We start from the raw sequence: 67,722 nt of genomic DNA on the forward strand, positions 1-67,722 counted from the left end.
CATAGGATGCCACCTGTGCAACAAATCCAGTCGTGAAATTTCCTCGCTCCTAAATATTCCACAGTCAACTGTCAGCTCTATTATAACAAAATGGAAGCGTTTGGGAACAACAGCAACTCAGCCACGAAGTGGTAGGCCACGTAAAGTGACGGAGAGGGGTCAGCGGATGCTGAAGCGCATAGTGCAAAGAGGTCGCCGACTTTCTGCACAGTCAATTGCTACAGAGCTACAAACATCATGTGACCTTCAGATTAGCCCAAGTACAGTACGCAGAGAGCTTCATGGAATGGGTTTCCATGGCCGAGCAGCTGCAGCCAAGCCACACATCACCAAGTGCAATGCAAAGCGTCGGATGCAATGGTGTAAAGCACGCCGCCACTGGCCTCTAGAGCAGTGGAGACGCGTTCTCTGGAGTGATGAATCACGCTTTTCCATCTGGCAATCTGATGGACGAGTCTGGGTTTGGAGGTTGCCAGGAGAACGGTACATTTCAGACTGCATTGTGCCGACTGTGAAATTTGGTGGAGGAGGAATTATGGTGTGGGGTTGTTTTTCAGGAGCTGGGCTTGGCCCCTTAGTTCCAGTGAAAGGAACTTTGAATGCTTCAGGATACCAAAACATTTTGGACAATTCCATGCTCCCAACCTTGTGGGAACAGTTTGGAGCGGGCCCCTTCCTCTTCCAACATGACTGTGCACCAGTGCACAAAGCAAGGTCCATAAAGACATGGATGACAGAGTCTGGTGTGGATGAACTTGACTGGCCTGCACGGAGTCCTGACCTGAACCCGATAGAATACCTTTGGGATGAATTAGAGCGGAGACTGAGAGCCAGGCCTTCTCGACCAACATCAGTGTGTGACCTCACCAATGCGCTTTTGGAAGAATGGTCAAAAATTCCTATAAACACTCTCCTCAACCTTGTGGACAGTCTTCCCAGAAGAGTTGAAGCTGTAATAGCTGCAAAAGGTGGACCGACATCATATTGAACTCTATGGGTTAGGAATGGGATGGCACTTCAGTTCATAGTATGAGTAAAGGCAGGTGAGCGAATACTTTTGGTAATATAGTGTACATGCACACTTTATTAGTTTTCAGTATGCTTCAGTGTGATTCTTCCTCCAACATAGAGCATTTCAGCAGGGACGCTCTGTCACTCTCTTTCACAAAGGACCTTTAAGCCCTGCGGAACGAGGTGAGGAAAATTAGTCTTTTAATTACATGGATCCCCTGCATTCTTCTTTTTTGTTTTCGTCCTCAGAGAAACACCCTGCTGACGAAATCTGGTGTCATACACCTTTACCCTGAAGTGTGTGAGACGGCTCCTTTTGAGTGTGACTCACATATCAGTGACGCTCATTAGTGGTCTAATCCTGTGGCCACTTACATGCATCTGATCTATCACTGTCACTTCTTAGCCGTCTTCCCTCATCAAAAGGTTTTATATTATTATATTTTCATACTTTCTGAACACCCTGAAAAGTCATAAAGGAGAGCCTCCGGTTCTTTGAGGGATGATGGAGGTGGGAAATCAGTTTCACACTTTGTGCTGCACAACCTCCCATGAAAGTGTGATGTTTGGATCTGTTGACTGGGGAGCGAGGTCATTATCATCAAGGAAAACTAACGAAATAACAAAAACGACTGAAGGTGTGGAAAAACATCTCTGTTAACTGAAAGAAATATGAAAACGAGGCCTTCAAAAAAAGATAAGTAATTGAAACTGCATTGTGTGGTTACAGAACAAACTGGTAACACTTTACAATAAGAGTACCACAATTAACGTTAGTTAATGCCGTAATAAACATTAAGTAACAGGTAATGAAGATTAAGTAACAGTTAACTAACCGCTAACTAATGTGTCTGAGAATCATGTACTAATGCTGTTCATGCTAAGGTATTAATTTATATATTAACTAGGGGTTATTGCAGATATTATTAACATTAGTAAATGCCATAATAATCATTACGGCATTAACTAATGTTAACTAACATTAATTGTTGTACTCTTATTGTAAAGTGTTACCAACAAACTAAAATAAAATATGGAGACGTTTTCGTCGGTCAGTTTATTTAGTTTAGTTTTTCTGACCTTTTTGAATCTCGCCGCGTGTTACAAAAAAGACTCAAACTAACACTGAAACTAATAAAAACGAAACTAAAACTTAGTCTTTTCAAAAAATAAATAAATAAATAAATAAAAGCTAAGCTAAACTAGCAAACATGCTTTACAAACAAAGTAAAAATTAAGCGGAAATTGAAAATAAAAATGTAAACGAGCGAAACACCTGAAACTATAATATGAACCTTGTTGGGGAGGCGATGGAAGACGGCGTGCTCCTGAAAACCTGTTTTGAATGTGCTTCCGCAGTGTGTGTGTGTGTGTGTGTACGAGGGCATTATCATCTTGGTAATATGAGAACATCATAAGGAAAACTGAGTTTAAACCACAGGGCGTCCCATCAAATGCCCTCATATTCCTTGGCACACAACCATCCAGAGTGATCGTTGTACCTAATGACTCCCGCCAGATCGCTGCCCGTAGGCGACCTCCGCAGATCCAGCAGCATGTCGAACAGTTGGCAGCCGCCGCCGAGTCGAAGCCTTCCTCTGGCGCTCTCCAAACACAGACCCGTCCAGATGGAGGGGAGAAAAGCTCTCCGTCATCATCACACCGTACAACTTCTTTCCATTACACAGGGCTCCAGGTTTTGCGCCCCTCACACCGCGTCGGGTCTATTTCTGTGCCGGCCGTGGCCACGCGCGCTCGGTGAGTGGCAGCCCTGCCATAAATACCGGCTTTGTGAGGCTCACAATCTGGTGCTTGGCAACGATCCTATTAAATGTCTGGTTATCCGTGTCGCTGAGCTGCGGCTACCCAACTTGTGTGTGTTTGGCATATGTTGTCACGTTTTTTGCTTCTTTTTTTTTCTTTTTTCTCTCTATCTCTCTCTCTCTCTTGCCACATTGAAGCGTTTTGCAGCTTTTTTGACCCCTGCATCTGCAATTCAGGCACGGATTCTTCGGCCTCTTTCGAGCTCTGCTAATTGCCTCGCGGTGCTTTGAAAAAAATCACATGAAAGTGATAATTGTCAGACCACTTTTAAATCTGACAGGCAGCTAATTTTAGTTCATTTTCTTAATACTTCGGTGCCTAAACTTTTTCAAATTACATTTTGCTTCTCGCCCTCACCTAAATGTCAAATTTTTTTCTCTTTCACATAGTACTGCAAAGCTAAAAATAATAAGAAGAATAATAATAAATAAACCACAAAAAACTGAATATTTTAAGATAATTTCACAGTACTGAAATGTGCTAATCAAGGGCATAATGTAAAATTACAAGTTTGTGTAGGTGTGATAAAAAAAAAAAATCCTTAGGGGTTTATAAATAAACCAAATAAACAGATAAAAAAATAAAAATAAATAAATAACAAGACAAATCAAGACTTCACTGCATTTAAATGACAGCAGAAGGCAGCAGCATGTCTGTCTTTATGAAAACAACATATTTCACACAACAGCATAAGGGTGATTAAATAAATTCTGATGTTAGCTTGTTGGCTTAATTAGTTTGTTAGTTAATTAGTTCATTATTTAGCTACCTCAGCGGGGGTTGTGTTTTCACCCCATTTGTCTGGTTGTTAGCAGAATGCGTCTAAAAGCCTTGAACGGATTCACTTGCAACTTTGTGGAAAGGTCACTCTTCACCCTGACTGGCCAACGGCAGCTGCAGCCGGGATGAAGTTTTGGTGAATATCCCACATGCGGAACGAGCATATCTTGCAAATTGTACGGGGCTGGCCGAGTTATGCTCTGAGTGCTTTCTAGTTTGTTTTTAAATTTAATTTGCATTTTTTGTTTTTCTTGAAGTCTTCCCTCGGTAGGAGGAGGGGAAGGTGCACCACTCTGCTGACATTAAAAACCAGCCTTTGTTGTTTAAAAGTCACACCTCAACAAGACGGGGAGGGCGTAAACCGTAGGATATAACATCTAATATAATATCAAAAAATATCAACCCAAAAAAAAAAAAAAAAAAAGCACTGAAGCACAATAGAGAAGCAGAAAAAACAATACAAAGCAAAAGGTGCAATCTGTGATACAATACACTGATTCAAAAGCACGGAGCACTTAAACGTAAGGATGATTTTGTGTGTGTGTACCTGGTATTGCTAATGTTGTGGGGACATTAATCTGTTTACACAGTCATGTTGTCCCCATAAGTGAAAATCATTCATTTTTAGGGTGAAGACTTGATTTAAAGCTAAGATAACTTTAGGGTTAGGTTAAGGTTAGGGTTAGGGTTAGGCAGGTAGTGGTTAGGGTTAAGGTTAGGATAAATCTCCAGCAAATGAATGTAAGTCAATGTAATGTCCACTGAAGTGATGGAAACCAACTTGTGTGTGTGTGTGTGTGTGTGTGTGTGTGTGTGTGTGTGTGTGTGTGTATAATGTCCAAAGGGTCCACAGCCTGTAGACCACGAGTCTGAAAGAAGAGGGCAAACAGAAGAATTACCTTCAGATAACCACTCTAGTTCATTGTATCCAGGGGTCTTAAGTCTGATCCTTGTTTTTTACTGATGCCAAAATAGAAAAATCCCAATAAATGATGTCCTTGTTGGATGAAACGGCCACAGGGACAGGACAGCGCACTGCACCGCCACATCGGTTGCACCCACTGAACTTGAATGGTGCTGTTGCAGCTGTGGTCATAATGCTTGCGTTTTTTATGTTTATTTTTATATATATTTTGAATGCCAGGTACAGGTGTGTCTGCCACTCTCAGGGAAACAGGTGTGTGCCGGGACGAGGAGGTGATTGGGCCGGCTCCGACACCTCGACTGTGATTGGACGAAATTCGTTAGGGAGGGTAGTTGTTGTCATTTGGTTTCTTTGGTTTTGTTGGACTGGTTCCTTCTCAGAAAGAGGCGATCTGTGTGTTATGTTGGCCTTGGTTCCACCCTGAAGCTGCAGCACTCAGCTACATCTTCATCATTATTTTCACTCTGCAAATAAACTCACTTTCTCGATATGTCTCTGTACTTTTGGCCGCGGTCGTTTGGCGGGCACAGAACAAAATGGTGATTACAGCTCTTTGCTCTGGTGACTCCGCGGGGCTCTAACGTGCGTCACAGCTGTGCAGATATGGTGTTGCTGTGGCTGGAGCCTGAAAGCAGCGATTAATAAAAATAACTGTGCACATTTGAATGTGTGTTTCCTGGTGTGTGACGCCTCGGCCACACTGAACACGTGATAAGTCACAGGCAAGCCAACACGGGGAGCGCTCGTTTTGGGAGTGTGTGGGACAGGGCCAAAACCACCACCTCAGCATTGGGGGGAGACAGACATTTTAGGAATGCCTGAACATTGAATTGCTAATACAGGGTGACCCAAAAAAACGGGAATTTTTGAAGTGGGTATTGGCAGACATGAGCAAGTGGCAGCACTGCGAGACAGTGACCTTGAGCAAGTAAACACTCCGCCGTTTTAGTAACCATGGATCAGTGGAACGGGCAACAGCGTGCGTTAGCCATAAAAATGTTTTATAAAAAGGGTGATAGTTTGACAGCTGCGCAGAGGGAGTTCCGACGTTTTTACAACTTAGGACGCCATGGTGCTGTTCCATCAAAACACGCGATAAAATGTTGGATTAATAACTTATTAATGAGTTAAAACAGAGCATTCAGGATGAAATTCACACAGTATCCCAGCTGAGATGTTGCAGCGGTCAGTGAGGAATCTCAACAGCAGATTTCAAGAATGCATTCGCACAGGAGGATGCCATCTCCAGGACGTAATTTTTAAAAAATGAACATTCCATCATTGTTTCTTAAATGGCATGTTTTAAGGTTTCAATTACTATGAATAAAATATTTTTCTTCCATCACTCTTGGTTTTATTGGATTGTTAAAAAGTTCCCGTTTTTTTGGGTCAACCTGTATATTCCAGCAATATTTTGGGGCGGACATTTTTGGAGTGCCTGAACATTGGGGGGGATTTATACCTCTCAATCTACACTACTCACAAAAAGTTAGGGATATTTGGCTTTTGGGTGAAATTTATGGAAAATGTAAAAAGTTCACGCTACAGTGATATTATATCATGAAAGTAGGGCATTTAAGTAGAAGCATACACTGGTGATTTCCTCATCTCAAACAATTTCTTGAAACAAAAGCCAACAACAGTGGTGGATATACCACAACAAAAAATGTCAGTGTCAATAACTTGTCATGTGCCCTTGAGCATCAATTACAGCTTGACAACGACGTCTCATGCTGTTCACAAGTCGACTTATTGTCTGCTGAGGCATGGCATCCCACTCTTCTTGAAGGGCGGCCCTCAGGACATTGAGGTTCTGGGGTACAGAGCTCCGAGCCTCTACACTCCGACTCAGCTGATCCCATAGGTTTTCTATGGGATGCAGGTCTGGAGAAAGTGCAGGCCACTCCATTTGAGGTACCCCAGTCTCCAGCAGCCGTTCCCTAATGATACGACCTCGATGAGCTGGAGCATCAAACACCTGATGTGAATTTTGCCGTTAAACTCCTTGTTAGAGAACAGCAACTTGTGCAAAAAGTACTGAAACACTGAACAGTTGGACATGTGCATTCAAAAGTTTACAGAAGGTCACATTAAGTTCACTTGTAAAGGTTATAATGCATTTTAGCTTCATCCTGAAATTTCACCCGAAAGCCGAATATCCCTAACTTTTTGTGAGTAGTGTATATGGGCGTTTGGGCCTTGGTGTGGGACGGTGTCTCCGGTCTTTGGACCCGGTACAGCACCGGGTCACACTGAGTCTGTGCGATATGGGTTCAAGTTAAAATCTGCAGACTCCAGTTGGCGGTGTGGGGGATAAAGTTAGGAAGCAACCGCCAGCTGGTGACGGCAAAGTAAACGCCGACAGGGAGATCAAAACAAATGCTGACAGGTGATCAAAGCCGGAGTCATTTCCTGTGTACTGGTAGTGTAATTTTAAAATATATATATATAAAAAAACACACACACAATAGAGACTTTATGACCCATTTCTGTGTAAAAGGGCCGCACACACCTCGCGTAAGAAAATATAAATAGAAGACTGGTCTATTTTTATGTTTGTAGGGCGGATCTCGGCGGTGTGTACACGCCGCGTACACACGGCTCTCACACCTGGTGGAGCCAGTCACACTGATGACAGTGGATGTGAAGTGCAGCGCTGCGGCAGCCGGTCCACATGCGTCATGCGTTCAGTGCAGCCACGGTCACCTGACGTGAGCAGGGAGGTGAGCTGTGTGAGACGGGAATAAGGGATGACGGTGCATGTAGGAGACGCGCTGCTGCTGAAGGAGCTCCGGTCCACATGTTAGAGGACTAACATCAAGAATCTGCGGTACAACCAAGCAGGCGATGTCACACACACACTCATATAAGTAATCACACACACACACTCACACTACAATCACATCTGCTGGGAGATTTGCATAGCTCCAGCAGAGTATCTTCAAAGAATAAAAATATATTTCTGTCATAACGTATGATCACAAAGAAGGTAATTATGAATAACTGGGTCTCTTTACATTCACCTGCTCAGAGAGAATGGATCATGAAGCTGTGGAAATGATTTAGTGGGAAAAGGTGCCGTTTAGTTTACAGGATAATAAATCAGGAACGTGGGCGCCTGTTGAAACATATTTAATGTCACCGGCAAGACGAATATGGATATTTTTCATTTCTTTTTTAGACTATGATTGCCTCCTTTTTGTCAGTGCTGTATCGTGATATTCTGCTTGAAAGTGAAGAGGAAGATGAAAGAAGGGGGGATGTTTAAAGCAGCGATAATGATGAGAACTGGTATTGTTAGAGGGAAGCTTTTCAGTGGGGTTGGATTAGATTTATAACTTGGTTTAGGAGAAACAGTGGAACTCAGTTTATTTTCCTTTCCTTTGTTTGTTTACTTGAATGCGGTTGTCTGAATATTGCTATTGTATTTCTGTTTATATTCTGTAGAAAATTAACCCTTTCACGCATAGCGGTCACTACAGTGGACAGCTGTTTAAAAGTCATTTTCTCCTAAATGCAATGGTTTCTATGGTGGAATTGCATATCAGCTGTTAGAGTGCTCTCTGCTGCTCCCCTCAATTGAGGTTTATCCAGACTATCAATTGTTGTTGCTGAAAACATATTAATACTAGTATCATTTTTTTTTAAATAAAAAAATATATATTTTTTTCTTTATATTTTTATATTTATTGTTTATGTATATATTTTAGATTTATTATACATATACTACTTATATACATAGGCTGTTTATACTGTTTATATTTATTATATATCTACAATTTATATTTACATACACTGTTTATATTTATTTATATATACTGTTTATAGTTATACATACTGTTTATATTCACACATATTGTTTGTATATACTGTTTATACTTATATTCTATATTCTATATATACTTATATTCTATATTTACACTTTACTTACACTTTTTTTTTACCTTGCTTATTTATTTATTTAGGCTTATACCGGGACCTGAGTGCTAATTTCGTACCACTAGCATGCAAATGTGAGCTGGTATGACAATAAAGTTCCTTGAATCCTTGAATCATGACATGGTAAGACCAGTCCTGCGTCCTTAAAGAAGTATGGAGACTCACAAAAGTGTCCATGCCCTAAGAAGAGTAAAAACACATAAGAAAAAAATCTGGACTCAGGCTTTCATAATTCGTGCACCAAAGGATTAAAATAACAACAGCAACATTAAAAATGCTGTGCTCCCATTAGCTCCCCCAGTCAACAGCTGCACACCAGCACACCAAGCTGGTCGACATTATCAAACACACTTCACTCATCCAAACCCCTTCAAAGCGACACAGTTTAGCTGAACTTCAGTCGAGAGGCGCTGCTGAAAAGCAAAATATCTTTCCACTGCTTTGGTTCTCGCCACAAAAACCTCTCGCCTCAGCAAGTCGACTTGTCAAAAGTCAGAGAATGTGGACCCTCACCCGTTACCATGGTAACGGCAGACATAGGGATGGCCGGCGCTCTGACCGTCCAGGTATGTTGGTCTGAATGGGAGAGACTGTTCCACCGTTAGAAATGGAAAGGGAGCAGAACAGACATCCCCATTCAGATAAACATAGCAGGGTGGTCAGAGCCATTTTTATTTGAATCACTGCCACGGCAAAGAACTGTGACTACTGCAGCGGGCTAACTTCTGTATAAACTCCATTTAAACTCCATTTAAACTCCATATAAACCGATTGCAGCAAGTCTGAGGTGAGGTTTTACGTTAACAACCAAACAAGCAGCGGAGTTACAATAGGAAGCACGGAGAGGCAAAGTTTGAGCGGCTCTTACTTAAAAAAAACGCCTTTTCATTTTGTTAATTACGGGTGAAAAAAATCAGACAAAAACTCCTGCTTATGCTGTATTCACCGGAAAGCGGAAATCCGAGCATCATTCACCAAATTTCGACAACACGGTATTTATGTTGTCAGCTCACAAAAATGGACACTCTCCTCCTTGGTATGGTTTGTAGACGAGAGTATTAATTTTCCCTCATTTTACTCTGTGAACCACATGCTATCACAGGTTGAAAATTCATAAGACAGATTTATAAGAGCCCCGTGAGACTCACTTAGTGGTAGTAACTAGATGCAGCCTGTCATAGTAAATCCTACAGGAAACGTGTCGAAAAAGCACAACAGTTTTTAGATGGACAGTCTCCAAATATAATCGATTGTGCTGTGAGTTTCCTGTTTGAAAAAGGACATTTATCATGGACTGATGGGTTGTTGAAGACGGAGAGCATCAATCGTCATTGTGTTTTGAACTTTTGAAATGTTCAGTTCAGTGTCCGTCCTGTTCCTATTCAGCTTCTGTGGCTCCACTTTATTCAGGTTCTGCCTTCGATGTTCGTGGAGTTCCCTGATCCCGGTTGGGGAACATCTTCAGCGGCCTGGTGCACCTGCGCTGGATGCTGATACCGCACTTGTAATTGCCATCACGTAGCCTACACACTGTGGAAAAAAATATGTTTTAGTGGGGTTTTACGAGCCTGCACTAAGGAGCTCTTTGAGGTTTTTGCCCCTTCTATAGGCTGTAATGGGTCCCTAGCTGAACAACGTACCGAGGGCTGGCTTGAAAGAACGGAGCTGTAGCAGTGTTTTTTTAAGTAAAGACAGGAGCTCCAGGCTATGGTGTACAACTAGTTAGAAACTGGAGACATGGCCGAGCAGTAGTCTTTCCTTTTTCTTTCAGTGGGTGTTTTCTTTGTACTGGTTTTAGTTTGGTAAAGTCTGTGGCTAGCCGGTCGTCTCCGTAGCATTTCTCACAAAAATGGTCAAAAACCGCTTCCTTCCTCTTAAGCCTTTATAGGGCATGCATTGAAATACTTTGAAATTAAAAAAAAAAAAAAACAACAACCCTAGACTGTTATTAGAGAACATGACAGGACTTTATTACTTCTGTAAAATTTTTCTAAAATTTTTAATTTGGAATAGAAAATCAAAGCCATTGAGATTGGTCAAATGCCACAATCATGTGACCTGGGATGTAGAGCGATCTTTGCTGATTGGCTGGGTGAAGACCAAATGATTATTGAACTAACTGAGACAGGGGATGGGCCTGATATGTAAAATTTCTGAAATTACCAAAAATAGTCACTTGCCCTATAAAGGGTTAAAGTAAGTCTCGTCATCACAGCAAATCGTTTTTTATCCCGTGAAGCTGACTGACAGGGAGGCCGTTTTAAAAAGCTGGTGGATGACAACCATGTGCATTTAGATCGTTATTTTTGTCTTTCGGTTTCCTGTCAGTAGGAAGGACATTCCTTTCCTCAGTCAGTTTAATGTGCAGAGGTGCCTGGTGAACCTCTGCGTGTCCTGGCATTGAGTTATGAAGTGCAGCTGTGTTTATGCCTGGACTGTTTGGTCTGTGTATAAACTGCAGTTGGCCGATTTTACCAGGTGCACTTACAAAGGACAATGCATTCAAAGTAATAATTATTGAGCTTTAGATTTGTAAAATAAAACTTTTTTTGTCTGGATTTTAGCCACACAGAGTTGAATTGAGGGCAGCTGGACTTGAATTTAGATTCTTGAAAATCTACATTTGTTTTAGAATTCCACAATCATTTTTGTTTGTAGATTTTGAGAGTTGCCCTTGATTCAAGTCTATGTGGCTAACCATGATCCATGAAAATGACTGAGAACCTCCACATACACAACATGGACAAAAGTCCTGGGCCACAGCTCTTAATCAGTGAATTCAGGTGTTTCATTCAGTCCCGTTGCCACAGGTGTATTTAATCCAGCAGCGAGCCATGCAGTCTGCCTTTACAAACATTTGTGAAAGAACGTCTGGTTCTAAAGAGCTCACTGAGTTCCAGCGTGCTGCTGTAATAGTAATGTAATAGGAAGCCACCGCTGCAACAAGTCAGCTGGTGAAATGCTGCAGCATGACTGAGCCCCAGTGCACAGAGCAGCTCCATAAAGGCGTGGCCGGCTGAGTTTGGTGTGGAAGAACTGGACCGGCCCGCACAGAGCCCCGACCTCAACCCCATCCAACACCTTTGGGATCAACTAGAACAGAGACTGTGAGCCGGGCCCTCTGGTCCAACATCAGAGTCTGAGCTCACAAATGCTCTTCTGGATGAACGGGCAGAAACTCCCACAGACACTCCAACATCTGGCAGAAAGCCTCCCAGAAGAGTGGAAGCTGTTCTGCTGCAAAGAGGAACCAACTCCATATTAATGCCTCTGGATTTTGTCCATGCAGTGTAGGTCTAGATTCTAGCATTGTGGCTTTGTTTATTCTAAAACAAAATGGACCACAGTCTCGTTCCTATTTAGCTGGCAGGCAGATGATCTAAATGACTGAGGAAGGCAAACATAAACAGGTCAGAGAAAGGGAAAAATGTAACTTGGCAGTCTTTTACTTTGAAAAAGAGTCCTCTTCCTGTCTCAGTGGTAAGAAGAACCAAGTTGGACAAAGAGAATTGGCGTGTGGTGTTTAAAGCCCAACTCGGATAAGGCAACATAGGCAAGGGCATAAAAATCACAGCTTGGACAAAGGGAGCTGACTCCTGGTGATGAGCACCACGTGCACAACACCGATTCACACAGTAACATATCAATCAATCAATCAATCAATCATACTTTATTTGTCCCACAAGGGGAAATATCATGAGGCGTTTTGCTTTGTACTTGATGAAGCAAGAAAATCAACTGCACTTTATGTACAGACCCCGTTCACATTCATCTTTGTGTGAGACTCGTATACAAAGCAGTGCTATAACCTCATACGGGCACATTTACAACAAGAATGCACGCTGAACAACCAAACAGTGCATTGTCTAAATGAATGAAATAGCAGTGCAGTTGTTTCCTGTGGTGACAGCTGGTCAGCTGCTGAGGCCGAGTGCAAGAAGGCAGAAAAGGGCTCGGAGTGAAGCATCTCCCCATATAGCTATTAAATTTGCAGGCTTTCTGTCTCCCTGTCGTTAATGCTGCCTTCTTCCATATTTTGCTTTGGCTCACCACTGCCGACAGTGAATGAATAATGACGCGTTGACAGTGATGTGAGCCTGCTCAGCTGAGAAGCAAAACAAAACAAACCACATGAATTCTGATCCGATGGTTCACAGAGCCGTCGACATCACCAAGAAACATAAAACGTATCTGATTTCAGACCAGGAAGTGGTCACATCAGATGCTCGTGTTCACACTGATAAGAAAAAATCTGAACTGTCACATGCAGGCAAAAATCTGATTTGCTTGCACAGGAAAATGTTGCCAGGAAATGTGTTGCGTGTCCGGTCAAAGATGTAAAAATGACCAATATAACCAAGATGTAAATTAGCGAAGTTGGTAGTCATTCATGTGTCCATCACACAGCCTGTGGCTTGCAGATATAATTCATTTTTAAACTCAAAATAGTTCTTAGTGACAACCAAATGCATGAGCTGTGATAAGACCTGTGAGGAATGGCTCCGGATTTTGTCTGGCATCCAAAAAAGATGCACAATGTTGTGTTCCCATGTCATGAAGGATAACTGTATGCAGAGATTGCACTTCAAAAGAAGCTGAAAGGCAGTGTTGAGGAATGGGACTGACCTTTATCAGATGAATAGGAATAGACGGCAAGGACCTTATATACAGAGTATGTACCATAGATCCCATGTGTTGGCAATCGGCCCAACCGATAATAGCGAGGCCTGGAACCAGTCATATACAACATTCAATGTAACAGGGAAAGCATAAACCGCAAAAAAAAAAAAAAACATTGAGATTCAATAGAAAGAAAGAAAAAGTGCTTGTTGACATTACCGATGTCAACAAGTCATTTCGGCCGGCATTACCACCTGGGCTCCGGCGCACACTCCTTATGTAAGGCCTTTGCCATCTATTTCTATTCCTTTTCATCTGATGAAGGTCAGTCGGCTGAGTCGTCTTGATGGAGTCTTGTAGATTTTAACAACAAAAGCTGTTTTTTTTAATCTCTGTGCTGTTGCGCCGTCCGCTCCTCCTCCTGATGTCTTTTTCTTTTTGTATTTCAGCTGCACCTTCTCAACAATTGTTGCACGCATTTCTCTTTCCACTCCTTTGTTTCCTTTGACATAAGTCCTTGAGGCTTTTATTCCTTTCATTTCCCCTTGAAAAACACCACTTTTTTTTTTCCCCACTCTCTGTATTTTGTCATCTCTATATTATGTAAATTGCGTTATTTTTTACATGTACAAGTGGATGCACATGCAAAAATAACAAAATAATTAAATAAATAGCGCTCACGACAAAACCGCATATGTGTGTTAATGCCAATTTATGCCTGAATTCCAGTAAACATGATCTAATCCCTTTGATGCAAACAGAGTACCAGGGGCAGAGTTAACGAAGGAGGGAATACTGCACCCATCCATCACTTTCTCTGTCATAATCCATCCCCCACATGTTTGAGGTTAGAGTGGGCTTAAACCGAAATAACATTCACTGTCGTTCACTCCATCCAGAGCCTGTGCATCACAATTAGGGTAATGGTGTTCAGCTTATATGCACACTAAAAAATGGATTTAGGATCCATTAGCTGATTAGGCGCAAAATGACATTATCTCCCTCAGTGTGAACTTTATAGCAGCCGTTCCGAGATAAATTATGCCTTGGAAACACCCCATGATCTGTCAATCAATCCTCTTATCAGTTTGTCTCCCCCGGGGATTGTGATCACCACTTCACTCTGCGCCTTAAGAACATACGAGTGCATTAGTTGTAGAATACAGACGTGAAATGAATGTCTGATATCCACAGCAAATTTAGACGAATGTTGGAAATATGCTCGGCTTGTATCTGCGATGCTTGGAGAGAGAGGAGAGCTTTTTAAACGGCCCATGAGACATGACTATGAAAGCACTTGTATAGAAAATTAATAATTTAAACGCATATTTTTCTTCTGAATGGTTAAATCCTCAACACTGACGCCTACATTTCATAATATCTGCGTACATACAGTGTATTAGGCATGGGGCGAGGGGATGGATTCACTTAAGTATCACATTTTTTTTTTTACGATTTTTTAAAACATTTTTTTTTTTAATGACTGAATCGATTTGGCATTGATTTGACCTCCAGATGTCTGAATGAAAATGGGTTCTCTGGGCAGCCACGGCTCTCCCCTTTGCAGACATGCCCACCTTCTGCTAATCCCATGCAGTTTGGGCCACAAACCCTGCAGTCCACATGTGTTCTTGTGACCTATTGTGACCTCTAGGATATTCACAGCCTCATGAAACTTAACAACCACAAACTAGAGGAGAATTCAAAAAACTAAAATAACAATAAATCGTAATATCAAATACTTGTCCCAGCACAGTATAGGTAGACTCAATGTCCACTTTATTAGGTCCATCTGTACAATCCAATCCAACTGTTGTGCCATAAAGTTTCCTTTCCCGCTGCCTATAATGCTCAGCTTTTCTTTTTTATCACAGTAATAGAGGTGTTCATTCACTTCTATGTTTGGCATTGAGCTCATAGTTAGTGCTGCTGCTGGACTGGACTGCATTTTATTGAGAGCTGTTTCCACTATTCTGTCCCTCCTTATGTATATGAATAGGGAGGACAAAAAATCAGAAACACCTCTCAGTATAATGTAGTCCAGTACAAGACCTCTGCAAACTACAACCTCAGTAATAAACACAGAAGTAAAGCGACACATTCTCCACAATGTCAACACAAACTGAACATTATAAACTTTGTTAAAAGGTAGAATTTGTAGTTATATTTAGAGCTGCTGCATTGACTGTATGCATGGACCTGATAAAGTGGACACTGAACGTATATATGTGCCCACTGGGGCTTTTCATTAATTTGTCCACATCTTTTGTGCAGACATGATTTGTGGATGCGGGCGCAGCTTAAATCTATAAATTTCGGAGGTGCCTGCACATTAACTTCCAGTGTGGCCTATAAGGAGGATGAAGGAGGAATGGAATAGTCTGTCTCTCTAGGGTTAGCTGTGCGCCAAATTGGAATTTCTCTCCCCCTTGCTTCATTATCGCAACTTTCTCTTTGTGTCTGCTCTGAGGCTAATTAAGGAGTGGGACAGAGAAAGCAAGAGAACAAGACCCACTGATGGAAATCAAATGAGAGGGACAGGGAATGGAGAATAGAGGAATAATCGGTCGTCTGATGAACGCTTACAGTGCCCTTGATGACGACTAGTACCACAGGCTTCCTAAAATGGATGCGAGGCAGGCAAGGGAAGAGCCAGAGACGAGCCAGACTTTGTTCTTGTAAAAGAGGAGGACGAAGAGTGTAACAAGAACCAAGAGTACGTAAAATCAGCTTAATTTCCGAGCTGACTTGGGCTTGTCACATCATGCACACACACACACACACAACACATCACATAAATTGGTTCGTCAGGATTCATTCTTCCTCCTCTTTCAAATCATGCTGCCGAGTTCAGTGCAGTTCTCCCTTGCCGGTGCGTGCCTGTTGTTCACCTTAAAATGACTCCCGACATGTACACAACATCACCTCCACCAGAGAGCTCGAGAGCAATGCATTTCTTTGTTTTCTTTTCTTTTCTTTTTTTTTTTTTTCTCCGTTCCTCTGTCTACTCTGGGAGCTCATTCAATCACTGGGAGTTTTCCTTTAAATCCTCTGCGACAGGTGACCTTGCAAAATGCCTCTTGTCAGTTGTCATTCCTGCATAGTAATGCATTGTAAATGACATGGCTATGACTATGCCAGTGGAGTATCATACAAATTTGTCATCTAATCTTATCCACTGGTTCACTTTACTAAATAAGAAACAATACGATGTCTAAAACAGCTTGTGCTCTCAAACCAAGGAGAGTCATATTAGAAGTCTTTATTTTTGAGGGTTTTTCTGCTTTGGATGCACAGGGTTTTATTCTATAATCAAGCCTTCCGAGCTCTAAGCATTTGGCCATGCAGGCAGGCCATGGGCATCAGAGCACGCTGCCATTTGATTAGCATGTAGATGAACACGCCTGTTGTCTCTGTTGCACTCTGCATTCCCAGACATGATAAAAACCTAATCATGCCAAGAGCCCAGGAAGTCCATTTCAAAATCTCTGTTCACTCAGGCTCCGGCTTGATAATTACGGGGAAGCACATGAGAGTGTAGAGCAAGATGATCCCTTTGCGTCTGGGCTCAGCGTGACTGACAAGAGACAATGGCTGTGTACCGTGTTGATTTGATGTGCGGGGAAAAGAGGGCCACATTTACATTTCCTGGTAGAGCGGTGGAAAGTAGAAAGGGTTATTCATCACCGAGCCAGAAGAGGGGAGAGAGAGCGAGGACAATTCCCGGGTCTTTGTCCTTCATCAAAAATGCTCCCTCTTCAGAGACAAACCCACGAAGCTGAGGAGAGTTCAGTCGGAATGAAACCTTGAGTTTGTTTGTTTATACTCGATTAGTTTGATCAAAGTATGGACACCCTTATAGATATGTAACTCTCTTCCCCCTCAAATAAACACAGACTGTGTCATCAAGCAGAGGTACCGTATTTCCCCAATTAATAGCAGGCATTTAATACGCAAAATCAACTTGGACCCCAGGCGTTTAAAAGAACCAGGCGGCTATTCGCTGAAGGCCTTTATTTATTTTTGCACAGACCTGCACCAGGCCATTATTGTGATGAAAGTTACTGTCCAACATATTTTGTAGTACAAAAGTACTGTAAGGCATAAGGTAAACATATCTGTACATACAAACAGTGCAAACCGCTCGCGCTGTGAGTCGTTCCCTCTGACACTTCCGTTTTCTGTCAAAATAAGAGTTAGTCGGTCGATTTAAGATTACGGTACACCCTTTTTTCTAACGTTAGCTAGCTCTCTTATTTTGACAGAAAACGGAAGTGCCGCACAGTTATTGTGCGGCTAACTGTTTACTTCTGCAAAAATAAGGTGAATAGCCTTATTTTGGGTTTACTTCAATATAATGCAAATAATCACCCTGGCGGTTATTCGGGTGGGTGTTTAACCCTATAAAGCTTGAACTGTGAAAGAATTGGCAGAAAATTCTAATTTTTTGAAACTGAACCCTTTATTTAGTCCTATAACAAAATATATATTAAAAAAATAAATAAAAAAATATGTTATTACACAACCTTTCTGGTGTATGATATATGATATGTACTTGAAGTGTCAATGGTATGGTCCAGGGTGAACAGGGGAAGTGTTCAAAGGTATACAACAGTATTTTGGTCAAGTATTGATTAAACTGAAAACGAAAAACGGAATTGAAAATGTGTATCATATATGATACAAATGGCTTTATAGGGTTAATACGCAAAATGGGTGCAGACCCCAGGCGTTTAAAAGAACCAGACGGCTATGTGTGGCCCGGCGATTAATTGGTGAAATATGGTAATTACTTTACAGAGAGACTCAACTGCATGTAAAAAAAAAAAAAAAAAAAAAAAAAATACTCAAGTATAGCCTAGAAGCAAAAGGGATTATCCTAGAAAAAAATCCTGGACATTCGTTACTATTAAACCTCAGCGTTTGTCTAAATTGTCAATGGTAACATTCAAATGAAAAAGCGGCACAGTTTAGAAAATAGATTAAGCATAACATACATGTGCCTGATTCTTTATTCCTTGTTTGGATTCCCATTAGGTTCCAGAAAGTGCTCACTATATGTAAAGATCAGTAAATAAATAAAATAACTCAAAAATAGTAACCTTACAATGAAAACACAAATGAAACAAACCTGATAAACCTGATCAGTTATTTTAAAAAAGGGACGACGACCCCAAAAAACATTTTCATACATTTTTCACATTATGCAGCAGTGCAGTAAGCACCTGAGCACCAGTCTAGAGGCCTAACCTGACTAATTGTAACACCTGAATCGTCCCAAACAGGTAACTGCCATCCACCGAATGCACCAAATATTAGAGACACTTGTTAGGAGGCACACTGCTGAGGTGAATCCAGGTAAAAGAAATGATCCTCTATTGGTTTCCCTTATTAAATTCATGCCAATCGCAAACGCCGAGATGTTGATTAGGAGAAGCAGAAGGATTTTCTAAGCTTTGAAACAAGCGAACTGCAAATTGCACAAACGCGGCTGCAACTCAGTGTCACAACAGCCTCTCCGTGTATTTTGTACATACAATGCAAGCAACAAAGAGACAGTAAACTATTTAGGTGTTATACAGTGGGTAGGCACAGGCTTTGCCCATATCTACAGTGCTCAGCTGTGTGTGAAGTACAATGCTAGTTGACAGGAAAATGTGGATAAAAAGATCCTTAACACACCCCCATTATAAATGGTTATGCAATAGTGCTGCCAATAAAAATAGCATCTCAGGTTTGGGATCACTCAGTATAGACATGCCATATTTCAAAAGAAGTTACAGAAGAAGTTAGAATCAACAGAATATGCTGTACAGAGTAGAGTAGACATTTAATTTCCCCACTGAGAATTTGCTAGAAAAGGCCTGGCAGCACATGTAAGCAAAAATCACAAGACACGAGAGGTGGAGAGACACGGATTATTTGCCACAAATCAAACAAACAAACACAAAATGCTAAAGATGCATTCGGTTTTTCAGTCGGTGGTGAAAGTCAGCCGGACCTGAGCAGCTGGTTAGACTTTGACGAGAACCGATCCGGACAAGAACAGGCGACATGTCACCATTTATGTACTCTACCTCTTGACAAAAGTCACAAGCTGAACCTTTGCTGCGATACTTTACAGTGTATTTTTTTCCCCCCATTGTGACACAGAAATTTTTATGCTGATTTTTTTTCCCTCCTCTCTCTGTTACCAAACAGCAGGAAGAAAATAAAACACTTGCGTAATTCCTCGCCAAGTGTAGCACCGGCGTATGTGGTGTGATTCATATCAGTTTGGCAGGTGGACAACTTTCTACTTTGCAGCACACCGTTATGCAATCGAATATACACTCGTACGTAATCCACACTATGGTGCACGGATGCCTTCGTGCACCTGTGGACAGTCTGTCACAGCAAAACTAGTTCTGCTAAATTGATCACCTGGTGTCAGTTTATCGATTGAATATGATGCAGATCTGGTACAGATACAGGTTTGAGTGGATGTCCTTTGAAAAATGAAGCTTTTTTTTTTGCATTTGTTCAAGCAGAAATGGAGGTTAAGCCCCATCAGCGTCAGGAAACCAACGAGACACACGGACAACTTGACACAGGATCCAGTGTTAGGAGGGTAATAAGTGAGATTAGTCCTGTGCCAGGGCTCATAATGATCAGAAAATATGAGCTGATCAGCGGCTGAACCTCAAAACTCAACATCCCACATGTAATATCTGCTATTTCCGAACAAAAAAATCCCACCCTATGTGATTCCATGACGATCCAAAATTCCAGGAGCTGGCCACAGACCAAGGTTAAGTCAGCTTTGTATTTTTCATTAGTTTTAATTTTCATTTTGTCCCTTTTTGTTTTCAGTTTCAGCTTGGGTTTAATGTAATGTTTGTAAAGCTTGTTTGCTAGTTTGGTTTAGTTCTTTATTAGTTCCAGTGTTCGTTTTAGTCTTTCACTTTAATGAGCCATCTGCTGCGTAAAAATCTGCCGCAGCTTAAAAACTGGAAGATGAATTCCATATCCACCCAAAATACTACACTTTTAAATTAAATAAAATGACAACACTGAAAAAATAAAGACATTTTCTCCATAATTTTAGGTTAGTTTAATTCATTTTGTAAACACACAGTGCAGTTTGAGTTAGTTACCATTTTTTTTAGTACAGCCTCATTTATATTTTTATTTAAGTTAACAAAATTGTTTTTCACATCTAGTTTGTGTTATTTCAGTATACATTTATGATAATAACCTTGCAACAGTCATTGCAAGGCATTTTTATCCTTCAGGTAAAAAAAAAAAAAAGCAAATAACAAAGCAGCATTATGATTATTTTTTATGCTTATGCTTTATGCTTTATACTTATTTTTATAATTTCAATACAAATAGATCAGGTTTTTGTTCCCATTATGTTCAGGCATTATTCAAAAGAGAGAAAGGAGAAAGTACAACACTGATAATATTTCAGAGGACAAGCTGAGCCAAAGTACAATAAATCACATGAAAATTACAGAGGACGGTGGCAGAGAAGCACCATTTGCGTATTTGTGCCCCATAATCTGAGGCACTGATTCAATAACATTTTGCAAAAAAGATAATGATATCATCTGCGAAAAGATAAGTAATGTTTTCAATCAACAATACTGATGGGTTCAAGGACAGATGACAGATGGACCGTCTCCTCCGGCTCCACAGACACAGCGAACGAGAGCGAACTCAAGGGGCAGCCCTGCCCTCAGCCTCCGTTTTAACACGGTGCAACATCTGCTCCTCTCTGGACGTTTCTGTGGGATCACCGTCCCAACCGGCTAATTTACCCCTCTAAAAAATTGGAATTTCTTATCTGTGACATTGACAGGCAGAGAATTGTTGTGATCCTTTAATCACCAGCAGAGGCTGATAAAAGTCACGGATCACTTAAAGTAATTAACTGCAAACTTTTCACAGAAGTAAATGTTCTTATTGCTAATCTATTTTCACCACGCAACAGAGATTTTGGTCAGTTGTTTTCTACATTCTCTGTTGGACGACAGTTGTTATTCTGAGTTTCTTTATTGCTACAGTATGTTGGGCCAAAGCATCCATGAAGTGCGAAATACCTTTGCAACAGTCGCCTATCATCACAGCTGTCATTGAAATCAAGAAAAACATCTTGGGTAACACTTAATACAAACGTCAACAACCGAAAGCGCTACAGTGTCGTGCCATTTTCAGTCATAAATATAAAAATATAAAGTCTGGACTATTTCACCTCTAAGGTAGGCGGTACAACAAGCCGTTCAAAATGTTATGTGGCATGGAAAAAAAAAACAGTCTTAGGTTTTAGGTACTCATTCTCATCACAGTTCCTGTCATGTTATTTCGGCAATTTACCAAAATAATGCCAGTAGTTTACAGTAGGGATCATGTAGCCATGTTTCTCCATCTCTGTTAATATTGTTATTGAAACCACATGAGAGCCTGGCTGGTCATTACAGGGAAAACTGCCAAATTCAGTAACACTTCATTTTAGTGAGTAGTAAATTTCATGGTAAGTAGGTAATAATTAGAAAGTAAGGTGTTTGAAATTGCACTACATCAACAGTTACCTCAAAATTTATTGAAAACCTCAGATTTTACTTGTTGGGTCACCAAACTCATTCTTGATGAATATTTCAAATCCATTAGATCCTAAAAACGAAGCAGGGGTTGCCACTAGTCTTGGCCTTTCTGGAATATAATGAAATCTTAGGACTTCCTTTACATGTGCAATTTGAATGCAACTTCAAAAACACAGAATAGAAATGAAAACTTTGGTTGGCGACATCAGTTGGAGTGCTCTCGGTGAGTTTGGTGAACGTTTTGGTTTTCAGTGAATTTTCTCAATTTTCCCTGTACTGCCCAGCCAGGCTCACATGTGGTTTCAACCATCAGCATTAACAGAGACGGAGAAACATGCACTGTTAGGCGCTGGGATTATCTGGTAAGTTTCCAGAGTAACCACGGCAGGACATGTGATATGAATGTCTGCCTAAAAACAAAGTTAAGGGAGGTTTTTTACTTTTCCTTTGAGTTTGAGTGGCTTTTGAGTTTGTTGCGCCTACCTGAGGGTTTTCTTGTGGAGGTGACATCGGCCTGCCTTTATATTTATGAATGAAAATGACAAGACAGTGTAGCGTTTTATGTATGATGCTTTTGATGTTGTGAGGTTTATGTAGGCTGACGCTGGATGTTTATTTAGCCCCTGGTTCTGACGCTGAACCAGTTTAATTATAAATTGTACTCACCTGTGCTGCCATGGCGTGCTTTGTTTGATTGGCACAGCGCGCCGAGGAAGGGCGACTTGCCCAAAACGTCTGTGTGGCAATAAAGATATTATTATTGGAGTGCTGTCCTGAGTCACCCAATATTCAAGATATTCAAGTGTGGGTTGAATGCTTTTTTGAACTGCTTATGTAAGAAAATTAAGCCTACAAAGGATAGCCAGGTATACTTCATTTATTATGCGTCTTAATATCTGTGAATTGAGAGAAGCAGCACTGGAAACATGTTTGTACCAGATAGAGATGCTGAACTTTGTTGTAAAATCTCTGTATTTTCTATCCAACCATGTAAAAGTAATTATGAAGTAATTATGAGTTATGAAGTAATTATGAAAGAAAAAGCTGCAAATGTGATATTAGGACTTCTTTACATATTGAGGAAAAAAGTAAAATACTAATTATCTGAAGAAAAAAAGCATGCTATGAAGACCATTTTCAAGGAAACAGAAAAAAAAACATAGTATAATCTGATTTGTGAATAAGTAATGTTTTGTTTCAGATGTCTGGAAAACCTCTCATTTCTGTTCCTTTAAAAAATAAATTCTGTTCATTTTCACTTTTTTTTTTTTTTTTTTTTTTTGTTTTTGTTCCTTGAACCACTTACAAGCCTGATAGTTCTATTGGAGATTGCTTGCCTCCCTCCTCTCATCCCACAAAAAAAGAATGGCTGATTGCTTTGGGGCAGACAAAGTCCCAGAGAGTAGCTCAATTATTGACTTTGCTAAGTCAACCTTTAACGTACAAATCCTGCTCAGACTCTTGTCCTTGTGGTGGCCCAGGGCCCACTGAAGGCACACATTCAGCTCACAGTCCAGCAGACATTAATTCCTCTCAATCTTCACACTCAATTTAGTCTTGAATGTTCCTGCCAATATGGCTGAGCCTTGGAATTAGAAGTGGTAAATTATACAAATAACCCCTTAATAGCATGCCGTGCCCGAATGAAGTGAACCCGCCAATGTGGCAGCGATTTGCAGTGAGGCAAGCGAGATGGAAGGGCAAGTCCAATCATGTATGTACATGTAATCAGTGAGCAGAGTACGGCGGGGTAATGAGGATTGGTGCTCGTGACACCCGTGCACCAGCGCCTATTTGTTTGTTAATACTCCAGCCTCTCGTAAGGTGTCCTCGCAACGCTGTAACCCACTGAACTGTATGGAGCTAATAAAGTAGAACACCAAAACGTGTCTAAGTGGCTCGGAAAATCAATTCAGCACTTTTGCACGGCCAGCAGGACCATCAAGGAACAGTGATAGCAGAAAAGTACCAGCAGAAATAATTTAAATATGAGGAGATGGGTCCTCACAGGGATGTGAAATGAGGGTCATTTTATGATATGATTACTATATGACACAAGAAAATACTCACAAATGAGAAAAAAATGAAAGATTCTGAGATTATAAGATCACAAATTTATGAGAAAAAACTTGGATAAATATTTTTTCTTACACTGTCAGATTCAGTCAGGAGGAAATCCTGCTGGTTTGAGCCCAGAATCACAATCTTCTCATCAGCATCTGGACTTTGAAGAGACGTCGCCGCGACTTGGGCCAATTCAGAAGAAACAATCTTGTGATTCTGGGCTAAAATCAGCAGGATTCCCTTGTTCCTAAATCCGGTTGCAAAGCAGAATTTGATGAGGTCGTCAGCTGCAGGCCTGAGACACGGCGAGCAGCAGCGTCTGCAGAGTGTGGCTCACCCAACCTTGACCAAAAAGTAAAAGAAAAACTACTTTCCCAAGTTTTTTCTCATAAATTTAACACTTTAGTTTTTTTTCCACTGAATATTACCTCTCTTCCCTTGCACTAATATGTTGTTGTAAGATACAGCAAGAATATCACCTTAAAATATGTTTGTGAAACCTCTGCATGACATTTTCTGCAGTTCATTGTTGCATCTGCGTTATATTGTGTTTTCAGATGTATAACTTGAGAAAAATGCACTGGGTCTGTAGTCCATGAGTCCCTAAACAACTGTTGTTCAGCATTTTTCCACAATATAGAATGTATGTGTGCATAATTGTTTCAGCTAAAGTCAACTTTATTACAACCCTCTTTTCTATTTTTCAGATATGCTACAAAATATGAACTAGGGGACTAATTATTTTATCTGCACAAAGCCTCAGGTTTAGAGTGAAATGAAAATCCTTGATGAAAAAAAAAAAGGTTTTCGCTGTTTTCTTGCAAATACCCTGATCTTCAAAATTTCACTGGGGTGGAAGTATCAGTTCAAGAAATTTTGCAGCACACGCTGTAAGTTAGTGTGCTTCCAGCTGTGCGGTGTGTAGTTATAAAATGTGTATTTCTAGCCTGAGGAGTGGGGATGTAGGATGTAGCAGTCCTGTTGGCATGCTGCAAAAAAACAAAAAAAAAAACCCCATAAGAATCTGCTGGCATGTATGGGTCTGTTTCACACACAGAGCTTCAGCCGTTCTGACTTCAACACACTGCATTGGTGACTGAATTGATTTTTATTAAAAGGAGTTTCTTCTCTGAATGCATATTTTAAAGTTTATGACTCTCAAAGAAGAGCGGGCATTTCCATCACAGCCTAAAATTACACAGACTGCAGCTGGTGCATCTATAAGGCAGCTCACATCTGCAGAGCTCTTTTTTTTTTTTTTTTTTAAAAAAAAAAAAAAAAATTGAGCTTTGCAAAGCATACAAAAAAAAGAAAAAGAAATGGAAAAAAAGTGCATCACAAGAACATTTCCATGAAAGAGGCAATGCCTTACTCTGCTTGTAACAGCTAGTTCATACACCTAGACCAGAGAAACATCGGATTCCTGAGGCTGAGAAAGTCATAGCGTACCCACAAAAAAAAAAAAACACTCCCTAGGCAAAAATAAATAGCCATGGTAATGAATGACGGGACTGGTTGCAGGAAGACTGGTTTAGCAGAGCAACAGGTTGCCACTCAGGTAAAGGGTGAAATTTTAATTGTTTTTATTCCCAGGCCTGGGGGGTGGAGGTACTGCGGAAGAATATGTTTGTTATAGTCTTATTTCTATAAATGGAGATGGATTTTTTTTCCTCTCAGAAGCAGTCCAATGTGGTATGAATTCATGGGTAGCATATGAGCACGAGCAGCAGGGACAGTTTACAGATTGCAGATATTAGATGTTCGTGTGCAGTTTAGATCTGAAATGGGCTTTTTGTTGAGGGGGTGGGGGTAGGAGGGGGGGGGGGGTTCCAGCTTGTTTTGTAATATGGTATGGTTTGTGCTATTGAGCTCAAACAAGTGTACCAATAGTGCCACCACATGGAAAACTTAAAACACTCTAATGGCAATCTGAAAGCTGTAACCTTTCCCCCCTTTGCACAATCGAGTGAGGCACAGCTTCCAGGTTTTTTTTTTTTTTTTTTTTTTCCTCCTTGGATTGATGACAACAGGAAACTCGCTTCTCACACGTGGGAGTGAATTCAAATGAAAGATGACGCTCCACGGCATATCCAACATGTAGGGATATGCATGACAAGTATATTTCAAAATCAGAATATTAAAATATGAACAGATAACAGCTGGCATATACTACACAAGGATTTGCTGGCAGCACATGATGGCCAGCTCTTCTCAGTCCTCCGTCTTTCATCACACTGACTCAGAGTCTTCTCTCTCCACTGCCATGTACCAAGTCCGGCATTGGTAACTTTTACCAAAACACCACCAAAGTCCTCCTCGGTGTTGTATGTCGCATGGCTAATTAGGCTACAGAGTCAAGTCAACATCCCTCAACGATCCCTGTCGGCGTCAAAATCGGTCGCCAGGAAGGACGAGCGTGTTCAAAGTGCGCGGGGATCCCCCGGTTTAGAGGTTCTTTGGAGGCGCTCCTCTGGTGCTTCTCCTCAGACTCTCCAGGGTCTGCAGGAAGGAGCGCTGGGCCTGGTCCTCTTCCAGGGAGGAGCAGCCCTCCTCCTCCTCCTCGATGATGCCACACTGCACGCAGCGTAGGCGGGGCTCCCGTTGCTCGGCCCTGCACACGCAAGCTGTGGCCAGCGACTGGGGGAACTCCTCCATCACCAACGGCAGCAGATGGGCGGGGAGCGTGTCCATGCTGGTCGCCATGGCGAACGGCGGTCAACGCGCTCTGGATGGCAGAAGTGCAGAACAGATTGACGGGATGGGAGGGTGGAGGGGGGGGGGGGGGGAGGATGTGGGTTAGAAGCCTTTTGTTGGGGGGGGGGAAACGTCTCAAGTCTGATGAGCCGCCTCGACGGTTTGAAGAGACGATTCAGAAGCAGTGACAGACGTCGTCCTTATGAAAGGCCGCAAATCACAGTTCGGAGTCAAAAATGCGTCGGCTCCGCTCTCCTCAATCACTGTGACCGTTGTAGCCGTTTAATATTCTGTCCTGTGGGTGCTGCTTGATGCGAGGAGATTAGAGCGATCCTGCCGCGGTCTCTTTTCCCATCTGTGTCCACAAAACACCGCTCTTCGGGCTCTCAAACTCTTCTGCGAAGTCACGGTGAGAGAGAGAAAGAGAGAGTGTGTGTGTCTGTGTGTGTGTCTCTCAGAGAGCTGTGGACTCTCAGCACCAGGCAGCCAGTCTTTATATACGTCTCTGCAACCCACTTCTTCTGCTTGGTTCTTGCTTATGGCAACCCCCTCTTCCCACACACACGCACAGACACACACAGACACACACACACACACACGCACGCATCAACTCTCCCCTCCTACATTTCTCGGTGACGACACATTTCCGGCAGCTTCCATACCAGTGTACCGGAATAATCTCCCAGAGACAGTTGGCATGGGAACTGGATGCTCCTGTCGGGGAGGGAAGAGTCGGAACACGTTCGGTTCGGTGAAAAATGATGACGAGTAAGCTTTAAATTTCATTCAAGGAAGTTGAGTTTCGAGCTGAGCGAGGGCATTTGTGAAACCCGATGATATATTTGCACTTAAAAGTCTTAAACAGGATATACACGGAGGGGCAACGTGTGGGACAGATGGGCTCTTCTGGTGTCCGGGTGCGACGGCATCGACGGCAAACACGCGGAGGTGGAGACGTAAAGACGCTACAAAAATGTCTTCAACTCATGTTTGTGATGCAAATAATAGCAGCGGCGTTTCAGGGCAGAAACGGAGCCGAGTCCGCCCGATCCATCAGCGTGAGAATACGAGTCAACTTAATTTGCTCGTGAAGCGTGTGGGTTTTTATCTCCCGAGCTCATTCATACCTTATCTAATTCCAATAAGCAATGGAAACTGGCACCGGGGCTCTTATCAGACTTCTCCATGAATTTAGCATAAATAGACGCGCGGTTCAGCATCACCATACCTTGAATCCTACAATGCACCCACTTGAAATGCGAGTGACAGAGCTGGAACTGGAATGTAATAAGGCAAGGATGGACGAAACACTAGAGGAACTTATTTGAAAAGCATATTTATTGACGCTCAGAGAGACACATGCTGTGGGCTGCAATTATCTCGTCAGTAAATCCCCATGATGATATCAAAGTTGTCAGCCGAGCAAAAACAAGTGCACATATTCATAAGGGGGAAAAAAAAAAAAAAAAAGCTCAAAAGAGTATTTCTGAAACGGGACAAGGTCTGAAATAAAACAGTATTCACTGCACATTAAGAACTAAATGTAAATTAAATACAAAAAAATAAAGGTTTTACACTTAAACGTACACAATACAAGTGCTGCTTCAAAACAAAGGATGTTAACATGACCGCCTTGTTCGTGCATTTGGTTGATTTTTTTTTTTTTATCATTTTCATAGATTCAACATTCCTGTGAAAATGCTGCTGGCTGTAAATGCAGAATGCGGGTCCCTTGTTACCTGCTCGCTCCGCACAAAGAATCAAACAAACAAACACAAACAAACAAATGCGCCGACTACAGCGCCCGCCCACAAGACTTAGGGTCAAAAAATATTTCTCGGTATTTGTTTGAACCGGCGCGGAGAAATGATGCCTGTTTTTCCTCCATTTCGGCTGTCTCACAGGACACTGAGTCGAGCCGATTGCAGAAATAAATTGGAAAATCAATTTAGTATCCACACACACACACACACACACACACACACACTTAACATTCCACGACAGCCACAGGGCTTCTCCGTCTCTATCGGATATTTTATCTACCAAGACTCTAAACGAAATGTCTACAGATTAAATCAAGTTTCGGGTTTACTGTTCAACACGTTGTCCCGTAATCAACACGTCAACATCTTCAGAGAAAAACACACAATTAAGAGCAAAACAAAAAGATCACTCATGGTTTCGATAGAGGCGCGTGAATTGTGTGAGCGCTTCGGAAACGGTGAAACATCGAGCGGCGATGAGGACGCCGTTAGTGCCGGTACCATCTGCCGTACCTGGTGTTTAAGTCTCGGTTAACACATTAAAATGCTTACACAAAGCTTCAAACTGCAGAGTCATGTACAGTTATTAAACGCAGTCCAGTGTTTCACTAAAGAGCTTTTTTTTTTTTTTTTTTCAAGCCGCAGAGCATGAACTCACAGTGATGCTGAAGGGCTTTTATCGCGGCGCGCGGCCGGGACACACGGAGGGGGGGGTCATCTGAGTGGGAGATGAGGGAAGCTGCGTGTGGCCCGAGGAATTTATAGTTTAGCATTTTTTCCCCATTCGTTTTCATTTTCATTTCATTTTGCCTTTGTGCTTTCACTTTCAGTTTACTTTTTATTCCTTTTTAAAGCCAGTTCACTCGTTCAGTTTAGTTTTAGCTGAGTTTTTAATAGTTCCAGTGTTAGTTTTAGCCTTTTTTTTTTTTTTGTAAGATGGAGTATTTGTCAAGGGCGAGATTCAGAAAGGTCAGAAAAAGTATTGCGTGATAAAAACTCAACAAAAATATACCATTTAAAAAAAAATGGTACAAAATCAATGGACAAAGACCCAAGCTAAAAACATTTTCACTGTAATTTTAGTGTGTTTCAGTTAAATACAGTTTCGATTATTTATTTATTTATTTTTGGCTTCATTTTTATTTTTATTTCAGTTAATGAAAATGTTTTTTCACACCTATTTTCCATTATTTCACTGGTTTTTGTTACTTTGGCGTGTGCCCAATAAAATATGTGTTTTTTTCACTGAAATCATTGAATCCTGTTCAGTGAAGGAGAGATAAATCGCTGCGTCAGCTTTATCAGGGAAAAAGGTTTACTGTGTCCCTTCAGCTTCTAATTCAACAGAAACATATTTTAGGGCCGGGCGATGTGGACAAAAATCAAATATCACGATATCTTTGAGCAAACCTCTGTATCAATATTGTGTCGATATTGAAGGAATAACTACTGGTGCTTTCATAAGATATTTATATGATGACAGATAGAATTTGGATCCCTTCACTGTAATGCAGCATCCAAAACACTTATGTCATATCATGGCATTACAGTATCTGAAATCCAGACGATATCTGGTTTCATATCATGATTCTGGTAAGATATTGATCGCCCCTCCCCTTCAACATCACTGCGCTCACAACAGTTTCTAATGTCAGACCGGTCCAGCCTCCAGGTGATAACACGGTTACAGTGAGTAGACTTGAAAAGTATAATCGGTTATAATCATGATTATTGTTGGTTAACTGCTTTAACATGGTCGTCTTGTGCCTGTCATTAAGCCGGGTAGCTGGGAGGTGTTTGGTTTTAGAGAAGTTAGTGTTCCACTGAATAAAGCTAATTCCTTTAACCTGTTTGGATTCAGACCATCTAAGAACCGAGAAAAAAAAAAAAAAAAAAAAAAAAAAAAAAAGGTAGATCAGAGAGGGAAACTCACTGAGACATTTCTCAGAAGAATTTCACTTTTTTCTCCTCTCGGTCCATGATGATGCTGGACGATATTTTGTTTGGTATTGTTGGTCGCTCTCTCTGTGTGGTCCATCCGTCTGTCCGTCCGTCCGTCCTCCCGGCCGCTGGTCTATCCCTGCTTCTGCTTCTTCAGGTGGCGAGCTCGCTGGGACAAGCACATCGACATCATGTAGCTGCTCAGGACCTTGGTGGGGAGCAGGGCCGTGGTCAACCAACCCTGCAGAGGAAAGAAGCCCGGTCAGCTGTTGGCATTTACAAACGACAGATCTGGGTACAATTTGTAAATCCATAAGGTGTCATCAAATTAAGAATCAAAATAACTTATACGAGACAAGGTGCACGGTGCAAGGACAGCTGAATTAATTTTGTTGTTTCATCGTCCTCAGCTTTCATCAGCTGATGGTCCACCCACAGGCGTGGTGAGACTCTTCCACCTATTTTGCATGTAGATCATAAAATTTCACTTTTTATTCCGATTAGGGCTTTTCAAAATGAGTTGAGGGCAACATCCTGTGAGGTGCAGAGGACCAAAGTCCCCAAAGATAATTTTTTTTCCCCAAAGACAGAAGTCAATTCCTGCGTACGCTTTTTCACCTCTGCATTGATTTATTTCAGGGCGTTAGTCGACGTTAGTCAATGTTTCGGTCACAAGAAGCTTCTCGAGACATGCCTTGAGAAAAACACGAAAGAGTCTGAAAGTCTCTGAAATCAGTGCAGAGGTGAAAAAGTTTGTCTGGGAATTGACTTCTTCCTTTGGAAATTATGACTTTTCAACCGTCTCTCTCTGGAATCATGAGTGTCTGCATAGACGCTGCAAAATTCCTGTTTTACTTTTTTCCTTAACTGACTATGAAGCACCTATTATTCTTTTTAAAATCATCATCATCATCATTTTATTTAAAACCTCTGAGAACACACTGAGGAAGAACCCTCATTTTCCACAGTGCCGATGTATAATCAAAACCCAGAGAGGCAAGTAAAATCAAATAGCAATAAAAAAAAAAAAAAAAAAGAATACAGGTTTATCAGGTTTAGTTTAACAGTTTAGTTAAAGGTAATTTGCTAACAGATGGTAAAGTCATCCCTGCAAAATGGCTGGCTCTCTTGCAAACCCTCTAAAACTGTCATGGTTAGACCTTTGCTAAAGAGAAGTAACCTTGATGCTTCAACAGTTGGTAATTAAGAATCCATTCCCTCAACACACACACACAAACACACACACACACACACACAGAGATTGACTCAAGCAGCTAAGTGATCATTTGTAAATGCATACCATCTCTGAAAATGTTCAGTCTGGGTTCAATGGCCACTACAGTGCAGAGGCCGCACTGGCAAAGGCAATCAATGACCTGAGAATGAAAAGTGATTCTGATAGGCTTTATTTCGAGTGCTTAAGGACCAAACTGCTGGAATCTGACACCGCTGATGATGAAATTCTGTCTGATGGCCTTCAGTTTTAAAAAATTTCAGATGATATCTAACCGGACAAAGTTCTCTGGTAGTTTGGGCCGTTTCAGTGCCGGTCCAATGACACCTGGTGTTTACAGAAGTCTGTTTTGGGATTCATTCTGTTTAATCTGCACGAGCTGAGTGGGTAGTGTGATTAGGAAACGTAACCTTCATTTCCATCGATGCGCTGATGAAATCCGTGTCTGCAAACCACTTTAACCCTAACACTTGAGTCTTGTGAGCTCTTTTGTCGACTCTATATTAAAGAAATACGCTTACGAGGGTCTCCTGATGTCTTAAAACTTTAAGATGAAACCAAAAACCCAACTCATAACTGCTGAGGCTATGAGAGTAAAAGTCTGTTTTCTTAGACTCTTGGTCACTTAAGACCAACTGATGGGGAAAAAAAGACATATTTCTAAGGTACAGAGTTTTATTTTCGAAAAAGAAAAAAAAAAACTGTGCAAGGTTTTACTAGAAACAGATCATAATACTGTTTTCATAATACTACTGTGTTTTAGTTTACCCCAAAAAAGTCAACAGCTCAGCTTCTATTTAAACAAAATGCTGCTGCCCGGCTTTTATTCTTACAAAGAAGACATTTTTCTACTTCTGTTTATGGATTTTTTTTTTAACTATTTCCTATTGCTTTTATCTTCCCCTTAAAGTTGATGGTTTATTCTACTGATTTCCATCTTAATTTTACTGTTATTGAGAAACAAATCATACCACACTGACTCGGGTGAAATGTGCGACTGTGCATAAAGTTTGATTGATAATAAATGCGCACTGCATCGGTGGGAGACGCGTACAGTGGAGAGTGGTTTTGAACAATTCAAGGGAGAGGGATTATCGAACAGTCAAAGCAAAAAGACGCAATTTGTCTGCAACTTGTGGTTTGATGATACAGAAAATAAAAGCTGGGGAACAGAGAGGATCGGTCCGCGGCCTGTTACATCTTCACAAAACACGCCGAGTGCTCGAGCTGCACAGAGGCTCGCCTTGGTTGTACATGCTAGTTGGTATGCTGCGCCTTCACATATTCTTTCTTTACTTTTCAAGGACTTTCAAGTTCTTTCATGGACATCAGGGATTGGTAAAACACATTTATACAACTAGAGCAGTGCAAATTGATCCATGCTTGTTTGAGTTACTTCATACATCAGTGAGCACAAAGATATCACTCGAGGAAAAAAAAAGAAAAAAAAAATGGAGGAAAAAAAAATTGTAATCACAAAACTCACAATCTTCCTCAGGGGCAAAAAATACAAGTGGCAAGAAAACTGGTTCAGAGAGTTGGTCTGAATATCATTGATATTCAGGTCACGTAGTTCCTCGGTGTCCTACACTGTATGGAGGAATTAGAGAGAAATGCCTCAGTCTTATGAGGTCCCTGCTGCCTCTGAGTGTGTTGTTAGATGCAGATTTCTCCTGAATGAGTGTGTGTCAACTTTTCCTTCCTGTCACATCCGTGTCTACACAGTTCCAGTGCTGAAAATACAGACAATACTGCAAGCTACTGGAGCATCCCAGTCCATTATTTTAGAGGACCTGTAAGATGCTTCAGCGACACTGTTGACACAAAAGTAATTTAGGGAATGGAGATGAGCTTGTAGGAAGCTTCTTTGTACACAGGAAAGTGAAAACTGAGTCTAATTATAGTAAAAACCTCGCCGGAGCTCTACCCTGGATTTCATTTTTTTTTACTGGACAATCATTTAGATGACTGTAAAGCTGCATGAGATCAGTTACTTGTAAGGTGTTTAGAGAAACCAGCTGACCTACAACAGTATCACTCATGTGCTCTGACTGTGTCCCTCTCCCTTTGCCTCCCACTCCGATTATCAAACTCTAGAATCAGATACTATCAATATACTACACTACACTATACTATACTAACCCTAACCCTAATCATTTGAACAAAGGGCTGGGCAATATGGCCAAAGATATCACCACGATATACACATTTTTCATAGAGCTGATAGAAATTATGCTCTCGATTTACATCAAATAAAAAGAACCCAGAATGTTAATCATTATCATTATGCTAGTCTCCTTTACCCTCCATAATAATACAGCGTGCGGTTCCTGTGTGTGTTGTGTGTGTCTCCTTGCTTGTGACTGGGCATGCCACCAGACCTCTCTCTAGTTTTGCCACATGACTGGCAATTTGTGCGTTAATCATGGACGATTGTTTTAAATTCATCAACATTTTACAGAACATTTTTTTATGTTTCCATTGCGATAATTACTGTTGTTTTATTGTGCAGCCCTATTTCAACAATTCATGCAACTCATGTAAGCAGGGGAGAAAAGGCTGAGGAACAATTGCACTGAGGTCTGGCTTTCAGTTCTGACTAGCTGGAGCACTTCCAGCAGGTCTTGAGCTCCGCTCGGCTGTCAGGTAAACAATGAACCTGCCAGAGTGTGAAAATGTGAAGTACCTTTTGAAAGGTGGTGTGCCAAGGCAAAGTATGACTGATCTCACAACACCTGATCTTTAGCAACCTTCTAATGCCAGTATCCTACCCTAAAGGCGGCAGCACAGATGTAGCATAAGATGCAAACAAAATCAAACTTTGCTGCTGTTGAACTCCAATTGCAAACAAATCTCTACACTCCCTGCAGCCTGAGATCTGTTCATTTAACGCCTCCGTGACAGATTTGGGAGCTTGTAAACTGCAGGGTTAACAGTGAGATAAGAAGAGATGACGGTGACACTGGAAAACAATAGCCCGGCAGAGGTGAACAGAAAAAAAATGTCATGCAGCTTTCTTTATGCCGTCTTGCACAAATTGGGTTTGTTGACGCCTGACATTTCTCTCTAGGAAATGTGTCTTTAGAGTATCTGCTTGCAGGATCGTATAAGTACACATACACTCTCACAACTTCACCAAGTCTAGCCTCAAACGAATTCACCTTGAGAATGAGTGAAAAGAAAAAATCATGAGCTGTTACCAAAAGTGATAAAATATAAGCACGCAACGCAAAGGACACATGTTTGAAAACAGCCAATCATGTGACATTGGTGATCACTTGCAGCAGATGCTGTATTGGGGGGCAACAAAATGAAGCTGTGCTAAAATTTTGACTAGTACACCTGGCAAGCCTGTGCACATTTTAGGGATCAAAACCAATATGACATTTTTGGTAACTTTTGGCCAGTTTGCCCATGTGAACGTGCCAAATTTCAATTTTGTTCCCACTATACTCCCTCCAGCTTCAGCTTCAAAGATTTCTGGGAATGGATGGTAACTACAATGCATTATGTAAAACCCTGTCCAGCTTTTTGACCTGACCTATTCCAAAGTGCCTGTTGATAAGAGTATGAGTGCCAGATAAAAGCACTGCAATTTTGTGTGCATTTTGCTCCAGAGTTTTGCCTTCTTTTTTTCCTTTTTATCCGGATACCTGTGAGAGGAGCTGTGCTATTTTTCCCCATAGGAACAATTGTCGAACCTACAATTCTACCCACAATTTTTTCCTCAAAAAAGCAGTGGTCGCACAAGCCTTTGCCCTTTGGCACCCTGAAATTTGTGTCAACTTTCATTCTATAGTGCGAGAATATTTTAACGTGTTTTCAACTTCTTCACTGTAGTCCTCCATCAAAATGAATCGTCATTTGAAAGAAGAAATTATCATGTAGACTGAGTCCCCTATTCAAACCACACACTTACCATGATAGCGTGGGGCAGGTAGCCGTTGGTCTGGCTCTGCAGTCCCACGGTGTTGAGCTCTGCTGCCACATAGCGCTCTGGGCTGGGCTTGTCTAGCGTGGCTCGCTTGATTTTACTCAGCTTGGTGGCCACGAAAAACGGCAAAACACTCTGCAAAGAGAAAACCTCATGAATTATATAAATAAAGAACATTTCCAGATTCATGGCTTGGCGAGGTATCAGCACTGTGAATAGCAAACATTTCTTTTCTCATTTTGCTGCTTTAGTGAAAGCCACAGAGGACCCCAGATTGAGTGCAGATGCTGGGACGGTTTTGGACCTCAGAGCCGCATTTGACACTATCAACCATAAAATTTTAATTCACTGCCTTAAAGAACAGGATGGACTCTCTGGGAGTTCTCTTAACTGGTTGTGCTTCAATTATCGATACACACTTGTATGCACAACTTGGTGAGCACATCTCTAACACTGTTTAAATAGACCATGGTGTGGCTCAGGGTAGTGTGTTGGGGCCCCTATCGTTTTCTCTATACATGCTTGGATAATATTATCCATTATCATAATGTGAATTTTTATAGCTACGCGCTGATACACAATTGTATAAATTTGTAAAACCAGAGGAGCAAAGCATACTTTCATCTCCAACCGTATGACTGACATAAATGTGTGAGAAATTATTTTTTACGGTTAAATTCAGACTAGACTGAAATCCTTATTATCGGCCCTGAGTCCTAGAGGGATTTGATCTGCTCAAATTTGGGAACCTCGCAGCTACAAAAAACAAGTGAAAAACCCGGGTATTATTTTATATTCTAATCTTGACTAACTTTAATTCTTTGACCAAACCTATTTAAAGGTCAGGCCATTTTAAATGAAAACAACACCGAGAAGCTCATCCATTCTTTTATACACAGCTTACATACAAACTTGCATTCAAACTTCAAACCACACAAAATGCTGCTGCTGGGGTTTTACCCAGGACTAATGTAAGGGAAGCATATAACACCTGTTTTAGGTGAGTTACACTGGCTCCCTGCGACTTTTACCATCAATTTTAAAATGCCATTCATGGTTTTTAAAGCACTGAATGGCTTGGCAGTGGCACCCCCCTATAATTCAAACTGTTTTTCATATTCTGTTCCCTTGCACGCTCTTCAGTCTGCCGCAGCATGCCTCTTAAATGTTCCAAAGGCTTCTGCTAGAAAAATGAGTGATGCTGCGTTTAGTGTTTATGCTCCTAAATTGTCGAGTGCTCTGCTCCTCCATATTAAAAGAGTCTGGTTCGATTGATATCTTTAAAAAACACTCAAAAACACACCTATTTTTGTGTTATTGTTTTCCCTGTTTTATTTCTTGGCTTGACCTTCCCTTATTCCCTGAATTGCATGTCTTGCCTGAATGGTGCTCTACAAAATAAAGTTCATCATTCATTCATCAATATAATTATTATTATCAGCATTACTATTTATTATAACCTCAAATTACTAAAAGGTTTAAGCAGCATTCATGCCAACCATTCTCAAAATTAAAATCAAAATGGCGTTGTATCAGAGAAACAAAGGTTGTTTAGTGGTTTTACCTGGATGATGATGCCTTTGCTTTTGTACTCAGCCTGCAGCCCGCGTGAGAAGAAGTCCACAAAAGCCTACATAAGAGAGAGACATGCCATTAAAGGCTAAATCCAGAATCTCAGCAAGAAACTCCTTTAACATTTACCAAATGCATGTCCTTGCATTGTAATTACTGTAAATTTGAGCTGTACCGTGGATTCACTCCCACAGTACATTAACGGACACACAGAGTGGAGCACGAACATGACTTAAAGGTGAACTGAGAGTCCATTTTGCCAGACATGTGTTTGCCCTTCTATCACCATGTCTCCACTTGGCGAACGAGCAGTTTAATTCCCTCGGTCAAGTCGGCCCCGGCGTCTCCGTAGAAAGTTTAGCCACAAGCTGCATTATGGCTGGAGGTTCCCTACAGAGGCTAAGGCATGGCAGGCGAATAAAGGTTAGCCGATGCCAGTACAAGGTTTTATGTTTGTGGGTAAAGGGCATCATTTAGGTTGGAGTATGTGCTGCTTGCCAGTTAGACCATAAATCTTCACTGTGACCCTCTGTGCGGCGGTACACACACAGTTTCCATTGAAGGCTTAATTTAGCTTATAGGGTGATACCGGAGTTAGATTTTTCTGTTCCTCTCCACAGGCTATCGATGACTTTCCATCTACCACTGACAACTTTAGTTCCACTCGTTGCCTCAGAAACTGAATTGAAATTGACTTTTCTAATAGCTCTCGATGTCTCTAAAATGCATCTTAAAACGCAGTCCTATGAAATTGATCACCGTGACAGCCGTGCTGTTGTTCGGGTGAAGACTTCTGCCTTGGATGTTTTTAGGGTTTGGGATTCCAAGCCCAAAATAACGCTGATGCGAGTTTATGCTTTGCCGTTTCCGTGCTGGTGATGTGTGGAAGTAGAGGTCAAACTCAAGTCAGCCTTAACTGCAGGTGACACCACTTTATCCCAAAATAAACCTAGCATTCAAAATATCAGCAGCTCATGCCTGAACTGATATTGGCATGCGACTTGATGAAATTGCAACACATTTCAGCTGCAATCTGATTCTGCTTGGATTTACTGTGGATGGATTTTTCAGAAGCACATTTATGCTGCACTGCAGTCACTAACAGTTTGAAGATAAACATGAACCAATACTCAGACACTGACAAATCAATTAACTGAAAACTGTGAACAGCAGGCATTGCAGTAAGACAAACAGCAAAACAGACGATTATAAAACATGACTTCAGCGTTTTCCAATAAAAGTTATTTAGTCACTCACTTATTCATGTAACTCCACACCACAGAATGCTACATCTACTCAGCTAAAATGCTATTCAGATGTGATGAAAACTTAAAAACTAATTAAAAACTAATTTAATGGCATTGCTTCAATCTACTTCATTGTTATAAAACAATTAAAATAAAGTGCTAAAGAGAGAAAAAACTCATCCTTTCCTCTCTTCTCACCTCCTACTGAACCCTTAATCTTGCATCATCTGTTATCAGCAGTCTTTTGTGCTATGAGTCCAGACTTCAACACTTTGTGGAGGAAAGGTCACCAGGTGTTTGACAGTATTTGCTGTAATTCTCCAGAAGAGTGCACTCACCTTGGAGGCAGAGTAGACGGTGAGCAGCGGTACGGGGAACAGCCCACTGGCAGATGAAATGTTGAGAATAGCCCCTTTTCTCCTGAAAACCAAATAAACCAACATGAGCAAGTGCTGTTTTTTTTTTTTTTTTTTTTTTGACTTTTTGAGCATTTTCTGCTTTATTAGAGTTCACAGTGGAAGGAGACAGGACAGGAGTATGAGACGGGACAATGACATGCATCAAATGTGAAACAAAAGTTGACCCTGCTAATCTAATCCCTTTGGAATAGGGGCTGTTTGCAAAAAACAATTTGGAACCAAAACAACAGAGGAAATCTGTTCCTGGATGATTCGTTTAGAGTGATTTATGGCTAAAACTGGGCATTAACCATTTACCAATTTAAGTAAAATTTTAGGAGAACCTGCTCTAAACTAGACGGTCCAGCTGCACATGGAGTTTTCACCAAAACTGTTTTACGAAGTAGTTTTTGTCAAACTTTTTGACACCTTGGAGTTTTCGTTAACGAGTTCCCAAACTGCAGTCTATTCAGGCAACACCGCTGCCATGGCAACGGAAACTGACAGGTGTTGTGGCCTAATCACAACCCGTCAATACCACATACTGAAAGAATCGATCATTAGCCAAGAAAATCTGTGCAGACGCAGCGGCGAGGCGGGCCAATCACAGATCCACAGTATCAGTAGGAGCTCGTCCAGGGGACACAGTGGACAAATGCAGAATGAACTTTGTCTTTTTCTATTTGTGTATCTGTATATTTGTATTTACATATTCTTACTTAGATTGTTTGTGTTTTCTGTTACCTGCCCAGGGACTACGGATGTAAATTAGCATTCCCGCTAACGCCGGCAAGTTTACATCTCGCATTTTAAACTGATGATTATTAATGTGCTCTGTCCCTATCTGATAAACAAATAAAGTAGATAAATAAGATAAACACTATGTATTTTCTGAGGCTATTTTCAGACTTGAGTTCCTTGACATGAACAAAATTTATCACTTATTTCAACACATTTTCACTCATCCTCGCTTTCCAAAAAGGTCCCCACAGCCGCTGACATTGTTTATTTCAGTAAACCCGCCGTTTTTGTCCGTTTGATTACTGCTCACTTCACTTTCGTTGTGCTGTGTAATGCGTTTGAGGAGCTGTCCAATTACTTGAGATTCACAGAAATCAAACGTTTAACAGTGAATCACTTCCTCGCGTCCGATAAACTTACCTCTCCACCATTCGAGGAAGAACGAGACGTGTCATCTGGAACGGATGGAGAGGAAGAGAGAGAGAGAAGACACTCAGGAGAACAGATCGGTGAATACGTGTGGGTTGTGTGTGTGTGTGTGTGTGTACGAGTGTGTGGGCTGTGTGTGTATGTGTGTGTACACGTGTGTGGGTTTTCTGTGTGTCTTTGTGTACAAGTGCGTGTGGGCTGTGTGTGGAGAAGTGGTCAGGGAGGGAGGACAAAGAGAGAGGAGAAACAGATACTGATAGAAGAGGGAGCCGTTAAGGGAAATATTGAATGAGATAAAACAAGTGTTAAGAGAGCGAGGGATGTGTGGGTGGGCTTCAGCTGCTGCGCTGGGAACCGCACAACACGGAGAAGAAGGATGGAAGTGCCTGCAGATGCTCTGTCAACGTGTGTGTGTGCGTGTGAGTGTGAATGTGTGAGTGTGTTTCTGCTGGTCTGACAGCCTGCCTGAAAAGTGGATCTCAAACTTTTGCAGCCACGCCACCTCTCCACCAAGGACAAATTTATTTACAGCGGCATCTCAAACACCCCCACTGGAGCATCAAACTAAATTTATGAGTCAGGCTGAAGTCCTGAAGGGCGGAGAGTCCACGGCGCGGAGACCGGAGGAGATCCAGCCTGTTCATCAAGATGATCTCTGCTCCGAGTCTCCAAATCGACTGGGAAGACTCGATATGGACCACATCCACTGAACATACATTACCGCCCCCCCGCCACCCGCAACATCATATAAAACAGACTCTCCCCCCTACGCATCAGTTTACACAGCAGGCAACTTCTAAAATGATCCACTTCACAGTTTGTCTCAATGTGAGCCCAGCAGTCAGCAAATCCGACTGATCATGTGTTTCCCAACGACGACCGCTGGCCCAGTGTGACTAATATGGACCAGGATTACTGTAGTTAACCAAAACTAAACTAAAAACTACCACTAGGTGTGAAAAACAAAACTTTTTAGTTGACTGAAATAAAAAAAAAACTAGCTCAAACGATATTGTGTACATGCAGAACTAACTAACATGACTGGGAGTCAGCTGCCTTTACAAAGTGTTGGCTTTGGATTGGAGTAACTATTCTGACAAACACCGCCCCTAATATCAGAATAATAACACACCAAAACTAATAAAAACTTTAACTAAAAATAAATTTTTTTAACAATAAAAACTAAACTGAAACAAGCAAACCTACTTTGGAAACTACCTGAAACTCAACTGAACAGAAAACAAAAATTAAAATTGAAATAAAATTAAAAACTAAGGAAAAATACAAAATCATAATAACTCTGGTGCAGACCCAGAATCTGTGATTGAAAAGGAGCAGCAACATGGGACGACAGTGATTACTGATCTATGCAGGGACGAGTGTTGACTGGTCGGATGCCTTTAAGACCAAGGTAGCCTTCACAATAATGACCAATTAAACAAAATAGAAAAACAGGAAAGACCAGAAGCAAATAAGACAGGCTGCTCATGTATTGCTGGAGGGAGCCATGTTTACTACTCTCCTCCGGTGCTGCTGTTTACTGTAAACATTTATTACATCTGACTCTGAACAGGATGCAGAAACCCTGATGATAGACGCAGGGGAAAAAAAGCGAGGAAAGGTGTTTCTTTAGGGATGTCTGCTCACATTTTTCACATTTTCTGTGTCAGCTGAGCTCAATTCCACAAGAAAACAACCCGATGTTTCGTGTTTGTCTCCTCGGTAATTAGTCATCTGACTCTGGACACGAGCGAGACAACTGGGCCCTTCCAGATACGGATCTGACACTGATTAGGATGCAGTCTGCTCAGGCCTGCTTATGACCCACCCAAAAACCCTGTTTCAACTGGAAATATGTCCAATTATTAACCCTCTGAACCCCAAGCAGTTTTGGGGCGTTTTCTGCTCCCCGCACATTTTGGCTCACTGTGGGCTTGTTTTTCACTGCAATTACAAGTGCTGCACCTCTATGGAAACAGCACAGCTGTGGCTATCACTTGAAGCCATTCAAAAATGTCTTTCACACAGTATGAAAGAGTTATAGTGCCATAAATAATAAAACAGTAAAAAAGGCAAACTGATTTTTTTTGATAATTTATTTTACAAAAATCGAGAAAAACTGGAATAAATGTACAGAACATTTTTTCAGGTGCCCACTAGTGTCACTGATCCAAGAAAAAAAAGTAGGGCTTCACATGATGTATTTCCTGAAATATTAACATTTTTCCAACCTGTATAAACTTAGGCGTTTTTACTGCCTTGTGCCCTTCCATATTACTACTGTTGCCTACACACTGAAATTCATTGAATTTTTGTCACACGACTGTTGGGCTCACCTGAATCAATCAAGATGTCTCAGATCCGCTGAAGACCGCAGAATTTTTTGGTTTTTGGATGATCTGGATTGAGTAAACGACTATTTTTTGGCGAATTGTTGAATGAAGCATGTATAATAAAATGATTCAAATGAAAAATCACTTTTTTAGCCTTAATTTCGTCCTTTTTTCTACCGCTAAACCGAAGTCCGACATGGTGCATTCAGGGACCGTCGGAAAATTCAAATTCCGACGAAAAAATAGTTTTTTTAAAGCTTCCAGCTATGATAAACGGTTGAATTTTGGCGATTTTTTAAAAAATACATGTCTTTCTATCCCGCCGGCGGGTCTGGGGTCCAGGGGGTTAAAGTAAAGTTCTCTCACAATGCCACATTGTGACTTTAAAATAACTCTATTCAGTAAAATGTATAAAATGAACTCCACACTGTGCATGAAGAGCACTTACCTGACACACCGAGGTCATGTTTATGTTGATCAAAGAGTCGATGAACTGAAGAAAAAAGAAAGAAAAAAGAGGAAGAAGAGGAGTATGATCTACACAGCTTGGTCACACTCGGTAATGCTAACTCCCATGTAAACAGCATATACACAAAGGGTTTAATTCCAAAATCACCACCTCATTTTTGAGAAATCTGGGTAATTTTGATTGATCTAAATAAAGTATCTGCCCTGATAGCTGAAAGATGACATCTTTCAAAACTGTCAGAAACAGCAGCTGGTGGTAAGAAACGCTTTTCTGGGAGGGAAAAAAAAGGGGCCAGTTAAGCCTCAACACTCGAGCAAGATGCTATATTTAAAATAGCGTCAATTAAAAAGATAAGTGACATTTTTCAGTTACACATCTCTGACAATGTCTGACTTTCAATAAGCAGCCTTTGTGCTCTTGCGGTTCCTTTGAAGGTGATTTTTATCTGCACCTGCCCTCTTGCACAGCCTTCATTTTTTTTTTTTTCTATTCCCACAAAGTTCAAAAGGCAGAAATTTGAATGTCACCAATGAATTATCAAAGCTCTCCACGGACTTAATTGGAAAGGATGCACTTTCTCGTGCAGCTGGACTGATCCAAGTTGGACAGCTGTCCGGCCTGAGTGAAGAGAGAGACTCCCTTATGCTACTAAACAAAAACCGGGAGAGGCTTTGAACGGCATCAACTGGAACGTGCATGAAAGACAATGATTTACAAAAATAGTTTACTCCCTGAGACACAGATGTTACGAGGCGTGCTGCTGCATTTCCACAACTAATTTTTGGGGGTTTAGTGAAAAGCATTTTGGCAAAATCTGGCGGCAAACAGGACGTGCAACACGGGAGGGATTGACCACGCTACGGATTGACTTCACACCGTGTGCGTGCATGTGGTAAATCGCTCACACCTTCACAACATCAGAAGCAACACAGACTTACCTTGTCCAGATCGGGGACGCTGAGGAAGAATTCAGGATAAGAGTAGGAAAATCCAACGTTGTTCACTGTTGATGAAAGAGAAAGGTAACATAAAAAAAAATAAATAAATTCTACATTACACTGAGAGAATCACTGATGAAAACAAACAGAAGCATCATGTAAATGTGTTTTCCTGCAGTTCAACATCAAAGTGTCATTCCTCCCTCCGATCTTAGGAGGGCAGCAAAGTTCTAGAGACGCCGCCGCGCTGAAGCAACAGAGTCCAACATACTATCCCTGCTGTCTGCGAACGTCAGAGGCACGCGCTTTATGGCTGCAGCTGCACTCAATACTTCAGATGGCCGGTCGGGACCAATCAGGTTTATAAAGTGGTTTGTCTGAGCCCCTGCTGCAGTCTTACCCAAAACTCCAATCTCCAGCCCCGCAAGTCCATTTTCAATCTGGGAGTAGATATCTGTGCCACTGAAGTCGGCTGCAATTGTCTTGGTCTCCACCCCGCATTTGCTCTCTGAGGATAAAAAAAAAAAAAAAAGTGCATGAATATTTCAGATTTCAGTTTATCAGACACAAAAACACCAGATATCAGTGCTTGCACGTATAAAACATCAGAGGGAGAAGAGGAGAGAACTCTGGGATTATCTTTTTTCCCCTCAGTGTGGATATCCCTCCTTTAAGAGGGCGCTTTAATTTCTCTGGACAGAATCCCCTTACATTTCCAGCAGGATTGTTCCCTGCCCCGCACGGATCTGAAGCTTCATTCACGAACAGGCCGCGTGCGTAAATCATGTGACTCAATCCCTCATTATTTAGTCCTTAGGAACAATCCTACAGTGCAACATGCAGATGTAATTTCCAGGTCACAGAACGATAACTGAGGAAAAAAACAGCACAGCAATTTCATTCATATTTTTTTTTTTTTCGAATGTATTCAGGATTTCATTTGAGTGAAACGGTCCAACTTGCCCACGGTTCGGTTTGTACTGTTTTTGGGTCACGATTTCGGTTTCAGGTCCGTTTTGTTTTGCACATCAGGAGGAAATTTTGTCTTATTTGCAAAGATTACTTTTTAATTCAGCCATCTGGGATAACGATATGACATCAACAGATACTCTCTCACAGGCAGAAGTCTACTTAGACTATGTAAAACAAAGAAAAATACTTGCAGAATATTCATTAATTCATCAGCTCAGTACATGTCAGTTTTACACTCCAACTTGAATGAACATGATTTTTACTTTTGGCTTCACTGTCCTTGTTGTGACACACATTGTTCTCCGAGCGCTGTTTCGCTTAAGTGATGCAAATAAACTTAAATGGCTCTCTGAAAGACGATATTTGCAGTCACAGACTTTTTATTGAACGCGTGGGTTAAGTGTGCAAAGGGAAACTACAAACAGGCATAAATTGCTCTGAATCCTGTGCATTCTCTCGTTTCCTTTTAACCATTATTAATGTGTAATAATGGAGGAGGGAGTCGCAGTAAACCATTATGTTTTCGTTCCTGGGTGTCTAAGAGTCTCACAAGTGGTGGGTCATTTAAAACAGAAAAAAAAAAAAAAAACATTTGTTCATTCATTCTAACATAAGATGATATAGCATACAAGCACACACACACACACACACACACACACTCACCAATGGCCTTGGACACCTCATCCAGCTTCTCCTGAGAGCGGCTGATCAACACGATGGCAAAGCCTCGGCGAGCGAGCTGAAAAAAAAAAAAAGAAGAAGAAAGAAGTGTCAACAACATAGCAGGTAGGTATACACACACACACACACACACACACACACACACGCAAACACACATGCCATGCACTACAGGTGTGTGGTGTGTCCGCCGCTGTGATGATGAAGTGGTCATTGATCTCAGCTCCTTGAAGTCAGCTGGCAGGCGTTTATCACGTTTTCCACCAAAATGTATTTTCTCACACTCGTCTCTCTCTCTCTCTCTCTCTCTCTCTCGAAGAGCCTTTGATCGACAGATTGTGTTTAAGTTCCACCTCACACACCTGATCATCCACTGTTTTTTTTTCCTCCTTCCTTCTAGAAAAGCCTGAAATTTCAAAAATCCACACATCACATCTTACCTCCTCTGCGTAAGCTTTCCCGATTCCATCTGTGGCCCCTGTCACAACTGCAGGATTAAAAAACAAAAAACAAAAAACAAAAAAAAAAAAAAAGGAGAAAGAGAAAAGATGCTGTATTAGCAGAAGAAACATGCATCTGCTGTTCAGAGCTAAACTGGAAAACACGCGGCTGTGTGCCGTCGGTGGAAACGTGCACGAGAAAAAAAAACTTCTGCCAGAAACTTCCCAGAAAGTTCCTACCAGCGCTGGAAGAGTTTCCTCTCATTTAAAGATTCAGGACATTTTCAGGTTAAAACCGGTCGTCGACTGATACGGGTTTTCAGTGGCCGATAATGATGCCAATATTTAGAGAGCAGGGTGGCTGATGGCCAATATATAATGCCAATATCATGTTTTTTTTTTTTTTTTTGGCATCTAATAAAATACAACAATTTAGTAATAATAACAAATGCAACCCAAAACTGCTAAACTTAAATGAACATTTATTAAACACTAATGTAATTGTCTGCTTTATCTCAGTTTTCTAAAATAGATCTGAGCTCTGTCTGCAATGCACTTATTTTAAATAATTTTTCATATTTTGACATTTTCATATTTTGATCAACTAAACAAAGGTAATCAAAAACTTAACTTTGTAAAAAAAAAAAAAAAAAAAATGAAAATGAATGAATGAATGAAAAATAAATAAAGTTTGAGTGCCCTTAACAACAGCACTTGTCAGCAGAAAAGGTAGATAGTGACACGTTTTGTTTATTGGCCTCATATCGGCCTGATTAATCGGCGTATCTCTAGTTAAAAAACTTCTGTCATGATTCTCTGCTGGCAGCTGATAAAGCACAAACAGGGATTGAAGCTACATCCGGTTAATAAAAACTTTTACATGCTGCTGGAACCACTCAGCATCACGTGGGTGTTTCCAGAGAAAAAAAAGGAAGTGACAAATTTTACATTACAGTTGTTGTAATAAATGATAAAAACTGAAATCCCCTAAAGAAACAGTTTCCTTGGCACAGAATGTCACAAGGAGGTTTTCATCGGGGGGCTGGAGGCACCTAAATTAAACTAAATCAATCAATAAATAAGAAGTCGAGTAACATTTAGCCTCATGAACCTCCTTGTTTGAGTCCATGGATGCTTGTGATTTGAGACAGGAACACAAACAAGTGTGATCTCTGCTCATCATGTGATTTCTGATCTGGGTCAGTTATTTCCAATAGCATCAGACAGCAGCCTAAGAAACGTTTTTGACTGTTTTTAAACCAAACTGAAAAGCCAGTAACAGGAACAAAATCCACAACAGCTGGAATGGTTTCGTTGAAGAAATGAAGGAGAAGACGCGCACCACCAAGGGGACACGAATTTTGGCACCAAAAAAAAAAAAAAAAAATACAGTTTGCATGGAGCCGAAAGAGGAAAAAGAAGTCTGCCTGCAGTCAGGAAGGGGCGAGCGATGGCCACCGCGGCTGCACAGACACACAGAAAACCCAAGGAGAAAGACGTCGGTGTCCCGCCCACACCGTTTGATTGACAGGTGCAGTGCAGAGACACCACAGCAAAGAGCACTCAGCACCCAAGATGGGGGAGAAAAAGAAAAAAACAAAAAAAAAAACAAAAGCATAAAACAAGAGTGTTGTGGATTACCACTTCAAAGGATAATAAGGCTTCGAGGCTGACAAGTTAGGGGGGGGATGCATGAACGAAAACAGAGAGGTTGGGGGGGGATAGATGGAGGGCAATGAGGCGTCAATGCAGAGAGAGAGAGAGAGATGTGCTGCAGAGAGCAGGTGAATGGAGAGTAGTGGGGTTGGGTGAGGACAGACGGAGGGAGAGGAGGGGGGAAACAAGGTCCTCTCTGTCTGGCAGGCGAGCGGACGGATGCCTCGGCGCGGCCCGACACAAACAGCAGAGCGAGAGGCGGCTATTTTTAGCGGCACCCATCTTTCAGTCAGAACTATTCATTACACCTCTGGCTAAATATAACAGGAAGTGAGCGGGGAGCGGGACGGCGAGAGAGAGAGAGAGAGAGAGAGAGAGAGAGAGAGAGAGAGAGAGCCGTAACAGCGTTTGTCCTCGCGTAACCTTCCGAGTCCCTCCTCAAAGACGCGTCCCGACACTCCTGCCGGGTCTGAACTCACATGACGAATAACGTCAGGGTTTTATTGGATTTTCTTCCCTTGTTGTGTTATTTGTGTTATGGTACTTATTATCTGTATATACTGTTTATAGTGTAAATTATGCTTCATATCTTGCTATCCACTTTGCTGCTGTAATACGTGAAATTTCCCCACCATGGGACTAATAAAGGAATATCTTATCTTATCTTATTATAATTTAGGTTTTTCATTTAACTATTGCTGTTTTTTTTTTAATCTAAAGCACAGGTCAAACACTTTAAGAAAGAGCTATGCACATATTTTAATGCAATATTTGCTGTTGCACAACGTACCAGTGCCTCACACTGACAAATCACTGTGCAGGCTTATCAATTTATACACTTTGACTGTATTCTACCGTAAAATGATGCTCAAGATGAATGCAGACACTTCATGCTTCATTCATTCATTCAGCAAGCAGCACATCAGTGAGGAGCAGTCATTTTTTTTTTTTAAATAGTTTTTTGGCTGAATTTATTTCTGTTTCTTTCTTTCTTTTTTTTTTTTTTTGTCGTCACAGCACTGATTTAGAATCACAGCTGATGAAAACTTGGAGTGACACGGGTGCCAAAGCGACTGCAAGTCATTTTGTTTTTTTGTTTTTTTTTCTCATCCTATAATTGTGTATACATGATGTGTTTTATCTAATGTTATTACTTGATCATAAAGCTTTTCTCTTGCACTCCACTCACTCATGATTTCACGTCCTTGGTGCTGCTGCCACAACATCTAAGACAAATTTCCCTGCAGGGACAACAACCATTATTTTCATTTAGGGCTGCGTGATATGGGCAAAAATAACATTACAATAATTCTATAAATGATTCTGATTCAACATGTGAGGAAAATCAGCTCACATTCATCTAACAATCATGTTGAATAATCAAACTGATGTTCATCTCACCGAGTCTGATCAGAAAAACAGAACTAATGCCACTAGATACACCATTAAGTGTGTCGTGCATATATATAGTGGCTTCCTCGCTTTTGCTTTTGTGATTTTCTTTGTGAACCTGATCAGAAGCCCCGTTTCCCTCCACGGACGTTAGTGAACGTAAAGCAAGCGTGACGACTTTTCCGACAGTACTCCCTCGTTTGTTTCAGATCTTAACTCGTGCAAGACAGCGATGTGCACACCAAACCGAGCATCATGGCAACACGGTGACGTTTGTTTTCAACGGTAACACGCCGAGCGACTGCCCAGCCTTGTTTTGGTCTGTGACAACACTCCCCTCTTCATTCATGCATTCATTCCATTCCATTCATGCACTCATCCATTCAGCTAATCCGTGCATCTAGCCACGGCTGCGCCTAACTCTGTCGCGTGTGATCTTCCTGATTGCAGATGAAGCCGAGGTGCCAAGCATCCTCTAGGGCTGCACTAGAGCCAAACAGAGCAGAGGGGGGGCGGGGTGGGGGTGCAGGGAGGGGGGAGGGGTGGGTAGGAGATGACAAACATGAATACATGGGGGGATCCTGGGGGCAGCTAAAAATAGCACAGGGAAGAGGAGGGGAGAGTGAGCGAGAGTCTGCAGGCACGATGACAAGGGAAACATGGGCTGGGCTATTTTTAGTTGTTTTAAGAATGAACTGTTTTGCAGTGGGAAGAGGAGGGAAAAAAAAAAAAAAAAACTAAAAGCTTTTACAGCTGAAGGCATGTTCCCTTCACTCAAATAAAATGAAACAAGGTCTATATTAAGAACTGCTGCCTGCTGCAAATGTAGGTTAGAGCGGCGAGGTGCGCCCGCGACGGCGACGCTCGGGGCCGAACCGCAGCCGCTCGTTTTCACTGCTGAATACGCACGACGTCCGCCGAGGACCGGGAACAAATCATTTATTCACAGGAAGGCTCGACGAGACACAACGCCTGATTGAACGTTTGCAATCAGCGCCCTGCATTTATTTATTGGTTTGTTTGTTTTGTTTGGTTTGGAAATGCTTGTGAAAGGAGTCTGAACGCAGCTTCACGAGCAGTCTGACTCTGGTCCAACGTCATGAATCGGACATTTAAATGTTTAATTTTAATTATAAATAGAACTTTACTGGGGTTTTTTTTTGCCTTTTTTGCTCATGTTCATTTTTTTTTTTTTTTTTTTACATTTTTGCTTGAAAGATCAGTTTGTGTTACAGAGTTAAACTTGCTCAAGAATTGACCCAAAAATTAGCCAGAAATTTGTGGGGAAAAAAACAAAGACACACCAAAAAACCTATCCGAATATTAACAAAATATTAACAGAAAATATGCAAAGAATAGTTTTTAAAATGACGAAGAATTAAGAATTACTTTTAAAAATTAGAAATCTATATTTTGTAATAATTTACTAGAAAACTGCCACAAAATACCTAAAAAAAATAAAATAAAATAACATAACATAAATAAAGTGCATTTTGTTAAGATGGTGAAGTAAAACCTTTCAAAATACAAGCCTGCCCAAAGACTCTCAGGGTTTAAGGGGTTAAAAAGCTGTATTTCCTTTTCAGACAGGAAATGCTTATGAACTTGCCACAATTTTGCTATATTATGCTGCCAAAGAGACATTTCTTTTTGGTTCAAATTTCTAATTTGGTTTGGTTTGTGTTCTTTTGCTTGCCTCAACAAACCCATGATACCGGCTGCTGGTTTGGCTTCAGTCTGATCACCCAGCAGTTACTGAGGTGCAGTGTTTTATGTTTATTTGTGTCATTCTGATAATATTACCAGAGTATTATGTATTATTCCTTTTCTACTGTGCTGCGTGGGCCTTAAAGGGGCACGCGGTGCAAGATTACAGCTGACTGTTGTTGTGTTACTTTATTTTGACAGGAACTTTAAGTCTATATGTCTGATGATCACAGAACACAATGTAGGAGAGGCATAATGAAATATTTCCAATGTAGGTCAGGTTATTGAAGCATTTTCTAAGACACTAGTACAATACTGCTCTATCATTCTCTCTCTCTCTGTTACTGCAGCTGAATACTGGAGCAAAAATAAATAAATAAATACATAAAAAGGAAGGGAAAAAAAGGACTGCTGATTTAAAATAGCAGCAGACGCTGCAGCCACGTATGGCGCTCTCGGTGCACAGAATACCAACAAGCTGCAGCTCCTCTCACACAGGAAGAGATTTACAAACAGAGGGAAAAAGATAAGGCATCTACATAAACACATGCGGGCCTTATGTTCATCAGACAGGCTCATATCTCAGGCCCATCTCCTCTAACTCCACTGAAAAACACGAGCCGTCGTCCCTCTCCTCACCACGTGGTCCTGTTTTTTTTCTCCATCTTTTTAAAAGGATATCAGTCTGTTAGTGCAAACTGTCTTTTATTATCGCCGTGACTTCCGAGCTCCATTTCCTCTCCTGCCCTCGGGGCGATCCTCTCATCTCTGAGGTCTTGTCTTTCTTCGCCGGGATTGGTCGAAGTACGTCGGGACCGCCGATTTCATTGCCTGACCCGCCCTCGAGGGCAGCTCGGGCCGCCATGTGACGTCTGCACGAGAAGCTGAGCCTCGTTTGTGTTGAAACGTCGATGTTACGGCGATGAGGTGACGCATTGAGCCTGATCCTCTCACTTTACAGTAATCAATGATGATTGATTCATCACACTGGTAGGAACTCAACCAAAAAGTGTGAACTCAAAGCATTTATCACTCAAAAACTCAAATACTCAAAAAAAAAAAAAAAAAAAAAAACCTTTCTGTGGGCTTCAGGGTGATCTACAGTCACTTATGAATCTCACCAAGGAGGCAACAGGAGAAAATTAAAGTGAGAGGCGCTTGATGAGGAAAGTGCAGCTTCAGAAAGGCTCCGCCCTCACAGGTGTGTGTTTGATCGTGGAAAACACACCCATCTCTTGTGTGTTCAACATAGTTTCGGCTGATAATTTACATTCACACATGCAGGACCGGGCGGTGACTCAATATTATAATTCACCGTCTTTAAGTGTCGTAACGATCTGTTGATTTAAGAGACGTCGCGACACACACTTCTAACATCTAAATGGATGACAACAAAAAACATAAATAAAATAAATTAAAAAAAATAAAAAAGGAATGAACATTAACTTGATTCAACATTTTGCAGACAGTAGTTATATCATGATAACAATTAATATTGGAAAGAAGAATCCCTATGAGTATTGTGATATTTATTTCAACCACACTGGCCAGTCCTACCAATACACCAACACAGAGTACACCAACCGGCAGAGTATTTTTTTGTTTGTTTTTGGTCATATGCTGCTATTGTATTTTTTATCTGTCTAATGGGGTGTAAAGCCAAAAACTAAAAAAAAATAAAATAAAAAAAAAGTTCAATCCACATCACACCCTACACATTGCAGTGTTGCACACACATCCACTGTAAGCCCACACTGATGATTAATGAATACTATATACTATACTTTTATGTTTGTTTTAAATTGGCCAAGGAGACTTTTGCTTTAGGAAGAATATTTGTTGATTTCATACTGTATTGACAAATACAGAGAACACTAGAAATTGTAGTGTTTTTTCTTCTTTTTTGTCCATCTATTGTACAAAACAAACCAAAATCGTGATTAAAAAAAAAAAAACGTGACACAAACTGAACCACGTGTTTACTAGGGCTGTAGTCAACCAAAGAAAATCTTGGTCAACTAAAGTCCTGAAATTTCAACCAAAAGTCGACAAATCAGGGGGCGGCCGGAATACAAAAAAAAAAAAAAAAAAAAAAAAAAGAAAAAAAAAGAAAAAAAAAACTTACTATTTTTAGATTAATTAACTGGGCAGTAGCCTACCTGGTAGCCTTGTCCACCTAAATGAATTATAAATAAACACAAACAACTAGTATTTGCAGTATATTAAATCGTTTTTGACCTAATTATTTTGCACTGAATGACACACTGGAGCCGGTCGGCTCTGACAGCGTTGCGTCACGTGCACCTGCAACATCATAGCCTATGATTTCCGAAAATAGTACTATGTCAAGCTGCCGTCGTCGTGGGTGTGTGCGCCTGCAGTTATAAAACGATTATTAGACTAAAACTTTGAAATATGCCAATTCTGATATGTTTATACTCCAAACTGACTGAGCAACCTAACGCAGACATGTTAGCTTACCGTTTTTAGGTGATATGCCATGTTGGTCAGCTGTGATACGCAAACTGTTGTTTGCAAAGTTTGCATTAGATTTTTTTTCCATCTATTTTGGTAAAATGCTGCCACACTGACGACGTCTTTGACATGGTAGAGGACTAAATGTTCATTAAATGTTCTTAATTAAGCAAATAGTCGGAAAACCAGACATAATTTTTTCTTCAATTCAGAACATACAGTACAGGCCAAAAGTTTGGACACACCTTCTCATTCAATGCCTTTTCTTTATTTTCATGACTATTTACATTGTAGATTCTAACTGAAGGAATCAAAACTATGAATGAACACATGTGGAGTTATGTACTTAACAAAAAAAGGTGAAATAACTGAAAACATGTTTTATATTCTAGTTTCTTCAAAATAGCCACCCTTTGCTCTGATTACTGCTTTGCACACTCTTGGCATTCTCTCGATGAGCTTCAAGAGGTAGTCACCTGAAATGGTTTTCACTTCACAGGTGTGCCTTATCAGGGTTAATTAGTGGAATTTCTTGCTTTATCAATGGGGTTGGGATCATCAGTTGTGTTGTGCAGAAGTCAGGTTACTACACAGCCGACAGCCCTATTGGACAACTGTCTATTTTGAAGAAACTAGAATATAAAACATGTTTTCAGTTATTTCACCTTTTTTTGTTAAGTACATAACTCCACGTGTTCATTCATAGTTTTGATTCCTTCAGTGAGAATCTACAATGTAAACAGTCATGAAAATAAAGAAAATGCATTGAATGAGAAGGTGTGTCCAAATTTTTGGCCTGTACTGTACGGGCCTACCTGTCTGTCTCCAGTGGGTTGGGCTAATCTAAAACTGTGAGAACAAGGGGGGTGTTCTGAAGACAGACTGTTACCTGTGAAACTGTTTGTTCTGAAAACACCCACATTAGCACTTAGTGCTTTACTCCTGATAAAATTAACACGGCAAATAATCAACCAATCAGATTTTGGTCGACCAAGAACATATCGACCAATAAATTGACCAGTCGACTGACAGACTACAGCCCTAGTGTTTACTAACGCTTACACCGAAGCTCTCCATCTTGTCCTGTCTAACCTTTAGTTCACAACATGTCACTTAATGTTTTTACAACTTTAACTTACTGATTGAGTCTATTAAGTGGCACAGTTACTTGAGCCATGGATATGGTTGAAAATGTGACACTAGTGAGAATTAGAGCCGGCGGTGGCCGACGGAAAACTCAGGTAGCAATTAATTTTATATGAAACGCAAACAGAGAGGAGGAGACTTGGGGCGGCATCACATGGCAGAGACGGTGTCCTGTTCACTCAGTGCATCCACACACACACACACACACACACAGTGGGCACAAAAGAAAAAAAAAAAAAAGAAAAGAAAAAAAAAAAACATTGCCGAGGATCCTTGGTCTGCTTTATGAATGACTCTGTTGCATAATCAGCCCGACCTCTCAGTCCAGTCCACTTCAGTGAGATAAGGTTTGTGAATGAAAGCAGGGCAGGGCTAAAAGATTACGCTCCCTTTGCCACATATTCTGAGGTATTTGTGCACGAATGTAAAACCAATGTTTGGTATGTAATGAGAAAAAAAAATACAATGCATTTCTAGATTTAGTTGTTTAGGCAAAAAGGCAAAAATAAACTGAAGACATGAGGGTTCACTGGAGGACTCACGTGACTGTGACTACAAACACTGAGCACGTTTACATGCACACCTTATTCCTGTATTAACCGGAATATTCGCAATATTCTGGTTGCGCACGTGTCATGTAAACACGCACCGAACCCGATTAAGGTCACATTCCAGTTGGAGAGAATTCTGAATAAGCCCCCTGGAATATTCCTGTTCCAACCGGAATATTGTGCCATGTAAACACCTTAGTCGGAAAACTCCCCGAACCGGAATATTCAGTCACGACTGCGCATGCTCGACTCACAAGGAATTCTGTGGCGTCTTTGTTGCTATGGTTACCTGCAAGCGGGGAAAACGGCATGGCGAACAGCAGCAAGAGCCAGGAGACTGCAGTCCACCTTCAGCTAATGAAAGACTTAAATATCACGGAGGATATCGATGGGAGAAAACATAGAAATAGCGACAGAAGAAGAAGAAAAAGAAGAAGAAGACGAGGAAGAAGACTTCTTCGTCTGTTTTTCCGGCAGACCAGACGCCTATACGCGTACAGCCCAACACACACCGGCGGCGTCCGACGCGCGTCAAACAGCCGCCCCCATTATTTTCTATGTGTGTCCGCACACCGGCGGCGGCTAGACGCGCCGCGCCGCTACCTTTTACGCCACTGTACTATTTCCAGCGTCGACGCGCCTGAAAAAGTGTATTTTTTCCCTTGCGGATGTCCATCCCAGCTTCCGTAGCTGTTCTTCTTCTCTACTTCTGTGGCTCTTTCCTGTATTTTAACAAAACTGTCAGTCAAACAGATCTAGTTTACATTACAAATAAGCGCTCTGCTGGTTTGAAGGATATATTGCGGTAAACATGTCCGTTATATGCACCGTTTTTTCCTGGTTTTCCATTTTAAACATAACTGAAACTACCGCACTACTTGATCAATAAGCTACTGCCCATCACTGGATATTACGTTATGGTAGCCTGTCAGACACTGCTGGTTGATCTGGTTGATTTGTCTTTTTTCCGTGGTATGTAGTTTTTTTTCCCAGTTAACGCCGATTGACGTTCTACAGCGCGACGCTTCCAGTTTGTGTTGGGTGCGTCAGGTGACGCGCGTCACCTGACGCACCGCGACGCTACGCTGCCAGTGTGTGTTGGGCTTACTGCTGCCCCCCGCGGCTGAGTGTCGCATTACGTCAGAGAGTGGAATACGCCGAAACACGGGGGCATGCCAAGTGACATGTAAACGGAATATTCCAGTTGCCGCGGCGCAGTTACCTTAACCGGAATATTGAGCCGAACCGGAATATGGTGTGCATGTAAACGTACTTACTGAAAGATGACTCGTACTTTACTGTAATATTACTATCTGCTGCTTTTTTTTTTTTTAAATCCTTTATTTAGGCAGGAAGGTCCCACTGAGACACTGATCTGTTCCTCCAGCGAGTCCCGGTCCAGACGGCAGCACACTGGATCTGCACTCTGGTCAAAAGATAAAATATTCATGACTCGACCGCCACGTGTCCTTGTGAAAAGATAAATGTTTGCATAATAATGTGTGGCCTTCATATTAGCAAGAAAAGAAAAAAAAAAAGTTAGAGGCATGGGAATGTCCAAAGGAACTTATGGATTATCCACAACCTAACAGCAAGGGGGGGAAAAAAAAACAAACGTAAAGTAGACCGACATGCAAAAAGCTTTTCGTTCTTCACCTTTTGATTCTGCAGCCACTGGCCAGATGAGACACAACACTAAGTTACTGTATTCTCAGCTGGAAAAAATGTACGGGCCGTCCCACATGCTGATAAGTCTGAGCTCTTTCCTAATGTGCTAATTTATCATCTTCCACAAAACAAGAAGGACCGGGATGAGGCGGCTTATCTCATCTTCTACAATCTAAAGCTTCTTTCTTAGCAGATGCTACTAATTTCTGTGGTCCTGTTTTTTTTTTTTTTTTTTCTTTTTCTTTTGCTTGTGTTTTGACATGAACCTGATACACCAGACATGGTGTGTTTCCAACATTACAGCAATCTGAGCACATATAGCCTGTTCAAAGGTTCCTGGTTCAGTCAGTGGGCGGGTTGGGCAGATGGACAGTATTCAGTCTGATTTGATAATCCTTTCTAGCCATAATCCAATCACAAGATTTACAGCGGTTTACACCCAAGGCAACAGGCTGCAAGTGACCATTCCAACCATTCTGCTTTTCTAGTGCAAAATATATTATAACTGTAGTCTGTTGTTTGAATATTGCAAGAAGAGCTACGACGCAGCGTGAACTTCGAGCATGAGATAACCAGATGTTCCTTAATCACCAGTTTGAGCCATGAAAATGTCCTGTCCTACTTATGCAAGAGCGCCACGGCTCAGCACAGCGAGTCCTCTGTGTGTGCACGGGTTGTTCATGACGACGTCAAGGAGCACAACACAAAAGGTTACAATAAGGCTTTCACAGAGCGGGCCACGTTCTCCGGGAGAAAATGTACGTGGGGCACGACGGGAACCAGGGCAGCGGCTTCAGTATCTCGCTGCTGGGTTGGTGTGTAGCAGCACAAAGGGCTGAACAGCTGAGCCAGTTGTTAGTAAAAGTAGTATTGTGCTTCAGAGATGCCATGACAAAAAAAAAAAAAAAAAAAAATCTAGATGTAAGAAAACATGTTTCTTTGGCACAGACCCCAGCCAAAAAAAAAAAAAAAAAAAAATTACTGCAAAAATTATCACTCCTACTGAAGTCCTGAATCATATCACAATATCTGCAAAAATTAATCACAATTTTTATTATTATTATTATTTTTTTACCATATCGTTCAGCGCTACTATCACAGTATACAACACCATTTTTAATAATCACATTTTGCTGTAAAATAAAAGACACAACGCAAGCACATCCACACTCAGCCGGCTGTGATAAATAACACTTTGCACTGCAACGTCCAAAGCTTTAAGTCGACGTGGAAACTATGTTGCAAGTTTTCTAATCATGACTCCACAGGCAGGTGTGTGTTGGAGAGTCTACACGCCCTATGGACTATGAAACTGTTAAAAATGATGAAGTCAAGTCAAGTAAAAAGGGAGTTTTGCTGGACTTGTCGCAGTAAATAAAGAATCTATACGGCTGATCAAGAGCACAGTTACAGAGTTCATGATTAAGTATAGTCTACAAGTCAGAAAACCATAACTACATGTTAAAGATATTTATACACAACAGGGAAAATATTAATGATTTAAAATTGTGGCCAGTAGGGCTTGGGGATATATCGATATCTTATAGATATTGTGACATGAAACTGAATATTATCTGGGATTTCAGATATTGTAATATTGTGATATGGCACAAGCGATGGCTTTTTATGGCTTTAAAGGCTATATTACAGTCAAGAAACCCAATTTTTTGAACTTATTAGACTGTTCTAGCTGTTTTATTATTTGCCTCTACCTGCGTGGTCATCATATCCACATTACTAATGACTGTTGAGCAAAAATCTCATGTGTAAATGTCTTATAAGAGCACCAACATTAACCCCTACGATATCGATATCTAGGTATTTGGTGAAAAATATTATGATATTTGATTTTGTCGCCCGGCCCTAACTGCCAGTTTCAAAGAAAAGCTGGCTGGTAATGTCAGTGGTTATATTTAAAAATATCAGCGAGACGATCATAAAGAGCATCAAGGCGTGTTGTGTCTCTGGGTTTTAACACAGAATGAAGATCAAACATTTTGTCTGCAAATTACAGGAGCAGGACAGAACATTTCTATGAAGAACAAATGAGGAGAGCTGGATGAAACCCTGATGCACTGCACAGAGCGGCCGGGCGAGACCAAACACCATCCGGACTTTTGGACATCGTAACTATAATAATGACATGGCAAACGAGTTCTCTTTACCTGGTTTTTAAAACAGTTATCTTTACCTGTTTTTTAAAGGCTGCAACTTTCTGAACTTGGTTGAGAAAGTTGCTCTGGCTGCTCTGTTATTTACCTCCACCTGCTTGATAATCACATCAAAATCAGATTCAGAATCAGAATCACTTATACTGATCTCCGAGGGGAAACTCAGTCAGCTGCATTTGCTCAAATTCTCAAGAAAATAATATAAGTGAAATTATCAGAAATCTAAAAAGAAATAAAAATATAAAAGTATGTGAATTAGGAATTTGTAAAAAAAAAAAAAAAAAAAAAAAAAAAAGAAAGAAAGAAAAGAAAAGAAAAAGAAAAAGTATAAAATGAAACATGTATAAATATGTGCAATAATCCTACTTGTGCATTAATGCTAGTTGTAAAAAAAAAAAAAAAAAAAGTATGTGTAATATGTGCATTACTGCAACACTTGTAAAAATGTGATACTTAAAAATTGCAATACATATCGAATCGGCACAAAGTATCGTGATAGTATTGAATCAGGAGATAAACACATCATCCCAGACCAGACAGAATATATGCACAGGGGTGTTGCACTGTTGAATTATTGTAAATCATATCCTCATTACAGTTTTTTTTTCAGTTGTCACCCCTTTAATAGACAGAATTTCAACATCGAGGTTTCAAATCAAAGATGTCGTGATAATTGCTTCCGTATCACTAAGCCTCTCTCTGAGGACTAAACAGCCGACTTTCTCCACATGTAAAACACGGAAACTGAGTAACTGCCATGCTCGCCTCGAATAACAGCATTTCAATAAAATTTTACTACTTTCTCCATGCTCACTTGATAGCTAACTTTTGGTATTTAGGGCCCAGTGCAGCCAGCAGTATTGATCTGACACACCAGACACCAGACATTTGATTCTGAGCAAGAAATATACACAATCAGTGTCACTTTATGCAGTTCAGGTCAGCAGCTCTGCCATAAATGAAAGTTTATAATGTTCAGTTTGTGTTGACATTGTGGAGAATGTGTCACTTTAACTCTGTGTTTATTACTGAGGTTGTAGTTTGCAGAGGTCTGCTACTGGACTGCATTACACTGAGAGGTGTTTCTGATTTTTTGTCCTCCCTATTTATATAAACATGAGGGGGACAGAATAGTGGAAACACCTGTCAGTAAAATGCAGTCCAGTCCAACAGCAGCACTAACTATGAGTTCAATACCAAACATAGAAGTGAATGAACACCTCTATTACTGTGACAAAAAGAAAACCTGCGCATTATAGGCAGCAGAAAAGGAAACCTTATGGCAGAAAAACTGGACTGGATTAGATTAGATTGTGCAGGTGGACCTAATAAAGCAGGCACTGAGTGTATATGCTATATATAATAATATGAGTCGTGATATAAAATGTGCAATGCTTAAACATCCTCCAAATCGTATCCTTTTAATTTTGGGTGTGTTTTCAAACTGTGACCCAGCTGGCCGAGCCGAACAGGCGGTGCTAATTTATTAGGATGAACTTTGCGGAGTGATTTTCCGTGAAGTGAGTGCGCTGCGCCCGGCGTAGCCTTACATTTTAATTTACATTAAAACAAAAAAACAGAAGTCAGTCAGTGTCCGGCTCACCTGCCCATTTCCCCAGTACTGCCGGGGACACGAGCCGCCCGTTGCCCAGCACCCAGACCCTGAAGCCGGACAGCAGGCGGTACACGGAGCACAGCGACACCCAGGCCGCGGTCAGGGCGCCCAGCCAGAAGAGCGGCGTCTCCACGGCGCGCAGCACACCTTCCCCGCTGGACGACATGCCTCTCTGCACACACGCCTCGTTACTCTGCGACCTGCTGAAATGTACGGCGGTACTTTCACCGAGCAACTTCTAATTACCCCCGTGCTGCACAAACCGCAAGTGCATGCGTCAAACTGGAAAAAAAAGTCCTCACGTTTTCGTTTCCGCGTTTGACACTTCCGCATCGGCGCACGGACCCATCGGTGATTGGTTCACGCGAATGTCCGTCAAAGTACGTGCATCCTGATTCGTTCACGTTGAGTGATCGCGTCGCCCCCTAGAGGCAGGACGTACAACCTCCTGGAGAACGCGTGACCTCATGGCTGCGGACAAAAAAAAAAAAAAAAAAAAAAAAAATCTCTGAAAGATTGAAATGTTTTACAAACAACAACAATAACAATAATAATAAAAATAATAATTTGTGAGGTTGATGTGTTTATATTTAAAGAGTAAAATGTTTGTAGGCAATAATAAAATGTCGGTGTGCAAAAATAAAATAAAAGTACAATAAAATAAAATACAATACAATGCAATATTAAAAAAAAAAAAAAAAAAGATTAAATAACACATTGTTTCTCCAAGGACTTACACCCTCCTGGAAGACGTCTGACCTCATGGCTGCAGACAGCAAGAAATAAATACATAAGTAAATAAATAAATAAAAATAAAAAAAGGAGAATATATTTAAAGAGTAAAATGTTTGTAGGCAATAATAAAATGCGGGTGTGCAAAAATGAAGTAAAATAAAATAAAGTTAAATAAAATAAATTAAACAAAAATAAAACATTCTTTCTCCAAGGACGTACAGCCTCCTTGAAAACATGTGACATCATGGCTGTGGACATCCTTTAAACATTTTAAAAAATAAATAATTTTTTAAAAAAAATTCTGGAAGATTGAAACATTTTATAGACCTTAATAAAATGAAGATGTGCAAAAAAATAAATTATAATAAAATAAAATAAAATGTTTTTTATCCAACTACATTACTGCTGGTGTATTTTTTATTTATTATTTTTTATTTAACCTTTATTTAGCCCGGGGAGCCTCACTGTTGACATTAAAAATCTCTTTTCCATGAGAGACCCAGCAGGGCAGCGTGTTGACTGAAATCTTTGCTGATCTCAGCAACCCGAGCAACAACAACATTTATTGATTGATTTATTTATTTTTTACAAGTTGTTACTCCAATTTAACTCTCAAGCAGGTGAAAATAGATTGTTCAAAATGACGTAATGATTCAAATGCAATATGATGCCCCGTCTGGTTTTCATAGTGATGTTACTGTCACATAAACCAAACCTGTTTCTCTTCTGTTTCCTCAACCTAAAAAGTGGCTCTGCTGTGTGATTTTGTGCTGCTGTTGTGTTTCTGTTAACTCTGTATTTGTCCTCTGGGGGGGGAAATCTTCTTATTTAAGGCAAAACGTGACATAAAGTGCCAGTTTTCTCTCTCCGGTTTGCTCAGCTTGAACTCCTTTTTCTCTGATTTTATGAAAACATGAAGATGGGACTCACACTTTTGGAAATCAAAATGGTAAAGTTTTGAATCAGACAATTTAAAACCTCATAATTGTTGTTCAAAATGCTGCATATTCCTGTCTGTAATGCTGAAAATAGACACAACAGGAGTGGCATGTTGCATGAGCACCCTGAGGATTTATAGGACTCTTCTTTTTTTTTTTTTTTAAGGGTCTACATTTCACCAGGAGGACCAAGGGGGGCCCAAAATTATCTCTCTCCAAAATAACCCCGAGGTTCTTGAACAATGAGACATTTTGTATTTACTTCAGGGTGTTGAGAAACACTTAATGTTTTAATTTTGATATTCCCAAGCAAATCCATACTGGACGCCTTGGCTCAGATTTATTTATTTGCTTAATTTAATTTTTATTTTATTTTACAAAAGTTACAGGACATAATTGCACCAAACTTCACACACACACACACACACACACACATAGTGCACAATTCAGCCAAGTGGAGCAGACAGCAGTGGTCCATAATGTGAGACTGAGTGTTACATAAGAGCATTGCATCTAAAAATAGAAATGCAGCAATGGTAAACAGAAGCTTAAACTGTTGGCTCTAAGCTTTCAAAGGAACCTGAATGAAATGAAATTCATAATGAAGCGCCATATCTGCCAGAGGTGGACCAGCTGCTGATCTGCCATCATCCTCACGAGAGCCCACGGGCGTCTCTGACGGACGGGGAGTGTGTGTGTGTGTGTGTGTGTGTGTGTGTGTGTGTGTGTGTGTGGAGAAAGACACACTTCACTCTCCAGCACTGACAGAGGAGCGGCAGAGTTGTTGTCTTGTGCACAGTTTGCACATTTTTCTTCATTAGCACCACACAAAATGCTGTGAACACGAGGGATTCAGCACCACGTGTGGACGGACAGCTCCTCGCCATGTCGGCAGCTCAGGCCCTGTTGGACAAAATCACTCAAATATATATTAACCCTCCTCTTATTTTCAAATTCACAAACATTTTTTAATCAATTTGACCCCAGTAAACCTCCAGAAAATGATTATTTGCTCCCAAAGTTTATGTGTCAGACAGGTCAGGATGTATTTAGAGATTTAAACATTGAATGAACATTGTACTGACCCTAAAGACAAGAGGAGAGTTAACTTTGAAAGTGATGAGAGAAATAGAAAGTTTGACAGGTGGACAGCTGTTTGCAGAACAAACTAACACACACACACACGCATGAAAAATACACCTGCACACACAGGTGTTCAACAGTTTACCAGATGATCCTATTTTCCTGCATCATGTTTGCGTTTGCATCACGTTTGATTTTAAAATCAGCCTCACTCCAAAACCAGGATTACATTCGACCAAGTGTAGTTCCAGAAAAGCAGCGTGTAGTCGACTCGTCGGATTCTGTCTCCAAAGTAAACACAGCACACACACGCATGTTTTATTTACAATGTAAGGACACGAAAAAACTTACAAGAGTAAAAAAATTTTCAGTGATTTATTTCCATGTGTAGTTTTACAGTAAAACAGGTGACAAACTGCTTACAAGTTCTTTACAAACAGAACCTTCAAAAAAAAAAAAAAAAAAACTGTGTTATGAGTGCAATTATGATCTTTTTACTAAAACTATACATACAAAATCAATAAAGGTGATTGTTTATGATCGAGGATTTCACGGTCTTTCTTGATTGCTATTATGAATCCAAGTTTTATAATAAAAGACAAAAAAAAAACATCTTTAATGTTTAAGGTTGCATGCTGAAACACTGTTTGAAATCCAGTCTTATTCAAGATGTAATGTGATTACATGAGATTAATTACCATCACCACAGACACAACAGCAGTCCAGTTCTGAGATCTCAACAACGTCAGTCGTGAACAAACTCAGAACAGTTCCATTTGAAGACACACACACACACACACACACACACACACACACGCCTGATTTCAGTGCATATTTATATATAAACATACTATACACACAATCTCTCTCTCTCACTGTCTCTCCCTCTCTCTCACACACACACACACACACACACACACACACACAGTCTGTCAAATAAAGATTCAAATGTGCTTCACCAACATGAAAAAACTTTAAATACTACCAAAATAAACAAAAAAAAAGTTTTAAAAAGATAGAAAGGAAAGAGGACAGTGATAATAAAAGGAGGAGAGACATGATCTACAAATGCAGTTACGGTCATTCTATATGATTACACTCTCTTTGTGTAGTGCATACACACACACACATCACACACGCAAGAACACGCACACACGTCACTTATACACTCTGAATCACATTGACTAAACCATGCAACTGAGAGCCAAAAAAGAAATAAAAAATAAAAATAAAAAAAACAGAAACTACGTATAAGAGTGTATGCAAAGACATCACTCACACACTTAAACCATGACACAAAAAACTAAAAAAAAAAAAGAAAAAGAAAAAAGAAAATTTAACAATCATTGTTTCATGAGGACAAATACACACTGACAAAAAGGCACATGGAGAAGGATAAATACTTTGGACACACACACACACACACACACACACACACACACACACTGCCAACTACGTGGATCTAAACACTATACTTTCCTATAACATACTTGAGTATTTAATTTTTCCTTTGATTCCTACAATATAGAGATCACTGCCACTGTTTTTTTTTTTTCTCATAAGAAGGTAATTCTTTTGTCGTTTATTCCAGTTACTTTTCTACAAATTTAAGACTGATACCTTCACATTTTGTTCTCCTTTAGTCCGGTAAAAGTCAAGTTAATTCACTGTTGTGCCCAGTTTTCCGTCTGCAGGGGAACAGGCACGTCGTGATGGACTCTCACCCAAACACCAGCGCCTCTAATCTACTTTTTAATCCTTACAGACCTGTAGAATATGCACATTATATAAACCCCACCTTCACGTCAGGTATAACACAAAATATAGAGACACACTGCCGGATATTTTGACCAGTAAGGGACTTGTGACGATGGCAAACATGCTCGGGGTGTGTACTGCTACCTTTACATGGTTATGACTGTGGTTCTGTAGCCGGTAAGTTCACTAAAAAGGCAGGCTTAGGGACGAAGGGTTACACACACACACACACACACACACACACTCCTACCTGGACGCTAGAAAAAAATCTCTGCTTAACCAGCCATTTATCCTCACACTGAATCTTAAAATCTTGTTTTTCTTCTAAAAAGGTGAAATAATGAGAATAAGAATAAGAATAATGAGAAGAAAATCTGACAGTGGGATGAGATAATCCCACTTGTTTCCAGATCAGTTTCACTTGCATAAATCTGTTGAAACAAGGCAGAATAAGGCAGATCAGGATAAGGAAGATCGAGAAAAATGACACTTGATTCAAGAAAATTCTGGAAACCAGTTGATTAGCGTTGCAAGCGAGTGAGATTATCTAATCTCACTGCCAGCTTTTTCTCTTATTTGAGGAAAAAATACAATTTTAAGAGTGAATATGAGACTTCATGGCTTGTTAAGATGGAGATTTTTTTTTTTTTTTTTTGCACTGCAAATGTATTGATCCAATTTTGGGGTTTTGGGCTCCTGCAGCTGAGCACAGGTGAGCTCACTGACTTGCTCAAGGGCACTTTGACAGTAGTTGTTTTGGGGTTGGGATGGAGGGTTACCCATTCGCTTCACTTTCAAAGATTTTTCCCATTCAAGTGTGTGGATTCCGGCCGGTGACCTCTCTGTGGCCGGGTCACCGCTGCCATCTCCAAATGTGTTGTGTGTGTGTGTCGGCTGAGGGGAAAACCTGCGACACAAGAAACCAGAAAAGAGGAGAAAAAAGAAAAGAAAAAGAAGGAGAGAAAGATGTCAGCTGTGGTCACACTACTCTTAATATTGTCAGAGAACTGTTTTTCTTTGACGTGCACATCCACATGCCTCCAATATGTAAAAACAACAACAACAACAACGACATAGTTCATGTAAAATGGAATAAAGGCAAGAGAGCAGCCTCACGACACTGTGCATTCATACACTGTTACACTGCTGAATGTGTGTTTTGTCACCCATTAAAGTCCACAATTAAAATGTCCAAGACGTTTTGAAAAGGTTTCAAACTGAAAATGACCCAAAATGAAATTTTTAAATGAGTGCATTTCAATAGCAGCAAAACTGAAAACTGACATGAGCCCATCAGGTTCCTCCAGTTGTTGAAATGATTTCAAGTGCATAATTTTCCTGGGAGTGACACTAATGCAGCCAGTTCAGCCCTGTTGAATCCTAATTATTTCAAACATCTTATTATTAAGAAGATAATTACTGTGAATTAAATAAATGTCTTCCATATATGTTATAAACAGCTTGAATTGAAAACAAATCCTCAGCTCTGATTCATCTCCTGCTCGCTGACAGCTTTCCGTCCAACATGCAGGCTACAATCTAGACGTTCAGTCAGCATGATGTTGTGAAATATTGTAAGAAACAAAACAACACAGCACAAATTTACAGTCCTATATTCAAAATGTTCGGTTTTCCACGTCCCACCTGTTCACTGTATCTCACAAGACCCTGCTGTGTCCTGGGCTGCACTGATTACTGCGCATCTCTGAGGTGTGCACATGTGCTGCATGTTCAGCCCAGACGATTTATATTACTGGAGATATCATTTTTGACTCAGAATAATTACGCATTTGCAAAGGCTAGCTTGAAGATAGCAATGCACATCTACAGTATTTTGAAAGAAAAAAAATAATAAATGTGTGTCTCTTTCAAATCTGTTTATTTATAGCACAGAAGAAACAAATATCTTGTGCATAATCAGGGACATCAGAAACGTAACACAAAGCAATTCAAGTCCTGCTGAATAAGTGCTGTGGACATGACGTGGAAGAGCGTATAGCTTGTTCATTCTGTAAAACAACACCATGTGTCCCTTATTCTTGTCTTATGTTTTTCCACATGACCTCTGGCCTCTGTCAGCTGCTGTTCCCTCACAGCTGCACTGCATGGGGATTATTAATGGGGAGGTATCCAGGTCTATTGGGTCAAAGTCTGTTATTATCACTATACCCATTGACTTCACTGTCATTATTGCTATTGAGAAGTGTGTGTGTGTGTGTGTGTGTGTGTGTGTGTGTGTGTGTGTGTGTGTGTTTGTGTGTGTGTGTGTGTGTGCGCGCACGTCCGTACATTGAGTGGGGTTGTTTGTACATGTGTGCGTGGGCTACGTGCACACTTTGTGTCTCAAGACCCTTAGTGCTGTATGAATATCTTCTGTTTGGTTATGATATAGCAGCAATGTGGCTGATCCTTCGCAATCACAACAACAACAATAACAATAACAATAACAATAACGGCAACAACATGAATCCCTGTCGGCGTCTGAGTCCTCCACAAATGCTTTTTGGGGTAAGGGCTTCCCAGATTGATGTATGCACAGCAAGCCCAGACCGCAAAAAGATTCGTGACGGACAGTTGCAAACAGCTCCAAAAAATCCACATCCACTCCAGTCCACGACTCCTCCTCGGGGTCTTCACCCTCACAGCATGCTTTCAGACCAAAACACAGTTGTGGACGGGGCCCTGCTGCACAAATGAGTCATTTGTGGCGGTATTACCCACGGAAATACCGTCCATTCCTGAAGATGCAAAACTCAAGCCCATTGGACTGACATTGCTTTGCAGCAACGCGCATCCTCCCTTATTAAAAAGAGCGGCGATGGAGAGAAGGCGGTATCTCATTGCCGATAGACTTCCAACACACAGTGGAGGGACGGCCACGATTTCATTGGACAGGACAACTCGTCATCTACCAATAGCAATCCTTCCTATACCGCGGGATCTGCCCTTGGAAAAAAAACAACACCTAAGCAGAATGGCTTTTATGTGGGGAAATAAGTTAGAGGTGAGAATAAAAAGGCGTGCGGGGATGATAGGGAACGGTGTGTGTCACGGTCTGGCCTGATGGTAGTTTCCTTTGTCTCCTCCCCACCGACGCCACTGACAGTAGTGCATTTTCATACTGGATCATGACTAACAATAATAATATCCTCAAATGTGACGAGGCTACTTTGGAATAAAGGGATCCGGGATTCAATGTGTTCCTTATATTTATTATTCTTGGGGTCATTTGCGCCAAATAAAAGTTTTACACGCCCCGGGTTGGATGGCAGCAGGTTCATCAATAGTACGGCTGA

At 40.9% G+C, this 67,722-nt stretch overlaps 1 protein-coding gene across 2 annotated transcripts; it reads right to left on the bottom strand.

Moving 5' to 3' along the window:
- Positions 1–9,848: 9,848 nt before the first annotated feature.
- hsd17b12b (hydroxysteroid (17-beta) dehydrogenase 12b) lies at positions 9,849–60,236 on the bottom strand. Of its 2 annotated transcripts, XR_003927900.1 has the most exons (12): positions 59,901–60,236; positions 45,532–45,578; positions 45,077–45,152; positions 43,842–43,949; positions 43,442–43,506; positions 42,483–42,527; positions 39,693–39,727; positions 38,472–38,553; positions 36,879–36,944; positions 35,300–35,449; positions 30,139–30,387; positions 9,849–10,009 (listed from the first exon to the last, which is right to left on the bottom strand). XR_003927900.1 is itself a non-coding variant. In XM_030046547.1 (11 exons), exons 1-11 carry the CDS (start codon positions 60,076–60,078, stop codon positions 30,280–30,282), a joined length of 960 nt encoding a protein of 319 aa, XP_029902407.1. In that variant the 5' UTR covers positions 60,079–60,236; the 3' UTR covers positions 27,763–30,279. The 2 variants fall into 2 exon arrangements, 1 of the variants encoding a protein (XP_029902407.1); XM_030046547.1 differs by lacking the exon at positions 9,849–10,009 and having other exon boundaries at positions 27,763–30,387.
- Between the last annotated feature and the right edge of the window lie 7,486 nt (positions 60,237–67,722).

Source organism: Myripristis murdjan, chromosome 3, assembly GCF_902150065.1.
Source record: "Myripristis murdjan chromosome 3, fMyrMur1.1, whole genome shotgun sequence".
In the NCBI taxonomy this organism is placed as follows: Eukaryota; Metazoa; Chordata; class Actinopteri; order Holocentriformes; family Holocentridae; genus Myripristis; species Myripristis murdjan.

Bases quoted from the DNA above. Each gene is read 5' to 3' on its own strand.
- hsd17b12b (XM_030046547.1), bottom strand. From the start codon at position 60,078: ATGTCGTCCAGCGGGGAAGGTGTGCTGCGCGCCGTGGAGACGCCGCTC. The intron at 42,528-43,441 runs GTAAGTCTGTGT...TTTTTTCTTCAG, and splicing joins GCGTCCCCGATCTGGACAAG to TTCATCGACTCTTTGATCAA. The intron at 39,728-42,482 runs GTAAGTGCTCTT...CATCCGTTCCAG, and splicing joins ACATGACCTCGGTGTGTCAG to ATGACACGTCTCGTTCTTCC.